The 72,089-nt window shown below is 36.0% G+C and overlaps 6 protein-coding genes across 6 annotated transcripts; 5 read left to right on the top strand and 1 right to left on the bottom strand.

The window, feature by feature from the left end:
- The first annotated feature begins 1,223 nt into the window (after positions 1-1,223).
- On the top strand, positions 1,224-2,920 carry LOC130739113 (uncharacterized). Its single transcript, XM_057591344.1, has one exon. The coding sequence runs from the start codon at positions 1,259-1,261 to the stop codon at positions 2,660-2,662; it is 1,404 nt and encodes a 467-aa protein (XP_057447327.1). The 5' UTR covers positions 1,224-1,258; the 3' UTR covers positions 2,663-2,920.
- A 45,036-nt stretch (positions 2,921-47,956) lies between these two features.
- On the top strand, positions 47,957-49,797 carry LOC130739111 (uncharacterized). Its single transcript, XM_057591342.1, has one exon. It carries the CDS (start codon positions 48,105-48,107, stop codon positions 49,698-49,700), a length of 1,596 nt encoding a protein of 531 aa, XP_057447325.1. The 5' UTR covers positions 47,957-48,104; the 3' UTR covers positions 49,701-49,797.
- Positions 49,798-51,660: 1,863 nt separating this feature from the next.
- Positions 51,661-55,727, top strand: LOC130739110 (uncharacterized). The gene is made up of 2 exons (XM_057591341.1): positions 51,661-53,192; positions 54,970-55,727. The coding sequence occupies exon 1, from the start codon at positions 51,717-51,719 to the stop codon at positions 53,097-53,099; it is 1,383 nt and encodes a 460-aa protein (XP_057447324.1). The 5' UTR covers positions 51,661-51,716; the 3' UTR covers positions 53,100-53,192; positions 54,970-55,727.
- A 1,290-nt stretch (positions 55,728-57,017) lies between these two features.
- Positions 57,018-61,130, top strand: LOC130739108 (thioredoxin-like 2, chloroplastic). The gene is made up of 4 exons (XM_057591339.1): positions 57,018-57,392; positions 58,757-58,936; positions 59,800-59,964; positions 60,690-61,130. Exons 1-4 carry the CDS (start codon positions 57,171-57,173, stop codon positions 60,819-60,821), a joined length of 699 nt encoding a protein of 232 aa, XP_057447322.1. The 5' UTR covers positions 57,018-57,170; the 3' UTR covers positions 60,822-61,130.
- Positions 61,131-61,203: 73 nt separating this feature from the next.
- Positions 61,204-62,767, top strand: LOC130739109 (PRA1 family protein F2-like). The gene has a single exon (XM_057591340.1). It carries the CDS (start codon positions 62,052-62,054, stop codon positions 62,652-62,654), a length of 603 nt encoding a protein of 200 aa, XP_057447323.1. The 5' UTR covers positions 61,204-62,051; the 3' UTR covers positions 62,655-62,767.
- A 3,485-nt stretch (positions 62,768-66,252) lies between these two features.
- LOC130739107 (cytidine deaminase 1-like) lies at positions 66,253-67,431 on the bottom strand. Its single transcript, XM_057591337.1, has one exon. It carries the CDS (start codon positions 67,349-67,351, stop codon positions 66,455-66,457), a length of 897 nt encoding a protein of 298 aa, XP_057447320.1. The 5' UTR covers positions 67,352-67,431; the 3' UTR covers positions 66,253-66,454.
- Between the last annotated feature and the right edge of the window lie 4,658 nt (positions 67,432-72,089).

The raw sequence follows: 72,089 nt of genomic DNA, 5'->3' as shown, positions 1-72,089 counted from the left end.
TTTCAGGGACCTTCAACATATTTAAACCTAAATAGAATATCTGTTATTTTACACTTTCAAAATTGAAAATTTAATTTGTGCTTAGTTGTTCATAACCATTAGTTTTTTATGACACACACACATATATATACTCACTATTTCTTCCTTTAAAAAAGAATGTTTTCATTGTTTCTACCTGGAAATAAATTATTAATGGAGATATTTTTTTTTACAACAAAAAGGATATATTATTGATATAAAGATACATGTGACGAAACACACATGGAGAAAGTCATACATGAAAAACCCTCCCCGACGACTCATGAGATTTAAAGTGTGTGCCTCATCAAAGAAGATACTTAATATCAAAGTGTTTCAAAATCTCTCATTGTTTCCTTCCTTGCGTTCCAAATTCTATTTATCATTTTTTATTTATTTTGCAGTACTATTTTATTTATATTTCTTTATTATTTTCTTTATATTTTTTCTTCTTATTCGAAAATGACAAATAGAAAGTATGAAGTTAGAAGATTAATATAAAAATTGATAATTTATATGATAAGTCTCTTTAAGATTTTTATCACAATAAAGTTACTTTAGCATTTTTGCCTTATGCCCCAAAATGTCTGGACACGACTTTGGGTAGCTTATTAAAAAACTTTAAGCTGATGAAATAAGTTTATTTACCAAATATTTTTAAAGAGTTTTTAACTAGTCAAATGAATTTTAAATTTAATAATACATGATGAAACGAGTTTTTAACTGTTATCCAAACGAGTTTTAAATTTAATAATACATGATGAAAATTAAAATATTAAATCACAGGATATATATTCTTTTGCTACATGAACTAAATCACATGATATTTTAAAGTAATAATATTTTTTTTACATGGAAAAGATATTAAAGTAATAATATGAGAGACAAATACTTTTTATTCAATCATTTTATATAAACTAGCCTCGCGTATCACGTGTAATAGAGTAATGATATATACACACCTCCTTATTTATACACTTCATTTCCACCTATTTTTATTTTTATCTCTCTCCTCTTATCATCTATCATATCTTATACTTTCTCTCTCTTACTTTTTCTTTTCTTCCTATCTCTCTTCTCCCCCACCTCTTTCCACTTTCCACCTCAATTTAGAGGTGTGGACAAATAATTATTGCGTGTAATAATATACTCATGGAATCTTCACATAATTGTCAAGTAGCTAGATAACTATAAGAAGGAGAAGAAGCAGCACTTGCACTGAACCAAGAGTGAGTCAAGTATGGGTATCAATTTTAAAGGAGAAGAAGAAGGAGCTGCATCATCAAAAGCTCTCCTCAATGATACTAATGATACTTCCCCACCCAATAAATCTTCTTGTTCTTCCCTTCTTGTCCTCACCACCTGCATGTCTCTTGTAGCAGCCATTGCCTTTGCATTTCTCTTCCTCTCTTCCTCCTCATCATTATCATCATCACCACCACTATTATCAACCACTGCTCGTCCCCTCACCGAGCTCCACCGCCCCGTCGTCATCCTCATTTCCTGCGATGGGTTCCGTTTTGGTTACCAGTTCAAAACCCCCACACCCAACATCCACCGTCTTATAAAAAACGGCACGGAGGCCGAAACCGGATTGATACCTGTTTTCCCCACCATCACCTTCCCCAACCATTACTCCATCGCCACTGGACTCTACCCCCAACACCACGGCATCATCAATAACTACTTCTTCGACCCCGTCACCGGCGACAAGTTCACAACCGCGAGCCACGACCCGAAATGGTGGCTTGGCCACCCCTTGTGGGAGACCGTAGCAGCCAACGGGTTGAAAGCTGCAACCTACTTTTGGCCTGGTTCTGAGGTAATCAAAGGTTCTTGGACTTGCCCTTCAAGTTTTTGTATGAAGTATAATTCTTCTGTTCCATTTGAGGACAGAGTGGATACTGTTTTGGGGTATTTTGATCTGCCACATGATGAAATGCCTGTGTTTATGATGCTTTATTTTGAGGACCCTGATAGTCAGGGTCATAAGGTTGGGCCTGATGATGATGAAATCACTCAAGCTGTTGCTAGAGTTGATAAAGTGATTGGGAGGTTGATTAAGGGGTTGGAAGAAAGGGGGGTTTTTGAAGATGTTACTGTGATTTTAGTGGGTGATCATGGAATGGTTGGTACATGTGATAAAAAACTTATCTTTTTAGATGATTTGGGGATTCCTGCGGATTGGGTCCATTCATATTCTCCTTTACTTGCAATTCGTCCACCTAATACTCACGAACCTATTGATGTTGTGGCCAAGATGAATGAAAGGTTGAGCTCTGGGAACGTTGAAAATGGGGGGAAGTTGAAGGTGTACCTGAAGGAAGATCTTCCCGAGAGGCTTCATTATGTAGCAAGTGATCGGATTCCGCCGATAATTGGGTTGGTTCATGAGGGTTATAAGGTGGAGCAGAGCAGAACAAATGAGAAAGAGTGTGCAGGTGCTCATGGGTATGACAATGCTTTTTTCTCCATGAGGACCATTTTCGTTGGACATGGTCCTCAATTTGCAAGAGGGAGGAAGGTACCTTCGTTTGAGAATGTTCAGATTTACAATGTTGTTACTTCTATTCTCAACATAAAGGGCGCACCCAATAATGGATCTACCTCATTTCCAGAATCTATTCTTCTATCTACTGCATAAGATTATGTTTTCGATGGCTAAGCTACATGAGCATGATGAGGATGAAATGTTGCACATAGAATAAATATCAATTCTTCCAGGATTCAACTAAGGGTTTTGATCCATTTCAAACTTCTCTAGTTGTTCCTGTATTTTGATATGGATCATCCTTATTTCATAACTAGTACGATAACCCGTGCGCTGCACGGAATTTTATGATAGAATTTTGTAATAAATAAATTAGTTTTCATATATATGTAATTTTTAAATTATACATAAGTGAATCATGTAATAATATATGAAGAGAAAAATAGAATAAATAAATGAAATTGTGTTGTACACATCAAACATTTCAAAAAACTTCCTTAAACACTACATTTATAGTACTGGTCTGTTGTTCGCCTGACTCATCCAGTATTCAAAGTTTAAAACCTTTTCGTGAGCGTACTCTAGAGAGAGCTACATATAACTGACCATGAGTGAAGACGAGCCTCAGAAAGAAGAGCCCAACCTGAGATAGTGTTTGTCGTTGGCTTTTGTTTATGATCATCGCAAAGCATACTGCAATTGAAAATTGTCTTCTTCTGAATTTAATTGGAAATTTGGATCAGAAGGAACTAAGTCCATTATTGAAATGTGCACTTTGTCATTAGCATTGGTTTCAGTGATAACAGTTGCACCAATATAACGTTCACCAAGTTCATCAACAATTAATCTGGTTCCATTGCATAAACCTGCTGCTTGGTCTATATTTCTCGAAAGCATGATTGGAATACCAACTTTTAATAATAGTTTTTGGTTTGACATTCCTTAACTTTTAGTGTCGTTCAAAAATTATGTGGTAAACCACTCACCTCGGATTTCAGAACGCTCATAAGATCGCAAGGCAGAGTTGGAGCTCAGATATTCATGTTCTGGTGCAGCTATCAAGCCAAGAATGTAAGTGTTTATCATTTCAACAGCCTCCAGTGTAGGAGTTAATATTACTCTATCTTGAAATAATTGCGGGTCTTTCATTCTGTGCGGAAGGTCAAGATATGTACATTTAATCTATTCCATTATTGAGTCAAGACTAATTGGGATGAGCTCATCTGAGATATCTAGTTTTATACTCATGCATCGGAGATATTCTATAGTTTTATTTACATAAATATTTTGAAAAATTAAAAAAATACATTGAAATTATATCAAAATTATTTTTGACATGAAAATATATCTTAACGTAAAAGTATATATATATACACACACATTGAATTTTTTCTAATCCTCATATAACATAATTTTACTACTACATTTTCATTATATTATATATATGAAAAAATAATTTTTAATAGTTTTAATAGGAATAGATTTTCATGTAAAATGTTTCTTCTGTGAGATATTTTCATCCTGCAATTTGTACAAAAATAAAAGAAAACTATGTTTACATGAAATTATATTTCAAAGCAGTGAGATTTTCTTAAAGTTTACATTTCTAGTATTTTCATGTAAAAAAGGTATTGGAATGATATTAACGATTTTTCTAATATGCTCGTTCATACTTATTCTATATTTACTCTTAAAACTATTTGAAAAATTATAAAGAATGTACATAAACTATAAGAATTTTTTTTATGTTAGTTTTATCATGAAAGTAATTTCATTTAAAATGTACCTCCCCGTTGGAACTTTTAACCTTGTAATTATTTGTACAAAAATAAGAGTACATTATATTGTTTGATGAATTTCTTTTCCTACTTTTAGTTAATGAAAGTGATACACTGGTGCTTTTAGTTTCACTTTTAGAATTTCTTAAACTCATGTTAGTCCAAATTTATTATTTTTCCTTATAGAATTTGTTCTTAATACTAACTAAAGTGTTCCCTTATCTTGGGGTTACAAATGGAATCTTTAACAAATACGGTGAAGTAGTTAAGTTGATATTTTCAAAATTAAATTTCAATTAATGTTATGATTATTCAATTTAATTGATTCTTTCTTTATTTCTCTCTTGTTCTAGTTTTTTGATTGAGACTTTAATGCCATTACGATTTCCTATAAAACAAAATTTAATCTGGAAATTTCCTGACATAAAAAGCAATAAAATTCCTTTCTATTCTATAGTACATTAGCACAAATAGTAAGTTTCCTCAAATCGCAAAATTCATACATAAGCATGCAACATAAGCATGCTTGTAGTGGAAAAACAAATTTGATTTGAAAAGCTCAAGTTCTTCATCAGAATTAGCTCGATATGGTGTCAAAACCACTCTCTTTATAAATTGTCTAATTTCAAGGTACTTTAAAAAAAAAAAGAGCAAAGCTCGAGAGTCAATGACATGTGCTTAACATGTTAGTTTTAACATCACAATATTTTCATTAAAATTTTCCTTTCCACCGGGTATTTGTACTCTAAAAAATATTGAAATTATATTAAACATACAAAATGTGAAACATCATTTGATACATCAATTATAATCATAATAGAAAAGAATCATCCCAAACCCATTTTCATTTAAACAACTTGAGGAAGAATTTCTAATCAATCTATTTTCCAGCAAATTTGGAACTGAAATACTTCGAACCCCAAAAACACCATCAGGAGCAGCTCCTACTGAATAGACACCACCTTGTTTCCTAAAACAATTGTACTCTCCAAAATTAACTATCTTCAACACAAATTCTCAGGGTCTGACATAGAAGTGATCTTATATCTTCCAAAGAAATATCTTTTAAATATATTTTCAGAATCAATCATTTGAAATCTGAACAAATTAACAGCTCTTTGTACAAAAGTTACATATATGAATTCCATAGTGAAAAGCACAAAATAAGCACGAGCAATCACACCCTCTCTCCATTTCTCAATAACTCAAATGGGGGCCTCATTTTTTTATATTGTTACTTCTTCAAGCACATACTGGTATGTAGCTACTAATGTCAGTTTCTTATGAAATTATATTAGTAAAAGATTTCACTTATCCAAATATTGTTACCTTTCTATATTGCACACATCAGTGAGGGTAACTTGTGATTAAATAAGAAAAAGCAAAGGAAATGACAGTGTATATGTTCCACTCCAATATGTTCAATGTTAATAGTTCCACATTTCAAATCACTTGGATATGAACTCTTATGAATAAAGTTCATGCTCCATCAACTACCCATGAAATTTGAGAATAGAAGTAGAAAAATATTCAATATAGAAGACCAAAATTATATGAATGAAGTGCTTTGCTCACTATCTTGTGCAATTCTGCATCAGGTTGTGAAGAGAGTGCTTGATAAGTGACAACATAGACTAAAGTATGAAACTGATACACAATCATTTTTTTTAAATTTACATTTTAAAATTCTAGAATAATTTTTAAAATCTTATCTCTCTCTCTATGCTCCTGCCTGCTGCCCATTTCCTTCTTTCAGCTTCTTGTTGCGTATGTCCAGCGACGCCTTGATTCTTTGAGGTTCCGATTTCAGATTAGCATTCAACCAACCAACACACATATGGACCAAAATATAAAACAGACACAAAAGTAGCTTCAAACTAATACATTAATCAAACAGTGCCAACTAAATTAAGTTTCCACTTACCAAAATAGACCTGCCTCCCGCTATCCCAGCCATGTATGCATGATCTCGTGAGATGTGATCATTCCAGGTCCATACTTTCAGTAAAAAACCTGTAAATAAAAATACATTAACGCATATTACTTGAGGGCCTATTATTATATAGAGGAACTACAACCAATCCCTTGGCTTGATTTGTTTCTGACATGTCATCCATGAAATTGGAGCAATTCTATATGCCACCTCATCAATGTCATAAGAACCCATAATTCTTCACATACTGCATTCTCTTACCCATTGAAAATTTGAGGATGACTATGTTTTCCCCAAAAGCTAAAATTAAAGGGGAAAATATAGGGCAAGTATGGACAATATACCGCCACTCTGTGAAGAGTGCTTCACATTTAAACTACTAATTATATAAAAATGGAAACCTCTCAGAATTTAACAATAGCTGAAATGGTAAATGACTATCAAAAGATGTCATAGGTCCTGTTATACTTTGTGTCTACAACCAACCAAAAGAGAAAATAATGATGGAATGCATTTTGTATTATGCAAAAAAAAAAAATAAGATGGTATTTTATAAGGGGACACAATTAGGTTTAGATTGTGATTCAATTATCTAGTATTTTTCCCTTGGTTTTTCAAAAGAAAAGCCTAATAAGAGATAAAAGAAAAAAATAAGAATTAAAAGAAAGATTTCAAATAATAAATTTGATTATAATCTAATTGGGATTCATAGTCCTTTTCTATTCATTTCAGAATAGTCAGACAAAAGAAGTATATTAGTATATTTTTCTTATAAAGGGAAAATCAGTTCAATAGTGTATGATAGACCAACAATATAACAAATTTAAACTGATACAAATCTCTCTAAATGCGTTCTGGACTAAAATGTAGCCTTCTCGCAACAAAGGCATTAAAATGCAGCTAGCTCCATTGTTAATAGAAGCAAGTATTGCGGATAGCTTGGCACGAAATCGTTCATCAATATCTCGAAACACACATCCATGTATATTGTACATTGGAAGCATCATGCAGAAAAATACTTAGACTTAGAAACATAATGCCTAAAAAAATAAGAGAAGAAAGCAACTTCATTGGAAATGTGTTTGATTCAACTATTTCTATAATATTCATAAAATAATTTGAATATAATAAATAATGAATAGTTTATATAAATTTCAATTTTTTTGGATAATGATAATTTTTTTGTATATTTTTTTAGGATAATATTTTTGTCTATTCATTATTGAACAATTTGTAAATAATTTTTTACAATATGTATTTAATGATATTAACGATTTTTGTGTTTCTATTAATATATAAATATAAATATATTTTTCTATCAATGGTTTAGGTCTATTTTTTTTTGGAAAAACGTATATTTATTTTCTACGGAGCAAATATGTATATTGTTTTTTAAAAGTAAATATGTAGGACGGTCAAATGCGTATATTGTTAATACTATTGTGTACTATACATTTATTAATATACTACTTATAATACATATTTAATGTATTGACAACACAAAAAACAGTATAAATAGTCCTCTAATCACATTATTTTTATCGATGACAGCATGAAAAACAGTATAAAAAAATACTTGCTATAAAAAATTGTATAAAAGAATACTTTTATTGATGTAGACTGCAAAGTGCAAATGGACTAAATGTCAAAATTCTTATTTTTGTATCTCAGCCAGATTCGAACTCACGATCATGGATTCATGTTATAAGTTTAGAACCTGTTTCACTTAAAACTCTACTTATTTACGGAACTGCCACCTTGTTTTCATCTCCATGATTTATGTCAACAATATGAGACCAATCAAAATTAGACATTTGGAAATTCAATATTATCAACCAATAGAATGAAAACATGTGGAAATTAAATAACAATGTGGCCCACTTTGGTGGATGGGCTTTATATATTATTAAGATGAGAATAAATATCATTTCTTCGTATTTCTTTGTGTTTTTCATATTACATAATCTATCATATTTCTCATTTCTCTTCCTATACCTCTTCGGGTGTGAGTGGAATTGGGGAATTGAATGAAGTATTATTTATTCAAAATTATTAGGGTTATAATACGTGAACCACCAACAGTACATACACCCTTCAAACACCATATATTTTTCTCTCGACATCTCTCACATAAGAATTATTATTTATTCACACATTACCTTATATTTTTTCTACTCCTTTTCCACTTCTATTTTATTTTTATTTCTATTGCTCTTATCTATCACATCTTATATTTTATCTCTCTTTTATTTTTATCTATCTTCTACTTCCACCTCTTCTCCACTATGTCAAAGAAACTTTTTCCTTTCATTATCACACCACATCAATTCCTTCTCTTTATTCCCTTCATTTCTTTCTTTGGGTATCTACATTAGACCATAACCTCTCAAGCAAATCACTTTGTAGCCACTATCATTGATTTATAGAGTTAATGGTTGAGATTCAATTATTTAAAAATTGACTAATTATCCAAATATTAACATGTTATTTGTGAAGGTTGGACCCTTAATCCGTCGGAGATTGTAACGCCTCAATTTCTCAATCAAGGATCACATTAGTAACCCAACAATTATGGGAACTAACTTGAGTTTTTTTTTTCAAAGGGGTGAGAATTTTGAAAAATCACCCAAGCAATGACCCGAGGTGTTCCCAGGTAAGCTGGCTGAACACAATGACACATTGAAAGCCCTTCTTTCCTTAGAATAAACAACCCGAGTTTTTACTTGAACTCAAATGAGGGTTTTGATATTATTTATAAAACATTTCAAAACAATCAATTATTCTTTTGAATCTCAAATTAATTCAATTAATCCAATTTTCAAAAAGAAAATCAGTTAGCCATTTAATTATGAAATCCGTTTATCAATTTCGAAAAGAACCCATTAATCTTTTTATTTTCAAAAATAATATAATCAATCCATTTTTTTAAAACAATAAATCATCGCATAACAAATACTATATCACGATATAAATTTAAAGTAATAACCGCTAGCGTAATAAAAACTCAGACAAAATTAACAGCATACAGGGACAAAGTATAAAACCTCAAGTGCCCTACTTAGATTATAGCGCATATTTGGAGAAAGGAGAAGGTCGCTAACGAACTACCAAAGGTGAGGGAATGTTGCGGTCAAAAAGAGGGAGTAGGGCACTTGAGGTTGATGAGTCTCAAGTGAACTTTGTAGTGAGGGAAGCATCTACTTGGGTTGATGATTCATGCTTCACTCTTCTTATTTATAGGAGAGGTTCACACCTTCCTAACCCCTTGAGCAAGTCAGCCAACCCACCTAAAGAGGGAGGTTTTTTTTTCTTCCTATTTTTAATCCCCTATTTCCCCACCTTAGGTCTAGGTTCATTTACTAACCTTTTCTTTTTGAATTTATTAGATATAAACTCAACAAATTATCTCTATAAAATTCCTTCATTAATTAATTAAATATTCATCAACTATAACTGACTATCATTAAGTTTTTAGGATTATATCTCTATTCTAGAAACTCCTCAAAAGATTTAAATTCAAGATAGCTTAGCTTACTTGTTCTCCAAGCTACTACAACCTTAATTTGGTAAAATAACTAGTGTTTTTTTACCCGCGCGTTGCACGAGGAATATGTCTATTGTATTTGATACGTCAATTAATATCTTGATTATTAAAAATTAAACAAAGGATGAAATAGAAGAGTCAGAAATGCTAAGCAAAGTGGACATAAAGACTTATCTTCTAAGCCTGATTGAGATCAACACGAACTCGTTTCACATTCTTCGTGTATATGAAGATAATAGCACAAATCACAAATATAAGGAATTACCAACATATTAATCTTAAAAAAAAATGAATGTGATAGTAGCACAAATCAGGATTGTGAAAGATAAATCATAAAGTATGACATTATTGTGTTTATTCTAAGTCATCCAAGTTTGAGTCAATATTGACGCTTAAAGCAATTTTCTATCTGCATAATAGATATAATCAGTAGCTCATTTTATTCAAGCTTGATATCATCTTCTAAAATAAGCTTGATATTATCTTGACATATTATTGATTATTTTTTGAACTGGACATATTATTGATTCAATTTATCCTTAATTGGCTAGACAGATAATTAATATTTTTTTTCTTAAAAAAATAATTATTGTGTTTTTATTTCCTATTTCGTTTTTATTTTGTATATATTTCAAAATTTATATAATTTTGTGCTTTTTATATTGTTATAAAAATTATATAGAATATTAATTTTAAAATTTTAATTGTTTTCAAATTAAAATGTGAATCACTTAAAATATATACAAAATAATTTTTTTCGGGAAAATCAAAATAAAAAAGTATTGATGCTGTAAATTTTTTAAAACATCAATATCTATTTGATTTAGAAAATAAAAAAAATTAAAAATAAAAAAAACTAATAATGATGTTGTTAACTAAAAAAAAATCAATATTTATTTACTCATCATACACCTTTTAAAACCAATCAAATATTAGATATATTGTAAAAAATTTATATAGCTATCTAACAAATTGACACGTGGGATACAAGTTCCTAATTTTATGGCTGGTCTGTGTTCCGCATTTGTCAACAGAGGGTCCTTTATGAAGCTAGTTTGATGCTTCTTGTGCCGTGTTTTTGTTCAAATTGATGCTTCGGATGGCTAAATGTTGTTTCTCCCCTCCGCATTTTTGCAACTTTGGTGTTAATGGCAGATCTGATGATTCTTCCAGCTCTGTTCGTGAGGTGTTGCAAGGTGGAGTTATGGCCGAAGGCACGACGCAACCGGTGCAGAGATGTTCTTTGTCATAGATCGTTTTGGGGCGCTATGGTTCTTGTTTTGGGCGCTATGGTTTTGGGCTGCCAAAGTGCTGCTCAAGGTCAACAGTGAAGGTGGTGAAATTTTGGGTCGGCGTGTGCTATTTAGGGTCGTTGTCGGGTGTTGTTCCCTTTAGGTTTTTTGCCTTTGCTTTCCGGTTGATGTCGTGTGTTGTTTCGCGTCCCCTCCAATAGCGAGCTATGTTTTTGTTAGGTTATGTGGTTTTTGTTTACCACATCTAGGTCCCCGACATGTGCTCTTTCTCATTGGTCGATTAGTGCTTGACCTGGGTTTGGACTTGTTTAATGTGATTTTTAGGTGTTCTTTGTGAACATTGGAGGGGTTTATGCTCACTTTGTTGAGTTATGTTTGTACAATCAACCATTCTATTTAATAAAATTTATGCTTTAAAAAAAAATTGACACGTGTAATTTTTCTCCTTTGCTCATGGATCTTCTCTGTTGGGTGGAAAGAATCCCACCTTACATACTCGCCACTATTGTCACATAAATAATACTCTTTAACTTTCTTGGTGCCCCCACAAGTAAAAATGCCCTCATATGAGATAATCCCACAGCAAACATTAATTCCTTCCTTAAAACCTTCAACGAAAATCAAAATTGAATTGGTCACATACATTGTGATTGAAATACAGTGGCAATAGGGAAATTAAGAGTAATGATTCATGGACATCCGCACACTGAAGACACCTAGCAGACACCCCGAGTGAAAAATGAGATGTTAGTTGAGTGTCTAAACTATTTGGTTGTCTAGGTATGGTTGGAAATGAGTGGTCAGCAAATTGCAATACATACCATAATTTGCAGGGTTGTTTATTCTATCTTGAAGCCAATCATAGAAATTAGCATGACATTACTTAAACCCTTTAAGTATGTGGTCAAGGCTTGTGAGAATACTGCTCAAAGCATTATTGTGTGCGTCCAGAAGCTGCTTCAAAACAACCACCATTGCTAGCTTCCTGGTTCAGTGCTCTAAGAGATGGCAAGCATCCCAAAGGAGACAAACTTAGAAAACCTAAATTTCTAGCCCCTTTCTTATATAGAATCTGCACAAATAAAATTAACAACTTGTTACATTCTTGTATTACTAAAAAAACTAACTTGGAATTTATTTAGCTAGTTTAATTTTGCAGGTGGTTATGCTTACTTGGATTGCTTGTGTCAAGTGTCCATGTGACAGAACTTAATGGCACAACGACGGCTTGAAAATACCATGTTTATCGTTCGGTAGTGCAGATAAAGACTTTTCCTATTAGATCATCAAGTTATGATCACAACCATTCCACACATATTTAACAATTAATCTCTAACAATCCACCTCCTTCTCTTTTCCAAGTAAAAAATCACTTGCGTGCATCATGTAACAAAACAAAGATACATCCCAATCAAAAGAGAGATTTAAACTGAAAAGCAAATTCAAGGCAAGATGCTCCAACCCATGAATAAAGTTTGTTACAATATAGTTGCAACCAATTATCAATTATAATTGAGCATAACCACCCTGTAGAAAAGATAAGAAACAAAAGAAACAGAATATCAAAATTAATAAGTCATAGATAAATAGGCAACGTACTCCATCCATTCTCAAACATGCAAGCCAAATTCTATCCCACCGCTCCACCACGCATCGACGATAAGCACGCCAATGGGTTCATCGAACCACCTCTCTTCGCTTTAAGACATGGCCAAGAGGCAAGAGCGATATAAAAAATATTTTTTTCGGGAAAATCAAAATAAAAAATATTGATGCTGTATATTTTTAAAAAAATCAATATCTATTTGATTTAGAAAATAAAAAAAATTAAAATTTAAAATAAAACTAATAATGATGTTGTAAACTAAAAAAATCAATATTTATTTGCTCATCATACACCTTTTAAAACCAATCAAATATTAAATAGATTATAAAACATTTATAGAAATCGGTTGCCTTTAAGATAAATCTTTTAAAATTTTAATATTTTATGAAAAAGTTTCTCAAATTTACCTTTAAAAAATCGGTTTCAAGATTTGTTATGGAAATAAATTTTGGGTAAAGAAAAGGTTTATTTTTAGGGTATTAATTAAATTTTATGTTATTTATATTGAATTTTTGGATTTTTATTTAATTCAGAATTTTATGAGTTTTTATTAATGAATTTTTATGGTATTTTTAGTTTTTTATTTAATCTAGGTAAATCTTAGATAATTTGGTAAAATCTTTTAAAATTTTAATATTTTATGAAAAAGTTTCTCAGATTTAAATTTACCTTCAAATAATCAATTTCAAGATTTGTAATGGAAATAAATTTTAGGTGAAGAAAAAGTTTACTTTTAGATAATTAATTAAATTTTATGGTATTTTTATTGGATTTTCGGATTTTTATTTAATTCAGAATTTTATGAGTTTTTATTGTGATTTGGTAGATTTTGATAGTTTTATTAATTATCTTTTATGGTATTTTTATTGAATTTCCTGGTTTTTTATTTAATCTAGGTAAATATTAGATAATTTGGGAAAATCTTTTAAAATTTTAATATTTTATGAAAAAGTTTCTTAGATTTAAACATAAAAAACTATCTAACAAATTGACACGTGGAATTTGCTATCTAACAAATTTGCACGTGGATTTTATCTAGTTTTTATTTTCCGTGCGTTGCACGGGAAATATGTATTGTATTTGATACATCAATTAATCATGAATGTGATTATGCATCTTAGATAATGAAGACAAATCTTTTAAAATTCGGTTTCAAGATCTGTTTTGAAATTAGGAAATGTAAGATCAAGGTTTGATCAGTGGTTGCATCTCTATATTTTGATGATTACAATTAAGGTTTGTGATGATGAACAATTGTGGTACCCTAACGTTTGTCTTTTGTAGTTGTGACAAACAGGTTCTGAATCTGATCCAAGCCTATTCGATCAGAGGAAGAAGAACCAAGGGTTACTAAAAAGAGAGCTCTTTAGCTTACCATGTTCGTTCAGAACAGTGGCAAATCCTTCAGAAGTTCTGAAGATAGAAGCTCTCAAGAAGTTCTGAAGAACCGGAGTCAGAAGTTCTGAAGACCAGATGTTCAAGTGGAACGGTCCAGAAGTAGAAGACTCAAGTTCTGAAGACTTGAAAGAAGTTGGCATCTGAAGACCCAAGCTTTTCTAGCTCTGACGTTCAGAAGTTCTGAGGAACTTGTTCAGAAGCAGAAGTTGCAAGGTCAGAGGATCCAAGCTTCCATCTGACTGTGATCAGAAGCTCCACCAACGTTTATATGAAGCTCTCCAGATCTCAAGTCAGCGGGTGAAAGGACAGGTCACTGTCATAGTACAGATAGTACAAGTCTCAGTCTGTCCGCCACCTACCTCCTGCAACCTAGCAGTCTGATATTACAGGATTGCCACTCCAACGGACAAAACCCTAGCAACGGCTACATCATTTGCCTTGGAGTATTTAAAGGTTGAAGATAGAAGAAAGAAGTTGAGAAACCTTGCTGAAAACATTCAACTTATTCGAACAATCTCTTAGCATTATTTCTTCACTGTTCTTAAACATCTGAGTTTACTATTAGCTTTTCAGAAGCACTTCTTGTAAACCCAAAATCTTTTACATTACTTTGTAAAGTTCCTTAAGAGACCAAGGTTGGTCGGATCTTGAGGGGACTGAATCAAGGTTGATTCAGTGTTTAGCTAGTCTTAAGAGGATCGGTAGATCAGCTTCTTAAGAGGATACTAGTGAGAAAATCAGTGTATTGTTAGTCACTTGGCAGGTAGCAAAGTGCAGTTGTAACACTCATTGATTCTAGTGAATTGCCTTTATTTGAAGAAGGAAGAAATCACCTTCACGGGTGGACTGGATTAGCTTGAGCTTTTATCTTAAGTGAACCAGGATAAAATACTTGCGTGCTTCACTTCTTATCCCTCTGCACCTTGTTCTTATCTTTGAGTTTGGAAAAAGTTCTAAAAGTATATCCCTTATTCAAAAACTCTATTCAAACCCCCCCTTCTAGTGTTTTTTCGCACCTTCAATTGGCATCAGAGCTCCGGTTCTGATTTAAACACCTAACAGTGTTCAGTGATCCAGAACCTTGTGTGAAAAACAAACGATGGCCCAAGCCAATACTTCCGCTGACAACAACAACAACAACAACAACCAACTCAGAGCACCAATCTTTGATGGTGAAAAGTTTGAGTACTGGAAAGATAGAATAGAGAGTTATTTCCTTGGCACTGACCCAGATCTCTGGGATATGGTCATGGAAGGCTATACTGATCCAGTAGATGCTTCAGGAGTGAAGATCCCTCGTTCTGAAATGACTGACGCTCAGAAGAAGCGCTTCAAGGATCATCACAAGGCGAAGTCTATGCTATTTAGCTCAATATCATATATTGAGTATGAGAAGATCTCTGACAAAGAAACAGCAAAATCCATCTATGACTCCTTGGTCATGACACATGAAGGAAATGAAGAAGTCAAGGAGACCAAAGCTCTTGCGCTCATACAACAATATGAGCAGTTCAAGATGGAATCTGGTGAAACCATTGAAGAGATGTACTCAAGGTTTCAAACTCTGATTGCTGGAATCAGAGTGCTAAACAAGGGCTACTCCACTGGTGATCATGTCAAAAAGATCATCAGAAGTTTGCCTAAAGAATGGATGGCCTTTGTCACTGCACTGAAACTCTCCAGGAATCTGAACTCGTTGAAGTTAGAAGAGCTCGTGAGTCATCTCAGAAGCCATGAGATTGAACTCAAAGAGCACATGCCTCAAAAGAAAGACAAATCTATTGCTCTTAAGTCAAAATCTGACAAAGCAAAAGCTTATCAGGCAGAAGAGGAAGATTCCTCTGAAGAGCTATCAGATGCGTCTGGTGATGAAGAACTATCTCTTTTCACAAAGAGATTAAGCAAACTCTGGAAGAACAGACACAACAAAGGCAAAGGACCAAAGAAAAGCTCAGGAAGATTTGAATCTTCATCCAGTCAGAAGAAGTCGTCTAGAAAGGAAGTCACTTGCTTCGAGTGCAAGGAATCTGGACACTATAAGAGTGACTGTCCCAAGCTAAAGAAGGACAAGAGACCAAGAAGAGTCTTCAAGAAGAAAGCTCTCGTGACCTTCGATCCTACTGACTCTGATAAAGCTGAGTCAGAAGAAGATGAAGCTGTGGAGGCTCTAATGGCTACCACCAGCAGAGGTGCTGAAGCTTCAGAAGATGAATCAGACTCTGAGAATGACGATGAGGTATTCTCTAATTTTTCTACATCTGAGCTAAGAACTGCTTTATCTGAAATAATGAAGAAACATGATGTTCTGCTAAATAAACATAAAGAGCTTAAAAGGAAATATGCTGTTAAAACCAGTTCTTCAGAAGTTCATGAGAAGTCAGTCTCTGAACTCATGGAAGAAAACTATACTCTTGTTAATGACAACGCTGTTCTTCCTGCTAAAAATGATGTGTTAGAAGATCAACTTGCATCATCTGATGTTAAGTATGAGACAAAATATGAGAAAGCGTTTCAAAAGTTCCTTGCCAAGGGCATAGACAGAAGTCTTATGGCTTCAATGATCTATGGCATGAGCAGAAATGGGAACAGTGGCCTTGGCTACTTTCAATCCATGAGAGATAAGTCATCTGAGCCCAAACGCGAACCTTTGCATAAGCATTTCGTTCCCGCTGGCACTGTCATCCCAGAAAAGGTTACACCAAAGGTGGTAAAACCAAAAGGAAAATTCAAACTTGACTTGTCTAAATATTATAATCAAGTTCCTTTGCATTATCCTCCTGTTGCACCCAAAGTTCCAAGAACCTCTGGGAAAACTAACAAGAAAGGACCCAAGATATGGGTACCTAAGGCAAAAATTATTCCTGTTACAGATATCTTATGCAGCTCAGTTAAGACACCTGTCATGGTTCCTGGACAGTGGATGCTCACGACACATGACAGGCACAAGGTCTATATTCCAAGAACTGACACCGCTTAAGTCAGGAGGAGACGTTGGCTTTGGAGGAAACCAGAAGGGAAAAATCATTGGAAAAGGTTCCATAGGAGATGGAAAAACTCCAGTCATCAACGACGTACTTCTGGTGGATGGATTAATACATAACTTGCTCTCCATAAGCCAAATTGCTGACAGAGGTTATGATGTGATCTTTAATCAAACTTGCTGCAAAGCTGTCAGTCAAACAGATGGATCTGTTCTGTTTTCTGGGAAAAGAAGAAATGACATTTACAAAATCAAATCCTCTGAACTGCTATCTCAGAAGGTCAAATGTCTTATGTCAGTTAATGATGAGCAATGGATCTGGCACAGACGCCTAGGGCATGCCAGCCTCAGGAAGATCTCTCAGCTCAGCAAGCTAAATCTTGTCAGAGGATTGTCCCGTCTGAAGTATTCCTCAGAGGCTTTGTGTGAAGCTTGTCAGAAGGGAAAATTCACCAAGAAGCCCTTTAAAGCGAAGAATGTGGTATCTACAACAAGACCCCTTGAGCTACTTCACATTGATCTCTTTGGACCAGTGAAAACTGAATCCATTGGAGGAAAGAAGTATGGGTTAGTCATTGTAGATGACTACAGCAGGTGGACATGAGTGAAGTTCCTAAGGCACAAAGATGAAACACACACTATGTTTACCAACTTCATTACCCAAGTTCAGAAGGAGTTTCAAACCTCAGTGATTACTGTCAGAAGTGATCATGGTGGAGAATTTGAGAACAAAGCTTTTGAAGAATTATTCAACTCCCAAGGAATCTCTCACAACTTCTCCTGTCCTCGCACTCCTCAACAAAATGAAGTTGTTGAAAGGAAGAACATAACTCTTCAGGAGATGGCTCGCACCATGATGCAAGAATCAAGTATGGCCAAGCACTTCTGGGCAGAAGCAATCAACACTGCATGCTATATCCAGAACAGAATTCCATCAGACCAATTCTGGAGAAGACTCCTTATGAGCTATGCAAAGGAAGACAACCTGATATCTCCTACTTCCATCCATTTGGAAGTTCTTGCTACATGCTCAACACTAAGGAGCAATTGGGTAAATTCGATTCTAAAGCTTTAAAATGTTACTTTCTTCGTTATTCTGAAAGATCTAAAGGTTTTAGAATTTATAATATTATTCATCAAACTGTTGAGGAATCTATCCAAATTAGATTTGATGATAAGCTTGGCTCAGAAAAGTCAAAGCTGTTTGAAAGATTTGCAGATTTAAGCATTGATTATTCGGAAGCAAATCAACCAAAGAAAACCCCAGAGGATGTTGCTCCAGAGGCAGAAGCATCTGAAGATGCTCCAACAACTTCTGATCAACTTCAGAAGAAGAAAAGAATAGCTGCCTCTCATACAGAAGAACTGATCATTGACAACAAAGATGCTCCCGTCAGAACCAGGTCTATGCTCAAACCTTCAGAAGAGACTCTTCTGAGTCTGAAAGGACTTGTATCTCTCATTGAGCCAAAATCAGTTGATGAAGCTCTTGAAGACAAAGGCTGGATTCAGGCTATGCAAGAAGAGCTAGATTAGTTCACCAAGAATGATGTATGGACCTTAATGCCCAAACCCAAAGGTTTCCATGTCATAGGAACCAAGTGGGTATTCAGAAACAAGCTGAATAAAAAAGGAGAAGTAACAAGAAACAAGGCAAGACTGGTGGCTCAAGGCTACAGTCAACAAGAGGGGATTGATTACACTGAGACCTTTGCTCCTGTAGCAAGGCTTGAAGCTATAAGGCTACTGATTTCCTTCTCAGTAAATCACAACATCATTCTCCATCAAATGGATGTCAAGAGTGCCTTCCTCAATGGCTACATCTCTGAAGAAGTGTATGTCAAGCAACCTCCTGGCTTTGAAGATGACAAACATCCAGAGCATGTCTACAAGCTCAAGAAGTCACTCTATGGACTAAAACAAGCTCCCAGAGTGTGGTACGAAAGGCTCAGCTCCTTTCTTCTACAGAATGAGTTTGTAAGGGGTAAAGGTGACAATACTCTTTTCTGCAGAACCTATAAGAATGATATTCTTATAGTTCAGATTTATGTTGATGACATTATTTTTGGTTCTGCTAATCCCTCCTGGAGACAGAGTAGAAAGGAAAAGCACTTATGGAAACTTCCATTTCCTTGGAGCAAATCTTGTCACTTGGTCAAGCAAGAGACAGAACACAATCGCTCTATCTACTGCAGAAGCAGAATATGTCTCAGCTGCCACTTGCTGTACACAAACCATATGGGTGAAGAATCTTCTGGAGGACTATGGTTTGTCTATGAAGAAGGTCCCTATTTACTGTGATAACACAGCTGCTATCTCACTCAGCAAGAATCCCATTCTACACTCAAGAGCAAAGCATATAGAGGTAAAGTATCATTATATTCGTGATCATGTTCAGAAGGGCACTCTATCATTAGAGTATGTTGATACTGACCATCAGTGGGCAGATATTTTTACTAAGCCCTTAGCAGAAGATGGGTTTTTATTTATTCTTGAAAACCTGAACATGGACTTTTGTCCAAAGTAAGGTTTTCTTCAGAACTTCTGACCCTGGTACCTCTGAAGTCATCAGATGTTACCCCTTTCAGAAGTTACTCGATCAGAAGCACTTAACCCACCTGTTAAACTTCTGTGGTAGGCAACAATACACGTGTCACTTCATTTGTGACATAGTTCCTTGAGTCGCGTGGTATATCTGCTATAATGATGATGTCTACTCTCCGCTACTATGCTATTTTCAGACTATCTATTTTATAACCGTTGATCTTGCCTTTAATTCTTTAAAAAACTATCAACGGTTACCATTAAACCCACTATACGCACTGTTCACACGCGATCTTCCACTCACTTACACAGACGGTTTTCAAACTCTTCGTGTGCATTGCATTCATTCATACTCCTCCCTCCAACATTTCCCCTTTCTCTCTGAACCCTAAACCTCACTCACTGAGAATCATGGGCAGATCAAGGAAACAAAAGGTAAATGTTACTGCATCTTCCAAACAAACTGGCGAAGAACAAGGGGATCAAAGATTTGAAGAAGCTCAGAAGATTCTAAATGCACCAAATGTAGTCACATGTGTCAAGAAAGCAGAAAATCTGAATGTGTGGTGTGAAGCAAGAGTTGATTTCGACAATCTGGCTGAACATGGGTTCGACATCAGGGATCAGGTCAACTTGCAAGGGTGGTCTGGCTACTTCAATAGGCTCTGTGGTCCGATTTATCACAAATTGGTTGTAGAGTTCTGGAAAACGCAGTTTGCAACGACTACTATGTCGTTTCTCATGTGCTGGACAAGAAAATTGTGATTTCAGAAGAATCCATTGCAAAGCTGCTGGGTATGGAGTTCCAGCAAGGAAAAAGGATTAAAAACGTTGATGCCAATGTTCCTGGGATGAGGAACGTGGTCAACAAGGCGATTTATGATAACTGGTCTCTAGAGAAAACCAAGTACAACATAAAGGATTTGAAGCCTCAGATGAAGATTTGGCAGAAGATATTTATTACCTGCATTCACCCCAGAACCGGTGGAAATGATTACCTTAATGCAACTCAAAAGGTAATCATGTACTACATTTCTAAGGGTGAGCCTATATGTCTGTCGTTTATACTCTTCAACTATCTGAAGGAATGCGTTGAGAAATCAAGGACCACAGCTACTGAGAACAAGAGGTTCATTTCTTACATTCCGTATGGAAGATTGCTGTCAGATATCTTCATCCAGAATAAACTTGTCAAGACCCTGTCAAACCTTGGACTTCATGAAGATCTGGACATGACTATTGGCGATGCTCTCAATGGAACCAAGTTGAAGAAAATGCAAATCATTGAGAAAGTTCAAGTTGTGCCCACAGAAGACACTTCTGATGAAGTTCGTCAGAGGAAATACCCTATTGATGACTTTCCTCTTTGGTCTAAAAAGGACAACCCAACATGCATTCTGGAGTATGTAAGGATGCTCAGAAGACAAGGAGATCCTATCACTCTTGCGGATTTTGTCAAAAGCCTTCCTGACAGTCCTCCTGAGATGGCAACAAGGAAGTCAAAAAGGGCAACAAGCAGCAAGCCTTCAGATCCTAAGGGCAAAGGGATTCTGACAGAGGAACCTACAAAGAAGAAAGCTGCATGCAAGTCAGTGGTCATCAGGGAACCCTCTCCTGAAAGACCTTCTAAGAGAATCTCATTGCAATCACGTCAAGTGTCTGAATCTGAAAGCTCTGAGAACTCCTTGGAAGACTCCTCTAGTGAGGAGACTGAAGATGATGATGTTCCTCTGGCCAAGAGGCGAAAAGTTATTTTTGAGGAAGAAGAAGACGAGCAGGATGACTGTGTGATCATTCAGGATGTGCTTCAGGATATAAGGGAATCATCAGAAGCTGAAGAATCCACAGATTCTGATGCTGTACCCTTAGTGAAGAGAAGGAAACTGCCTCTGAAGGGTCCACTTCACCAGAAAAAGGCAGAAGCAGAGCAAGCATCTGACCCTGCTTCAGAAGCACAAAGGGAAAGAAGATCAAAAAGCACTTCTGATCCTGCAAGGGCTGCAAAACTCACCAGAACCACTTCCATCAGAAGCCCAAGTAAGGTAATTACTGAAAGCATTAATTATGATTCTGCTTTAGTAGTTATTCCTGAACAACCCCTGCCTATATCTACTTCCATGCCTACCTCAACCCAAACAGCTCCCATTCAAACACAACCTCAAACACAAGCCCCTCAAACAAACATCCCAATTCAAACCTCTTCCACATCCACCACAACTGAACCAGTACCTCCTTTCAATTCCTTCATTCAAGGTATTTTTCAAAGTGAGGCTACCTTGAGACATTTGGTTCAACAATTCACTCCCCTGCCTCCATCCACTTCAAAGACCCTCCTATTAACCCAAACTGGTGAGATCCCTGTTGAGGAAGAGAAAGAGGATGATGATGTTCATATTCTTGAACCTCCCTTCAATGTGAAGCCTATTCAACAAGTGGCTTCCAACTTTGAAGATCAGCTTCCAGATGCTGCTGAAACCTCCTATGTGTCCTTGTCCAACTATTCTGCAGTAAACTCACGAGATCTGAGTTTTACCTCACCTGAGAAGACTGCTACTTCCAGGAATAGACAAGTGACTATCTCTGAAGCTGATCACATGGATGAGTCTGATCATTCGGACATAGAGAAGAATCATGAGATTGAGTCTGCTCAACCCAGAACTGAGAGTCCCAATGCTTCAAGCTCAAATGCTGCCAGAACTTCTCAGCCTGTCTTGACCTTGGCAACCTCCCTCAGACCTCAAAATCTCATTCAACTGATTCAGGAGTTCTCTGAAGAGGCAACCAGAAGATTACAATGGTTATATCAGGTAACTGATAATCAGTTTGATGCTTCTTTTGTTAATGGTCTGTGGTCTGCATTTGGAAGATGGTCAGAAAGCAGAGCTTATGAATTTCACAAGCAGCTGGACACTGAGAAGCGTATAAGAATTCATAATGCGTCTGAAAGGGCTTATGAGCAAAGACAGAGGGTGCTGCACAAGGTTTGTGAACCCTTGAGAAGAGCTGTGGCTGAAAGAGATTCTGTCATCTCTGAACGCACTTCAGAAGATGTTGAGATGATGTTAGAAGAGGCTGCAGAAGACAGTTCTGAAGGGATAGTGATTCTGGAAGATGCTGTTATTGATGAAGTTGAGAAGCAAGTGCCAACTCAAGCTGTTGATGAAAATCCATCAGAGGCAGAATTTCCTACATCTGCTCAAGCTCCAGAACCTTCTCCTCATCCAGAAGTTGCTATTCTTGCTGCCAGGATTGACAGAATTCAGGATGATCAGCAGAGATTATTTCAGATGGTTGAGCAACAAGGACGTGTTCAGAATGAACAAAGCAGACAGATTCAGGAGTCCTCGAGCAAAATGGAAGCCATACTGAAGTATCTGACCGAGAATCTTCCCTCCACTTCCAAGCCTTGAACCCCTCTCATCTACCCTGCATGCATTTATTTTTATTATCTGAGAATTTAATTCATGTTTGACTATGTTTAATTCTACTTCACTTATTCAATGCACCGTCCATTTAGTAACTCACATGCTTTTATGATTGATAAGTTTTATGCATGAATTTATGTTACTTTTCTTCTTTATAATCTACTGCGTTCATCTTCTCCTTCACCACTCAATCCAACTCTCCTCCATTCATTTCAATTCTCCTCTCTTCTAAATCAAAATGACTACTGTCGCTTTGATTTCTGAACTTAAGACTGTGGTATTTGACCAAGTCTTCCCATGGAGCGTCAATTTATCCACCTCTCAGATTTCTCAAGCTCTTTTGAAGATTGAGAATCTTCTGACTTGTTGGCTGACTTCTCATCAGACCCACTGTCTGATGAATCTTCAAGTTGTTCTGACTGACCTCCTTCGTCTGGCCTCTCGCCGGAAGGATCTGGAAGCTGAATTCGAGGGGATTTGCATGCTCCTTGAATATGAAGAAGATCAAGGCGAACCCGATCAAGTTGCTATCTAGGAGCATGAAGCTCTGAAGAAAGAACTAGGTGACCAGTTGGCCTCTATTGATCAGGACGTACGTCCTCTGCATCTTCAGCTTCTCTCCATGAAGAACTCCCGTGCTTTCCTATGTATCTAGGACTAGTTTTCTTCATTCCCTTCTATCCTCTGTACTCTTTCTTATTAAAGTAATAATAACAGCGCCTTATTTGCATCATTTACTTGATTGTTATTGTTATTGGCTTTGTTTTTCACTCTTTTTGCTTATGACAAAAAGGGGGAGTACATAAAATGGTTTTGATAAACTTTTTTCTTATATTATATAAAACCAGTAGAGGAGAATAAGTATCAAATACTTATAACACATAGATATTACCAAGCGTCTTAAATAAGGAATACATTTTGTTCATATTCTGAACTTATATGCTTCTGACGCCTTATATCTGGACAATACTATGTATCCTTATGTGATCTTACACATCCATTCAATCGTATATTCTGATCACATAACTAGACTCCGAATCTAGACTCTTCATCATTTCATCAAGTCATAGATTCAGGGGGAGTCAGGGGGAGACCCTAGCTCAGAATCAGGTGCTATCTCAGATTCAGAAAGAGCAATGCAAACTGTTACACAAGGATAAGTTTAATCTCTGATCTTTTCTCTCTTGTGTATTCAGTTTATTATTTAAGAATTGTTCATCAAAATACTTGTTTTGTCATCATCAAAAAGGGGGAGATTGTAAGATCAAGGTTTGATCAGTTGTTGCATCTCTATATTTTGATGATTACAATTAAGGTTTGTGATGATGAACAATTGTGGTACCCTAACGTTTGTCTTTTGTAGTTGTGACAAACAGGTTCTGAATCTGACCCAAGCCTATTCGATCAGAGGAAGAAGAACCAAGAGTTACTAAAAAGAGAGCTCTTTAGCTTACCATGTTCGTTCAGAACAGTGGCAAATCCTTCAGAAGTTCTGAAGATAGAAGCTCTCAAGAAGTTCTGAAGAACCGGAATCAGAAGTTCTGAAGACCAGATGTTCAAGTGGAACGGTCCAGAAGTAGAAGACTCAAGTTCTGAAGACTTGAAAGAAGTTGGCATCTGAAGACCCAAGCTTTTCTAGCTCTGACGTTCAGAAGTTCTGAGGAACTTGTTCAGAAGCAGAAGTTGCAAGGTCAGAGGATCCAAGCTTCCATCTGACTGTGATCAGAAGCTCCACCAACGTTTATATGAAGCTCTCCAGATCTCAAGTCAGCGGGTGAAAGGACAGGTCACTGTCATAGTACAGATAGTACAAGTCTCAGTCTGTCCGCCACCTACCTCCTGCAGCCTAGCAGTCTGATATTGCAGGATTGCCACTCCAACGGACAAAACCCTAGCAACGACTACATCATTTGCCTTGGAGTATTTAAAGGCTGAAGATAGAAGAAAGAAGTTGAGAAACCTTGCTGAAAACATTCAACTTATTCGAACAATCTCTTAGCATTATTTCTTCACTGTTCTTAAACATCTGAGTTTACTATTAGCTTTTCAGAAGCACTTCTTGTAAACCCAAAATCTTTTACATTACTTTGTAAAGTTCCTTAAGAGACCAAGGTTGGTCGGATCTTGAGGGGACTGAATCAAGGTTGATTCAGTGTTTAGCTAGTCTTAAGAGGATCGGTAGATCAGCTTCTTAAGAGGATACTAGTGAGAAAATCAGTGTAATGTTAGTCACTTGGCAGGTAGCAAAGTGCAGTTGTAACACTCATTGATTCTAGTGAATTGCCTTCATTTGAAGAAGGAAGAAATCACCTTCACGGGTGGACTGGATTAGCTTGAGCTTTTATCTCAAGTGAACCAGGATAAAATACTTGCGTGCTTCACTTCTTATCCCTCTGCACCTTGTTCTTATCTTTGAGTTTAGAAAAAGTTCTAAAAGTATATCCCTTATTCAAAAACTCTATTCAAACCCCCCCCTTTCTAGTGTTTTCGCACCTTCAGGAAACACGTGTCATCAAAAGATAAGTTATCTAATTCTTTTATAATATATATTAATATATAGAGGAGGAGATGACTGATGCAGTATCTTAGATAATTAGGAAAAATCTTTTAAATTTTAATGGATTATAATCTCAGCATTACGTATTTTTTTTTAATTTTGGATCATGAGAAAGAATAAAAGGAGAAGTCAGGGGAGTCCTGTAAATATGTAGTAAATTAGGCTTAGGACTATTTCTAATTTAAAGAGATAGTAAAAACAGTTTCAAGATTTGTTTTAAAAATAAATTTAGTAAGGAGTAATCTAGGTAAATTTAGATAATTAGGGCAAATATTTTAAAATTCGGTTTGAAGATAAAATAACACAATATAAGAGAATCTATCAAATTGAATGACACATGAATTGTTTTTATGAGAATTAACCTGAGAATGACACGTGAGATTTTTTTAGAGTGTTAATTAATTTAAGATAAAAAAAAACAACCTAAATCCTAATTAATTTATACTCAAAAAATAACTCTAAAATAAAATAAAATATATCCTGAAATTAACATTAAATAAATAATAAGATAAATTAAGATAAAATCAAGAAATAAACAACCTAAATCATAATCAAATCTAAAATTTAAAAAGGTAATAAATAAAGATAGATAAAAACTACAAAAATCTAGCAAATCACAATAAAAACTCATAAAATCCCAAATTAATTAAAAATCCGAGAATTCAATAAAAATACCATAAAAATTAATTAATACCCTAAAAATAAATAATAAGATAAATTAAGATGAAATCATGAAATAAACAACATAAATCCTATTCAAATATAAAATTTTAAAAGGTACTAAATAAATATAGATAAAAAATATCAAAATCTATCAAATCACAATAAAAACTCATAAAATCTTGAATTAATTAAAAATCCAAAAATTCAAAAAAATACCATAAAAATTATTTAATATTCTAAAAATAAATTAAGATAAAATCAAGAAATAAACAACCTAAATCCTAATCAAATCTAAAATTTAAAAATTTATTTTTTTATGAGAATTAACCTGAGAATGACACATGGAATATTTTTTACGAGAATTAACGTGAGAATGACACGTGGAATAAATCAAAAATAAATTAAGATAAAATCAAGAAATAAACAACCTAAATTATAATCAAATCTAAAATTAAAAAAATGTATTTTTCTATGAGAATGACACATGGAATTTTTTTATGAGAGTTAACGTGAGAATGACACGTCACTGAGAATTAACGTGAGAATGATACGTCACTAAATCAGCATAATAGAAGTTCTTCTTTTCTAATATATATTGATATTGATTAAAAAAAAAGACAAAATTCTGAAAAATTAATTAATTAACCCTAAAATCGGGTCACATTCAGAACCCCATGATTCTCTCCTCTTCTAGAAGCTCCACAAAAATGTTCAAACTCATTATCTCCTTTTTCGCTTAAGTTTCAAGCTAAACAAGGTTTAATTGATTAATTAATAAAAATATAAAATTCCGAAATAAATAATTTTGCACTCCAAAAATATTTATAAATGTTTTCAGATAATTTTCATTACTTTTGTGACTCATATTTTATTTTTCAAAAAGATATCTCCAAGATATAGTTGAAATAATTCCAGAACATTCTAGAATTTATTTATTTTTACAAAATAATTATTTTAAATTATATTCTGATATAAAATAAATTTTACTTCAAAATATCACCCTCTTTTTAATTTTTAAAAGATTTGGTTTAGATTTATGGAAAAACCCCTAAACAACACCAAATTACACCTTCCAACTCACTTTTTTTCTCTCATAGTCACTATTCACGAAAATTACATTAGTAATAGAGTTATTTCTATTTTATTTTTATTTTGATGACTTATATAATTAATTTCATAATTATCCTAAGTCTAATTCTAATAAATGTTCATTTCTGTCGTATTACTGTCAATTGTCTAACTACGAAAATAATCATATGTTGTAATTCAATGTCTAACCAACACAATGCCAACAACAATATCAACAATGATAGTATTAATCATAATAATTTCCACACATCATGCATTTGAACATTCGCATAACTCAACGACAAATAATCACTCGACAGCACTCAATTCACGAAGAACAGACAGCAGATAATGATCAAGCAATTTTAGATATTATTATAGTAATACTATTATAATTATTTCATAATAATTTATTTAATAAATTGAGGGGCTCACAGAGATGATCCCTGCTCAAGAGCTCGTCTAGTCAAGGTGTGGTTGGTATATATCGTAGGGTAGTGTTGTACCACTACAGTACAAAGTTTCATTATTGTGTAGTGCAGTAGTGTTTCCACATTCATAAGAAACAAAAAGGCTTTTATTTCAAGGATTGGGTCAGGAAGTACCTTATTGAGAATTGAGAGAATTGATGATTGTATTGAGTAAAGTGGAAAAAATGAATTGGTAGTTACATCAATCTCAGCTTTGAGTTTATATACTAATCTAATTAGCCTGATGCAATTGTAACTGATTAGTAACTAACCTAACTAACTCTGTAACTAATCTAACCAACTAACAAACTAATCTAACCAATTAACAAACTAATTTTTATCCTGTATTACCCCCCCCCCACCCACGCAAGCTGGAGAATGGAGATTATACGGGCCAGCTTGAGTACAAAATTGGGAAATTAAGAAGGGGGAGATGCTTTGTAAAGATGTCTGCCAACTGGTTGGGAAATCAACCCTTCCTGCAGCTTAGTATGCACAACATGGCAATCTAGCTCAATGTGTTTTGTTCGCTCATGAAAAATGGGATTCTGGGCAATATGTATGACAAAGGATGTGTGATACATGTGGATGAAGCCTTGGAGGAAGAGTTGGTGACAGCTATAGAAAGAGGAACAATCAACTGGTAATCATGGAGATGAGCAGGAACACGACGAGAACGAGTAGAGTGTCGTGGGATAGGTTGGGTAGCTGGCAACACCTCAGGAGACTGTGGTTGAGGGGAAGGATTTTTTTCCTGTGGGTAATGGGGTGAAATCAATGTCCTCAGTTCCCATAGAAGTAGGCAACGAGGGAGTGACACAGGTATCAAGGTTATGTGTGATGGCCTTGAAAAGGAACTCGGTTTCATGGAAATTCACATGCCTTGAAAGAAGAACTTCTATAGACTTCATATCAAATAACAAATTGTCGTTTGTACCATGCCTATAACCAATGAACACACATTGACGAGCTCTTGGGTCGAGCTTTGTGCTATGGCTTAAAAGAGGGGAAGCATAGCATAGAGAACCAAAGGTTTTAAGAAAACTAAAATCAGGAAGTTTATTATATAGAAGTTCATAGGGTGTTTTGCTACCTAGAGATGGAGTAGGTATCCTATTGATAAGAAAAGTAGCATGAGCTACTGCATGATACCAGAAAACTTTAGGAAAATTAGCTTGAAAAAGCAAGGACCTGGTGACATTTAACAAATGTTGGTGCTTTCTCTCAACAACCGATTTTTGTTGAGGAGTTTCAACACAAACTCGTTGATGTAATATGCCTTTTGAGGAATAAAACTTGGTTAAGAAAAACTCGGGTTCATTATCTGATCTAATCACTTTAACCGGACTACTAAATTGAGTTTCAACCATGGCACAAAAATGAGGAATAAGTTGTTGTACTTTTGACTTATTTTGAAGTAAAAACAACCATGTAAACTTGGAGTAATCATCAACAATAGTGAGAAAGAAACGATGAACATGCATTGAAAAAACAGAACAAGGCCCCCAAATATCAATCTCAAAAACTTTATTTGATCTACTATCACTATCAGGGAAAGACAATTTCCTCTGTTTAGCAATATGACAAGTATCACATACATGATCCTGATTACATGAAATGTATGTAATTTTTTACCTAAAAGACTAAGCATATCAAAAGAAGGATGGCCTAGACGAAACTGCCACAAACTTGAGGACTTTGCTGCATAAGCAGTGGAAAAACAAGCTGAAAACTGAGTTGATGAAGACAAGTGAAGTGTTGACAGAATTGGAGTTGCAAGGTAGTAAAGGCCTTCAACCTCCTTAGCTTCACCAATCATCCTCGAGGCTTTGGTATCTTGTATCAAACACAATTTTAGAAGAAAGATAAGTCTACAGGCAAGGGTGTTAACAAGTTTGGTTACTGATATCAAATTGAAATGAAATTCTGGAAGATAAATAACATCAACCAGATAAAAGCAATCTGTAAAAACAACAATGCTAGAGAAATGTGTAGTAAGTGAACTCCCATTAGGTAGATTCACAAGAACAGGCTTGATACTTTTATAGGAAACAAAAATGGATAAAGTACAAGATATGTGATCCGTGGCCCCTGTGTCAATGATCCATTGGAGAGGTTTGAGTTTACCGTTCTTGGTGGGAACATTCATAGTGTTGTGCTGAGCAACAACTGAGGTCTTGGTTGTGGGAGCAAAATTGACCTTGGCAGTGTGTTGATGTTCTTGATCTTGCACAGGCAAGAGAGAAATCATGCTATTGTATTGTGCTTCTATGAGGCTGAATCTGGTGTGATCTCCATGAGCAGAACTAGCATCTTCATCCTATGTGCACCCATAGCCAAGTTAACATGCTTCTGGTGCCCCTGAGAATTAGCATTCTTGGACTTGAAGCTCTATGGATAGACATGCTTCTTGTAACACACATCTACAGTATGACCAGTCTTTCCACAATAGGAACAAACCCTACGAGCCTGATTATGATAGCCATTGGAACTCGAACTAGATTCTCCATGTGGGACACGACTATTGCTAGTACCAGAAGTGCTTCTAGGATGATAGTTATTGAATTTACCTCCATTGTGATGATGCTTCTGAGAATCTGAAGCTCCATTTGCATTCGCCATGAGAACTTTGGGAACATGCTCCACTGCAAATTGCCTTTCTTGTTGTACCGCCAATTGGAAAACACGATTGATGCTAGGGAGTAATCCATAAGCATGATCTGTGACCTAACACCTAAGAATTGCTCACTGAGGCCTCGAAGAAAATGAATCACATGATCCGAATTGCGCTCCTCTTTGATCTTGATCAAGGCTTCGCAAGTGCAAGAAGGAAGAGGCTTGAGTACCTCCAATCAATCAGAATTTTCATCGCGGTGAAGTACTTTGTCACCGACAGTTCTCCTTGCTGGAGACTGTAAATCTCTTCCTTGAGCTCTAAAATTCGGAAAAGATCCGCTTGAGAAAAATGCTCCTTCAGTTCCTCCCAGACATCGATCGCTCTTTGACGCCTTAGGATCGATTGCGGGATTTCTGTGTTCATAGAACGAATAAGCCATCTAAGAACCATATTATTGCAACGTTGCCAGAAAGGATAAATCGCATGATCCTCTACAGGTTCAAGTAGAGAACCATCCACCAAACCGAGCTTGCTCTTCGTCAACAAGCTCATCCTCATCAATCTGGACCAGCTGTGGTAATTGCTCTCTGACAACGGTGGCGAAACGAGCACCATCGACAGGTTCTCGTTGGGACGAACATACAACGGGCAAGAAGTGACCAACACATCTTCGACTGAGTAGAGGTAAGGTGCTGCCATGGCTAGATCCGGTCACGAGGTTGAAGAAGGTTCGAGAACCAAGAAAGGAATCTAGAGGTAGAAGAAGGCTCGTGAACCAAGAAAGAAGGAAAAATTAGAGTGCACAACATAGCTCTCTCTCTCTCTCTCTCTCTCTCTTAGAGAGAGCTCTGATACCATATTGAGAATTGAGAGAATTGATGATTGTATTGAGCAACGTGGAAAAAATGAATTGGTAGTTACATCAATCTCAGCTTTGAGTTTATATACTAATCTAATTAGCCTAATGCTATTGTAACTGACTAGTTACTAGCCTAACTAACTCTGTAACTAATCTAACCAACTAACAAACTAATCTAACCAACTAACAAACTTATTGTTATCCTGTATTATACCTCATATAATTGCATCCTAAACATTTAACTCCTCTAATCATTCAATGTGAGACTTTTTACTCACACTTTAATTCCAACAAAGTACACCTATGATTGACGTGGCAAGGGTCACATCAGCTGGCGGAGTTCCGACGTTGACCCAACCGACCCAAAGGACCAAAGCCAACTATTTTGCAAAAAACTGGGGACCAATCCCCACCTTTACACCGGCGAGGGACTAAAGCCATATTTATGACAAAGGTTGGAGACCAAAAACTGGATTAAGCCATGATTTTATACTATTAAACTTTCACGCTCATGTAAGATCTAATAAGCATGGATGTGGCTCAAAGGGATGAAGGTCAAGGATTTCTATTTCTCCTTCTATGAATAGTTATCAGAACCTTTATTATGCATCAGAAGTGTGGGGCAATTAGCCTTGGGATTGGGCTGTTTGAAGGGGGTTTGGCAGGGATGTTGGATCAATATTGCTGATATTGTGGAGTTGATTTTCTGCTAGCAAATGGAACAAGTAGGTTGTCTGCATAATTGGATAATCATATCAGACTTGATCTTGTCATTGCGTTCTCTTTTTCCTCTGTTGGATTTTGTAGCCGCTTGAAGGGTGGACAAGCACTTGTGCTGTCTCTCTTTTTGAAGGATCCCTTTTTGTTATTTTTTCTTCTGGTGGTGTATACTCCCCTGTTCCTACTGTATTATCCTTTCCCTCTTCCCCCTTGTATCTTCTCTTTTTTGTTTGTGTAAGAGTTGGCACCCCTTTGTGCCTCCTTTATATAATTCATTGCTTACAAAAAAAAAACACTTCTTAGTGGTTTATGAAATATTTTCCTAATTGTAATGACTATTTTCTAGGGGTTGATTAAGTTACTCATGAGATTTATATAACTTCATCTTTTTTTAAACAATATAGCTTCGTCTTAGATGGATTAATAATATTTTAGATAATTACGGTTAATTTTTTTATACATTACTCTAATTTTTATAAATAATCTAATTGGTTTATTAGGGTATAGTTAAATAACTCTTCTCATGATTCCATTCCAAAACGTATCCTGTTTAAGTCATAGATTTTTCTGCAATACTAGTCCCATTCCAAATTTCCAGTGCCATTTACCACGTACTCCACTCAATTTTAACTAAATTAAATGGTCTCCTATCCAAGTTCCATTTCTTTTAATTCATTAACACCGTGGGTCAACTCCAATACTCATCACCACATCTTCCTTATTTTGTCTAAACAAAGCCATCGCCCCCACAATTATATGTTTCTCACGGAATCGATCATCAACAAAACCATGCCACATTATCTTGAGTCTTGACTCTTGACATAAACAATCATATCATAGCTTAGCCTCCATAAGCTACAATATAATATTGACTTCCATGCTCTCCATAATGCCGCCACATTAATTCAACAAAACCCCCAAACTTGTCTAATTCACATGGTCCCGACCGCGCGAAGCTAGCACCTCTAAGATCGATCCTTTATTCCAACCAAGTTTCAATTAAACAAAAACAGAAAAAATATTCTAGTCTTCTCCTTCTCCATACTATAAATATGAAGGATTAAAATGGCATTCTAGTATACTCAATTCAATCTCGATTCTATTTTACAGTTTTTTTCAAAGAAAATTTAAGAAGTTTAATGTTAATTTTAAATTTAGTTTAATCTCCAATGAATTATAAGGGGTCAGGGCTAAATTAATAGCCGTGAAAATTTTAGATATCTGACTAATCTAATAATAATGTATGGACCTCGTGCATCTTAAGGGTTCAAATTACAAAGTTGAAAAATAAAATACAAGTGGAAAAAAATCATAGATTGTATTTTAAGAACTTTAATAAGAATTTTTTTTCCAAAGGTCAAAAAATTGCGCATATAAATGCTATAACCCATACACAATTGGTCCTAAGACCTAGATACTTGATTCAAAGAACAGAAGCAAGCTAGGATAGCAAGAAAAGATGCACAATCAGATATAATCAGTGGCGGATCCAGGACCCGGGTCATGGGTTTAAATTTTTCAAATGAACACATCGGTAAAATATAATTAAAAACAAATTTAATATGTTTATACGTCAGAAATTATACAAGTCATAGTTGTCATCTACGCGATTTCATATTCTGAAATCGTTGAACAACTTACACTAACACTAGCGATCATTTTCTACCTTCAATCGAGAGAAAACTGAATAAAGTTAAATTTTACATAAAACTTGCAGAAAAATATAAAAGCGACTTTCTCTTATCATTTTACTTGCTAACGAAAATAACAGTCAAATAAGTAAAAACAGAGGAAAAAGTACCCGTCACTTGAAATTTTGTATCTACAAATATATATATATATATATATATATATATATATATATATATATATATAGGGGTTTGATAAGGCCTTTGGGAACCTCATTCAGGCCTGATTGTTGGAAGGCAAGAAGTGTTTTGATTGGTAAAGCATAATCTGCTTTGGTTTGCTTGGGTTGAGAAGATTGGGTTTGAGCAGTGGGCTCAGTTTTCTGGACAGTGGGTCCAGGTTGATGGGCAGTGGGCCCGGATAAGATTAGGGCATTAGAAACAATACCTTTGTTGTTTTTGCTCCTGCCTCTTCCCCGAGGGGAGGAAGAGCCTCTGGAGGTCATTCTAAGATCTTCCCTGCAAATACTCACGAGTAAGGAAATCAGGAAGAGAATTTGCAGATCCTTTTATATATTCTATTTCAAAGTAAAAAACGCTTAAAATAGCTTGTCATCTGGCAAAGATATGTTTTGAAGCTAAATTTTTGACATCTTTTTGTAGAATATCTTTAGCAGATTTACAGTCCACACAGACCAAGAATTTTTGATTAATCAAATCTGATTGGAATTTTGAAATAGATAAAACAATTGCTAAAACTTCTTTTTTAACAGTAGAATAATTCTGCTGAGCAGGGTTCCAATGTTTTGAAGTAAAAGCTATAATTTGTTCTTTGTCAAAGATTCTTTGTTTCAAAATACCGCCAAAGCCAATATCTGAAGCATCCGTTTCAACAATTTTGAAAGCTTGAGGATTTGGAAGATAAAGACATGGGAGATTTTTGATACGCAGTTTGATCTGTTTGACCACGTTGGTATGAATATCAGACCAAGGTGGAGGATCCTTCTTGAGTCTATCATGAAGGGGTTTGATTATAGTGCTGAGTTGAGGACAGAAATCAGCAACATAATTGAGACACCCCAAAAACCTTTGTAATTGGGTTTTGTCTATGATTTGATCAGGAAATTTGTCAGTGAACTCAATAGCTCTCTTGATGGGGATGATTGTTCCTTGATGAATATTGTGACCAAGGAATCTGATTTTGGTTTGAAACAAACTGACTTTTGTTCTAGACACTGTCAGACCATTCTTCTTGATGATGGAAATGAATGTATTGAGGTGCTTGAAATGTTGATCTATGGATTGAGAAAAGATCAGAACATCATCAATATAAACAATTGTGAATTTAGAATAAGGATTGAAAATTTCGTTCATGATTCTCTGAAATTCAGAAGGGGCATTTTTTAAACCAAAAGGCATAACATTCCACTCATACTGTCCGAAGGGGACAGTAAAAGCGGTTTTATACCTATCCTTCTCCTGTAATTGGATTTGCCAAAATCCAGATTTCATGTCAAATTTTGAAAATATCTTAGCATCATGTAGCCTGGCTAAGAGATCCTTTTTGTTTGGAATGGGATACCTAATCCAACAAAGAGCTTGATTGAGGGGCTTGTAGTTGATAACAAGCCTGGGGGTTCCTCGTTCTATCTCAGCCTGTTTGTTGACATAAAAGGCTGCGCAGGACCAGGGACTCTTGCTTCTGCGAATCAATTTTTTCTCTAGAAGCTCATTGATTTCTCTCTGGCAAAATTGAAGAAGTTCTTCATTCATTTGGATTGGCCTTGCTTTAGTTGGGATTTGTTTATCAGAAAAATCTTTTTCATAAGGAAGATCAACCATATGGCACTTCCTTTCCCAAAAAGCATTAGGCAAATCAGAACAAATGCTGGATTGAATATTTTTTAAAATATTTTCAATCCTTGATTTGACTAAAGATTGTTGTAATTGAACTTCAATATTTTTGTAAGAGATTTCTTCTTTGAGGAAATTGATTTGCTTCTCTTTGTAAGATATAATATTCAGAGTCTTAACAAAGGGAGGTTTAGAGAATTTAAAAACAATTGGTTGTCCAAGATGTTGGACAGTGATGCCCTTTTCATCAGTGGTGTAAGGGAAGAGCTTTTTTATGAAAGGCGTCCCTATAATGACTTTGTTGTTTAAATTTCTGACTAACAGAAAGGAAGTTTCAATCTCAAGACTATCATTTTTGATAATAGCCGAGGGGATCTTATATTTGATTATTAGTTTAGAACCTTCAGCAGCACTGAGTTTCTCAGTTGTTTTTTCAAAATATCTGGTGGGAATGAGTCCCTCAGAAATACAAATGAAATCAGCACCAGTGTCAAAAAGTACTGGAGTTTCTAAAATAAAATCACCTATAATGATCTTAATATTGATATAGAATTTCTGAATGGTGACATAGTTAATAATTTCCAGAAAATCACGAATATTGTTAGAAGCAGAATTCGGAGTTGATGAAGAACTTGAAGAACTATCTCCTTCAGAGTTTTCTTCAGTCAGTTTATCTAAGATAAGCTGCTGACTGGTTTGGATTTGTTTGAGGCTTTTAACTTCAGCCTTAAGGGTATGGACCTCAGATTGAAGGTCTTGAATAGTAACAGGTTTGATAGTAGATTTTTCGAGACGTTTGAAGGTATCTTTGAGATTGAATTTATTGGTAGTAATGGGACTTTTGGGAGGTCTATTTTCAAGAGTAATTTTGAGGCGTTCCAAGTAGATTTTCTTCTCATCAGGATCAGGAATAGAATTAATGGCCCTGAAGAGTAAGTCTTGCTCATTGGTCAAGACATTGATAGAAGATGATGATTGAGGATCATCATCATTCTGGATTTGATTTAGGTCTTCAGAGACCTCAGAGTCCGAGGAGGCAGATTCTTCTTCATCAGAAGTTTGGATGAGAAGATTATTGATTTTGTCTTCAATCTCAGGTTCAAGATGAAGCTCAGAGATTCTCCTTTTAAGTCTGCAATACCTGCTTATATGGCCTGACTTGCCACAGTTATAGCAGGTGACATCTTTTCCGTGAGAGGGTCTATTCTCAGGAGGGATTTTTGTAGCTTGCGTAGAATGGGGTTTTGACCTAGGTTTGGGCTTCCTATGATCATGATTTCTGCTAGATCTCCTTTTCCATTGTTGTTTAGGAGGATCTTGCTTTTTGGGTTTAGGTTTCTTAGGGCAACCCTGTATACCAAACTGTTCGCAGAAGGTACCCAAATCCCTGCGATTCTGAGATTTCTCCTTGGTGAGTTGCTGTTGATTTTGTCATCTTGACAGATTTTGAGAGCAACTCTTTGAATGATAGCTATGAGCTGGCCATAACTAAGGGTTTGATAAGGGATTTCTCCCCCAGGATTTTGGCTTCTAAGTTTTTCACGAACTTTATCGCCAAAAGATTTAGGAAGACCTGCCAGGAATTTCTCTTTCCAGAAGGCCTGTTGACTATCTTCTCGGGTGTAGACTCTGGTCAAGAAGGTATCTTTATACCATCTGAAATCACCTAAAGATTTGCACTTGAGATTAGACAGAAGATCACCAGATCTATCTTTGATGAGGGAAGGATCTCCAACGAAATGTTGGGCTATGGTAAAGATTAAAGAGTTGACGGCATCAGAAATGAACTTGCCATCTTCAGTAATGGGATTACCTTCTTCATCAGCTTTGACTGCAGTCAAGATTTGATTCTTCTCATCTTCAGTGAGATAATTATCCCACCAACCTTTGAGTTGGCCACAGAAACCGGCAACCAATATTTCGACAATAAGAGATTCAGGACAATTATTGGAGGTTTCATAAGCAGTGGCGACCATGGTCATGTTTTGGAGGATTTTGGTGATGCCATACTCATTTTCACCATCAATGTTCCATTCATAGACATTGTTCGCGCTAAAGCTTTTGAAATTTGAAGAATCCTTTTCTTCTAATAGGAGATCAGGAGCAGTGACCCTAGGGTAATAGAGTTTGGTTTCCTTCCTCCACTGATTCTTAGAATTGTGAATGACTGGGTTGACGGCAGGAATACTCCTGACAGATTGATCATCAGATTCTCCTTCTTCGATGTTGTTCAATGAAGAAGCAGAGGTATTGCGTGTAGAACTTCGACGGATTATAGGTTCAGAAGCTGCTGTTGGAGGAACAGGAGCAGAGACTGCTACTGGGGTAGTAGCAGGAGATTCAGGAACCACTTGATTGAGAAGCTTAAGTTGCTCAACAACCTTTTGGAGAAGCTCATTATCAGATTCATTTTTGGCACGAAGAGATTGAGCCGAGTTCCTGGAACGGCTGCTGATTTGGAAAGGTTTGAATAGAGGTTTCTCCAGTTGACATCCTTTAGGGATATCAGGAGGAGCAGAGGAAGAGGAAGGTTCAATTTTGACCTTTCCTTTCCCCGAAGAAGAAGAATCATGCATTTGAGATTCTCCAATAGTCTGAAGATATTTGTTGGTATAATTGGCTTGTTCCATGAGGTCTTTGATGTCCTTGCTGGTGACTTCACCTTCTCCTTCTCTAGTTTTGAAGAGAGAAGTCAGGACAGGTGTAGATTGAGCTCCTTTAAGGAAGAAAGGAGTTTTAGGAGGTAGGTTTGAAAGAGTTTCTTTGCCATCCCTAAGCTGCCAACTAATGACGTCGACTTGGTAAGGGTAAGGGATTTTCTTCTTAATGGTATACGCATGAAACCAGTCAAAGAAGAAGATGTTTTGTTGAGCGAGTTCAAGGAACCCATAAAATTTATCTTGGATTTTCTTTCTCCTCTTACCTTGGTAATTGGCAAAGAACCATTCTCTTTGCTGAGTCCAACGATCAGAGTAAAAGTATGCTCGGATGCTTTCTTTGTCAATGACAAATTCAGCAGTGATAGCTCCAATGAAATCAGAAGTTTCTCCAGTGGTTTCTAGAGAAGAATACGTTGGAGACAATGTAAGGCCCGAGTTTTTAAGTTTATACTAAGCGAATAAACTTCCTATTCACGATTAGGGTTGATGTAATGTGAAGGGAAATCTGAACGAAAGTTTATTAAATGAAATATATTTATGAAGGAGAAAGTTCAGGAAAAGTTCAAGGATTGCATTATGATCGATAAAAGTTATAGCACGAACGTTACACGCTTAAAACCTAGGTCAGAAACCCTAGTATATAGCTAATTTTCACTTTTAGGCACGCTGGCAGTTAATTCCAAAAATCTTCAGAGAAATGTTAGAACTTCTCTTTTTCCATATATCACCATCATTTCGAGGCGAAACTCTAGGATCTACGAACGTCCGATTCCAATCATCGGAAGTTTGCCGAAACCGAATCCCTGGTATTTCAAAACCCTAGAATTTATCGACAATGAAGACTTTATCTATTCAGAGCTTCAAATGAATATTCTACACGCGTACACCCATTTCTCTTGATGATTTCAATCTTTCTTCCGAAGGAAGTTTTCTATTCCGACATTCGATGCAAAAAGCAACTTATCGGGTAAAATAGTTTTATACCGACTATGCTTTAGTTGCTAAAAATGCAAGGAGACCTCTTTATAGTTTTGGAATTCTTTTGCCAAAACATATCTATTAATTCACGGAGAATGACGCCGGAAAAATCAGATTCGCGAAACTTTCATTTTCCCGCGAAATTCCATCTTCTATATATAGCAAATAAAGGAAGAAAAAACACAATTTTCCTCCATTTTCTCTCCTCTAAACCGCGGCAAAGAACAAGGAAGAAGGAAGAAGAGTTTTTCTTCATCGTTTGCTTGATCGTTGATTAATCAGTTGCTGCTTCAAGGTTTCGAGGTATAGTCGCTAATCCTTACCTCTGATCGCTTTTTCCATAGCTTTTCTGTAGAGTTTTCTGAGTGGATAGTTTATGGGTTTTTGCAAAACTATCCTGAATCTTTCATTTCTGATTCTAAACCTCTTCTATATGTGCCCAAGATCACTTCTGCCGGATTAGATTTTCCGTTATGTCGCCGGAATTCCGCCGGAATCAATTCTAGCCTAAAATACCCATTTATGTAGTTTTTGAGTAAAGTTCCAACCTCTAGGCTGAAAACTATCGCCTTAGCTTAGTGCTAGTAGGATTAGTTGTCATAAACGTCGTTGGTGACGTCCCTGCAAAATTTTATTTTTGGGATTTCAGTTTTGAAAATCCTAAGTTAAAAATCATGACCAAAATACCCCTGCAACAGTTTTTGATCCGATAATTTTTCCGAGTTCAGAATACCCTTAGTTACGGCTTATGAAAGCATAGGAACCAAGTTTGATCGAAGAAAAATCGAGCCCCATAATTAGCCAAAGTGGCCGAGCCCTATTAAGGGGGAGGAAGAAATTTCCTTTTTCCGAAAACTTGTCTTTCGCGCTAGATTATCGTACCTTAGAGTATAGATTACTTCGAGTAACCTTAGTACGTATCGATAACTTAGTTTTCGATAGATTCTGATAGTATTTCTGTGATTTTGTTTTAAAGGAACTTTTGAGGAATTTCCCGAGGAGCAACACTTTGAGTGCGAGGAAGCACTAGTTGATTATTCTGGAGAACTTTCAGGTGAGGGCTTCTCACTGAATCTCTAGTTAATGCTTAGGGTCGATGTTTCGACATTGTTTACTGTTTATGCACTGAGATTGTGTGTGATTGAAAATGTTTTCTGAGGCTTCGGCTGACAATGTAGATGATTCATCTACTGAATGTTTTTGAAGATTGACTTACATGCTATGTGCTATGTGGGTAATCTAGGATGTGTGGTGCATGCTTTTTATGCTAAGTGCTAAGTGTTAATGTTGAGATTTCTTGATATATGACATGTTGTTGATTGTGATGATTTAAATATGCTTTACACTGGAAATCTGAGATTCTGAATGGTGAGAATAGCGGGCAGGTCATGCCGATTTTATTTTGAGAGTTTTGAGAAAGTTTGATAGGACGAACGAGGTTCGGGCCTTGATTTTGTTTAGTGGATCGAGACATCCTCTGGAAACGACTTGGGATTGGGAGATCCTGCAAATGTATAAGACTTGCGATAAGACAAAATGGAATCTATTTTATAAAGAAAACTCATAAGACCTTAAATAACCTCTAAATCTTTAAGTAATGATAACAACCTCGAAGGAAGGCATTGGAAGTGAAATCTTAATTTTGGAAAACGAGGAGTGTCGTCGGATCCAAGTGTTGAGTATGTTGTCGTTGTGCTGTTGGAGCAGCGTTTGATGTTGTGCTGTTGGAGCAGCGTTTATTGTTGTGCTGTTGGAGCAGCGTTTATTGTTGTGCTGTTGGAGCAGCGTGTGTTGTGGTGCTGTTGGAGCAGCTATGTGTCGTTTTGAAGTTGTCTTTTGGTCGCAGAATCGACTTTACCTTAGGGTAAGCTTTTAGAGACTTTAACTTCCCTAGAACACGTGGCGACGTGTCGAGTGAGGTCGGAGACGTTGTTTGACTAATCATTTTGCATACATGCAACATTAATGAGGTATTAACACAGGACGTACTCTGGACCTCGTCGGTTTCCAAAATGGTCATAAGACCCGGAATGCCGTGAAAGAGCGTTTGTAGACGTCTCTTGTAGCAGACCGAAATGGCAGACCTACGGGTTACGGCTGATCTGGCTACGCTGGTTTGGTGTAAGAGACACGCGGGCGGAAATGGTCCCACCGTTGCTGGTGCTAGGATTGATCCGTTTGATGTCCATCCCAGAGGCACGCGAGCGGAAATGGTCCCACCGTTGCTGGTGCTAGGATTGACTCGTTGTTGTCCATACCTTTGCTTGGTGTAAGAGGCACGCGGGCAGAAATGGTCCCACCGTTGCTGGTGCTAGGATTGATCCGTTTGATGCCCATCCGTTCCGGATTGCATATTGGTTGACTGGGTTAACCTGCATACATATCACGCAACATGCATACTGACTTAGTTGATGAGTGTGGTTGCTTTTTGATAAACTTACTTGGAACATGCTAATTGTTATTATTGTCGTTATGATTTTGTGGAACATGCAACCCTAGGAATGATATCTCTAGTTATAAGCCTAAGTGGCTATCTATTATTTGTACCTATTGGGTTTATTAGCTACATAGTTCTTTAGAGTTGACCCTCGCGTCTTCTGTGTGTGTTTTAGCGGACAACGCCTTTTGTCAGATGAATATTGCGGACTGGTACACCATGGTCCACCCTTCGGGGGGGATTAGGTATGAGATGATCGATCAGGACGACCCCGGGTCGTGGGTGGTTGACCCCGCGAGACACCGAGCGACGTATTCGGGGCGCATCATGGAGGACCACGTGGACAGTGGAGGACTCTTGAGGTCAGGAGTGTTGAGGCGATGCTCTATCAGCATCAACTTGCCACCGGGCGTTCACTGCGGACCAGGATTCGGAGGAGCACCGCCGCCACCGTCATCTTCAGAGGAGGAGGATCCCTCAGAGGAGATTCCAGCGGGAGTGCCTTCGGCAGGGTCTAGTGCACCCTCCGTTGCGATCATCGATGATCAGGGTTCGGGCCCTAAGCCCGTGAGTCCAGCATCGGAGCGCACTGCGGTTGCGAGGGGAGGACGGATAGGGTTGGTAGACTTGGTCGTTCTGGATTCTGATTCAGACGACGATCATGCTAGCACATAGTTTTGAGTGTTGGTATGAGCTCCTCGAGTTAGGATTAGTGTAGGAGTAGAGTTTTAGCTCTGACAGTCGTGCTTCATTTGTTACTTAGGGGACAGGGTAGATCCGCCTATAGCTTTTGGTGTGGTTTCCTTACGGGAATCACAGAGAGTTGGTTGGACTTAGGAGGTCTTATTTTCAGGCCATTGGGTCAGCTGATTCTCAGTTTTGAGGGATGGTGTTGCGGGCACTTCACCCTTTTCTTTTGGTTTGTATATATTGCCTACGGGCGTCGCACTTTTCTTTCCGTCACTGGAGGTTTACTCGTGACGAGGTTACTACTACAGCGGGGGCTGTTTATATATTGTATATTAGTTCTGATTATTATTATTGTTGGGTTTTATTTAATTCCGTCTTGTCTTAGTTATTATCGAAAAAAAAATATTCACGTTTTTCCGCATTAAGTTTATTTTGGTTACTAAAGTGACGCCACCGAAATCGGGGTGTTACAGACAAAGTGGATTGATGATCTTCATCACCCTTGTCATAGGTAGTCTTGACAGGAGTAGAATTGACATATCCTGCAAGATGAATAGTCGATCCATCATGCGAGAGAGAAGGACGAGCACTTGACTCGGGTTGGTTCCTTCTAGACATAGAAAAAGATCTTCTGGACATGGCTGATTGGAAATCATTAGAGGATGTCCTAACAGACCTAGGGATAGAGAAAGAATTTGTTCTATCAAAGATAAGATCAACTTGGCCAGATTGGTGTTGGATGATTTCACGAAATTCAGGGGTTTCAACAGGTTGGGAAGGAGCAGCCTTTTCCAAAGACCATTTTTCAGGAAGGGTGATATCGCTCCATTGGATAGTTTTAGGAACAATAACATTAGCCTTATCATAATCTGTAAGGAAAAGTGTGGTTTCTCTAGATTTCTCACAATTTGTTCGCAAGAAATAAGATTTGATAGAGTTCATTACTTTGTATTGAACCCTATAGATTAAAGAGATGGGGACAGAATCATCCTTCATATCAAGGCCGTGAAGCTTGATATTTAGGAAGAGAACGTCGAGGATGTTTTTATCATCCAAACTAACCGTTAGGTCAGGGAAACAATTGAAAAAGATTGGTCCATTGCTCAGGCTGGTTTCAACCGTGCCTAAAAGGGAGTCATGGAAACGATTATGTCTAACATCCCTAAGACAAAGAAGTACAGCAATATCAAGAGACTTCCTAGTCATGGGTTTCAGACCCACTTGAACACTACCAATATGTAGATAGTTAAAATTCCTATTGATATGATCTTTGATGCTTTTTTCAGAAAGCAGGTGGATTTCTTCATCATCTGTTCTGAGTTTATAAGTTTGTTCAACAGTTTGATGATGAAATCTGATCTTCTGAAGAAAGATCCATTTGGTTTATAGATCTCAGTATGAGAAATTTTTGGAATTTCCCAGTTATCGAAATCTTGATTGATGTCTTCAAAATGAATTTCTTCTTTGAAAACATTTTTAGATTTTAATTGATTAGATTGATGATGATGATCTAAGGAAGAAGAAGAGGGTTGGGAAGATTTGAAAGATAGCTTGGAAGAAAAAGAGCGAAGCATCAGAAATGACAAACCTTCCTTACCCGTAAGTATCATCACCATCACCTGGTTCTATAGAAACAGATAAATAAATTAGAAATATAAGTTATGTTCTGTGTTGTTCTTAATAGTTGAGCAGTATAGATCTGGATCAGACTTAAGCCACGACATACATAAAACTAAACAAGGACTTTAAAAATATTCAGAAATAACATACCATATTTGTAGTATGGCCCAAATATAGACTTACTGCCTCTCAGGGACTTACTGCCTTATGCCTCCGCTGCAGATATGATCATAAGTCTGAATAGTAATAATCCTTGAGGATCTCCGTGAAAGCTTTCATTTTAGTTTAGTTTTTTATGTGTACTACCAGTCTAGATCCATTTCTATTTTGCTTAATTATGCAAGGACAAAGCAGATAAACAACTTATATCTAACTTAATTAACATGTTCCTACTTCCCCATCGGGCTCTGATAATCAAACCCCTTCATGATAGACTCAAGAAGGATCCTCCACATTGGTCTGATATTCATACCAACGTGGTCAAACAGATCAAACTGCGTATAAAAAATCTCCCATGTCTTTATCTTCCAAATCCTCAAGCTTTCAAAATTGTTGAAACGGATGCTTCAGATATTGGCTTTGGCGGTATTTTGAAACAAAGAATCTTTGACAAAGAACAAATTATAGCTTTTACTTCAAAATATTGGAACCCTGCTCAGCAGAATTATTCTACTGTTAAAAAAGAAGTTTTAGCAATTGTTTTATCTATTTTAAAATTCCAATCAGATTTGATTAATAAAAAATTCTTGGTCCGTGTGGACTGTAAATCTGCTAAAGATATTCTACAAAAAGATGTCAAAAATTTAGCTTCAAAACATATCTTTGCCAGATGGCAAGCTATTTTAAGCGTTTTTGACTTTGAAATAGAATATATAAAAGGATCTGCAAATTCTCTTCCTGATTTCCTTACTCGTGAGTATTTGCAGGGAAGATCTTAGAATGACCTCCAGAGGCTCTTCCTCCCCTCGGGGAAGAGGCAGGATCAAAAACAACAAAGGTATTGTTTCTAATGCCCTAATCTTATCCGGGCCCACTGCCCATCAACCTGGACCCACTGTCCAGAAAACTGAGCCCACTGCTCAAACCCAATCTTCTCAACCCAAGCAAACCAAAGCAGATTATGCTTTACCAATCAAAACACTTCTTGCCTTCCAACAATCAGGCCTGAATGAGGTTCCCAAAGGCCTTATCAATCTCCCAAAAAAGACTTGGGCCAGCATATATATATATGCACATGTAAGTATGATTCATTTAATATCTATCATTTTACTATCACTTTTGACATTCAATAATTATTTCTTAGACTTCTAGGGACTGCAATTGAACTTCTATTGTGTTATACTGAATTCATGCTCCTTCATTTTGTTTATGCTATTAGTTGCCTACAAATGAAATTACCAAGTTTGACAAATCCAGTTATGAAAAACTTTGCGAAAAGAACCACTTCTGGTAACCGTTGAGTATTACAAGAAAATGAGTCAGTTGTCATAAAAATAAGCTACCTATTGAATACATAGTAATATAAAAAAGTATATATAGAAAATACTGAACAATTTTGTTAACAATTGGAATAGCCGAATAGGGATATTAACATCGGTGCTTCAACTCATTGCTATTTATGTAGTAAAAAAAGTATTTACTCCTTCAGTGGAGATTACATGTGATGATGATGATTTTAGTGTAAATTACTTCACTTATCCCCAATTAGCATTTTACAAAATATCTTAATTTAAATTGAACAATTGAGGTGAGAAATCTAAACTGAAAACACCAGAAACAAATATTATTCTCATTAACGTTTCCAATTCAGTAAATATCAGATAAATGAATAAGTCGATTGTCTTAAAGAACTAAGTAACTAACTCAAAAAAAAATTGAACAAAGGAAGCATAATTTGAGATTGAACTATTTTGCAGACGATGATTCTGATTGCAGCTCTCACTTATCACTTGGGTGGGACTTAGGGTAGCGAGAGAAAGTGGGTGAGTTGCTAAGTGCGCGTGTGAGAGAGAGAGTGTGTGAGAGGAGTAAGTGAGTGTGGGTCTTTGGTGCAAATAGGTGCAAAACTTAATCTACTAGTATAGTTTAAATTTGTCACGGGTTAAAAAAATATTATATAGGGGTATAAGTGCAATTTTTTTTTTTGTTCAAGGGGTTCATATGAACCCCTCATGTCAATGTGTGTCCGCCACTGGATACAACTGTATAAGATACAATGAAACAAGGAGAGTACACTAGCAAACACAGTACTGACAGTGCCGACTCAACACTAAATGAGGCTTAAAACGAACTTTAATGTAAGATTTTTTTAACTAAAATTTATCTCTTTATTAAAACATTTTACGTAAAAATAAAATTTTTTCAAGCTTTTTGAGAAGCAAAATCATTTATTAAATTATCATAATCAATTTGATTTAATATATCTTTTTTAATTGATAATAAAACTATTTCATTTAATCTTTGTTGAGACATGATTGATCTAAGATACTCCATTTGTTCCTATTTAACTGTCAACTTTGAAGAAATTTTTTTGTTTATATTTAACTGTCCACTTAGCATTTTAAGATAGTATTAAATGATGTTTTTATAACAAATATCATTGTCAGTACAATAAATGAGGAGAGATAACACATACTTTAAAGGGTAAAATAGAAAAATAATCCTCACTTTTTCTGAAAATCAACAAAATTAATCACACCCTTAATATGTGTGCATCCACTCAAAGTGGTTAGTTAAATTGGAACGGAGGGAGTAATATTTTATCAATTTTAATTTTGGTCGCCTTTTGACCTTTTTTACTTAATAAAAAAAAATTGAAAGCTTAAAATCCTTATTTGGGTGGCTTTACCTTTGAGTCGTCTTAACTACAAAGATTTATTCGCACATTTCTTATTGCAATCTTCACCCAAAAAAATGCTGGTCAAATTCCAACAATCGAAAATAATGAGCACGAATTAATTAAAGCCCGAAAGAGATAGTATAACAATAAAAAACTAAACCAATGCGATCAGTCATTGTAATTTTAAAAGCTTTGATTTAATTAAATGTTAATAATTTCATATGACATAACAACGTGCATGACGTGTTTGAATAACAAATTGTTTTGAGTAAAATACATTCACCCCCTCAAAATTTGCAAGAATGACACTCCACCCCATTCTTTTTAAAAATCTACACTCCACCCCATTTTTTATAAAGGCAAAATTTAGTGACAAAAACAAATTCGTCACTACTAAAAACTAATTACTAATTAGTAAAAATTTAAATAAATTTAATGCATATACACTATCATACATTAATTTATGAAAATAATTTTACTGAATTAAATTTAAAAAAATCATCCACTCTGTCTGTTAAGTCCACGTCTCATATATCTTCAAATCATATTTCTCACCACAAACGGCCACCACCAAGCCTTTACTCCCTTTAACACGACTCCACTGTCCCACAATGTGAAACCCCATGGCACCACCATGCCTCAAAGTTTTGTTGCGACCTGAACCCCAGAACGTGAATCGCACATCCCTAAAGCCACTTGTTCAACTACTTCTTGTGAATTTCACCCCTTTAAGTTGTAAGCGAACGCTTTGTTGGTCTAAGATATTGTTGGATTTTGTTAAAAACGATGATCCACCGCCTCGTTGGGCTCTAATAACCTCAGATCCACTTCATATTTTCATAATTTTGTCTCTCTATTTTCTTCACTCATTTGTGTTGCTTTTTTGGCCTATAACTCAATTTTGAAAATTGGAGGTATAAAGAGATTATTTTGATTAAAATTGAATTATTATCAAATATGAAAACACAAGCATGTTTCACTATGTTCGAGATATGGTTTGTAAATCGGGCAGGTGTGCTATTGCATAATTTGCATTGTGAATTTACGGAGGAAAAACGCGATTGAGAGAATGAGGAGGATTATGATGTTTTCATTTTTAAATTTATTGGATTATATTGATTTTTTTTTTGAAATTATTGATTAACAATTTAAATAATAACTAATTATTAATGAAGAATATTTTTCGTCACTAAATTTTCCTCTATATAAAATGGGGTGGGATGTAGATTTTAGATAAGAATGGGGTGGAGTGTAATTTAACAAACCTTAAGGGGGGTGAGTGTACTTTACTCAATTGTTTTTATGCACATAAAAAAGTTGCACTAGTTGACCTCTGGGATCAGATCACATGTTCACATGACAAAATTGAAAACAAAATACAGATGAAATCTGCAGTACGTTACTTGCAGTAGCTGATTATAGGAAGAAGAACTGAACAGTTGCAATCAACCAATCAAGTGTAAGTGAAGTATATATGGGTCTTAGAGGAGGAGAAGATGAAGAAGGAGCATCATCATCAAGAGCTCTCCTGACTCACTCTGACACTTCAACTCCCCACAAATTCTCTTCTTCCTCCCTTCTTTTCCCAATCACCTCCATATCTCTCGTAATAGCCCTTGCCCTTGCCTTTATCTTCTTCTCTTCCCCCTCATCATCACCACCACCACCACCTCCACCAACATCACCACCATCACCATCACCACCACCACCACCACCACCTCCACCATCACCATCACCATCACCACCACCATCACCACTACCACCACCACCATCACCACCACCACCATCACCATCACCATCACCACCACCACCATCACCATCACCATCACCATCACCACCACCACCACATTCACCACCACCACCACCACCATCACCACCCACCGCTCGTCCCCTCACCAAGCTCCACCACCCCGTCGTCATCCTTATATCCTTAAGCGGCTTCCGTTTCGGCTACCAGTTCAAGACCATCACACCCAACATCCAACGCCTCATCCGAAACGGCACGGAGGCTGAAGCCGGCTTGATCCCCGTTTTCCCCACTCTCACCTTCCCCAACCACTACTCTATCGCCACGGGACTCTACCCTCCTTACCACGGCATCATCAACAACAAATTCGTTGACCCCGCCACCGGTGACAAGTTCACCACCGCAAGTCGTGAGCTGAAATGGTGGCTCGGCCGCCCCTTGTGGGAGACTGTGACTGCCAACGGATTCAAAGCCGCTACCTATTTTTGGCCTGGTTCTGAGGTAATCAAAGGTTCATGGACTTGCCCTTCGCGTTACTGTAAGCACTATAACAACTTTGTTCCCTTTGAAGATAGAGTGGACACTGTTTTGGGGTATTTTGATCTTCCCCCTGATGAAATGCCTGTGTTCATGACAATTTATGTTGAGGATCTTGACCAGCAGGGTCATAAATTTGGGCCTGATGATGATGAAATCACTCAGGCTGTTGCTAGGATTGATAGCTTAATTGGGAGATTGATTAAGGGGTTGGAGGACAGAGATGTTTTTGAGGATGTAACTATTATTTTGGTGGGTGATCATGGAATGGTTGGTACATGTGATCAAAAGCTGATATTTTTAGATGATTTAGGAATTCCAGCACATTGGGTCCAATCATATTCTCCTTTACTTGCAATTCGCCCATCTCATACTCATGCACCTGCTCATGTTGTGGACAAGATGAATCAAAGGTTGAGCTCAGGGAGGGTTGAAAATGGGGGGAAGTTGAAGGTGTATCTGAAGGAAGATCTTCCTGAGAGACTTCATTATGCAGCAAGTGATCGGATTGCACCGATAATTGGGTTGGTTCATGAAGGTTTTAAGGTGGAGCAGAGCAGAACACTTAAAAAAGAGTGTGGTGGTGCTCATGGTTATGACAATGATTTTTTCTCCATGAGGACTATTTTCATTGGACATGGCCCTCAATTTGCAAAGGGGAGGAAGATACCATCATTTGAGAATATTCAGATTTATAATTTGATTACTTCTATCCTGAACATAACAGGCGTATATAATAATGGGTCTGCCACATTTCCAGAATCTATTCTTCTACCCCCTGCATAAGACTATTTATTGGATGGCTAAGCTACATAAGATGTTGTAGAACAAATAGGTGTTGTATACACCTGATTCTTCTATGGTTGAACTACTTCCACTTTAATTTTTAGTATTTCCACATGTTAGGATCTTCCTAACGACGAGTAGTGTACTAACCCATGGTAATTGTAAAGAATATCTTCTAGTGTATTTTCATTTTGGAAAATAATCCACATACATATCAATTACATCTCCACCTATTCAAATCTAAAGTAAAAGATTGAGAAATTTGAAATATGATACATAATGTGATACGAAAAGAAGAGTGACAAATGAAGAGAAAGTAAATGGAAATAATTTGGAAGAGAATGTGAGCGTAAATGCATCAAAACTCTTCCATTTTAAATGAGATGACAATTTTTGGGGTCCGTGAATGCATCAAAACTTATTTTATGGGGTAAAGTAAGCCACCACACCATCAATTAAGTTGTTTTTATTGACTTTTCAAACTAGGTAATCACTATTAATCATATGATAACTTTTTTGACCCTATAAAGCGAGTCCACGCACTTTAGAAGAGTCAAATCCAAGTTTATGATTAAGTGTGCAAAATTTGGTACATAAAAGTAAGATAGACTATTGTGATTTCAAGCCTGAGCACAAGGTAATATTTCTTAGTGGAAAAACAAGTAAACCTGTCCATTATTATCCTACCACCATCTTGCCTAAAAAAGAGCGGAGTGAGTTTACCCATCTTCAGAATACGAGTCAGCATGAGATAAGAGAACCAATGGTAGTAATATGCTTGGTACATGCATTGTAATAGTTATCGTGACTCTATCAATATGGTAATGGGGCGATCACTCGTTCATATTGGCACATCTAGTAGTTCAACAAGTCTTGTGCCCCAAACTATAGCTTATGCCTCTTTCTACTATATTAACTATACCCTAATGGTGATGGCGATGAAGGTTGAACCTCAAGCTTCACTACTTCATTTATCTGTCATCAAATTAAAATGTGCATCACGATGGTTCATGGTCGACAATGAAATGATTTTTTCTCGAAAAGAGGAACAATGGAACACCTAGACCATTCAACTAATCTCGTGGTGCACATTGCACTTCTTAAAGGAAAGCATAATGAATGTTCGACCAACTTGCTTTGTAGTACGGCTAGGAGCAACTAGCAAAGAGGTATGTCGATGCTAGAATAAGTCTCGGCCTATGCAATATAATACTATATCCATTCGCAATGTGTGTCAGCCAAGCGAAAACAATGTGATATGCAAACACCTCCATTTGTAGGAAGGGATTTGTCAATCTATCCAGACCCGTAAATCAATTAGGTTATGAAGGATGGCCCAATATACGAACAAGCCAACCAAATACCTAGTGTGCTCAAGTAGTAAACTCAGTCATACCACTTTCCCAATGCACTTCACCACCTGTTGATACTAAGTAAACTCAACCACCTGCCACGACTCACCAATCAGCTTTTGTTGGAAACCAAGGATTCAACCACCAGGTGAACCAACACTGGGGATCATAGGTGGCCTAACTTAATTAACTCGAACATTGTTTACAATGTTATAATGAAACATTTTAGAGTTCAGCTACGACTAACCACTAAACTTATCTATTGGAAGTCGTGTCCTTATTAGGTTGACTACATCATTTTTTCACTAAGGAATATAAAGTTCCTAACCTTACAACATTCTCAATCAAATACCAAAATTCAACAAGGAAGCATATTGGCTTATTAAAGCTCAATATGGGTAAGCTAACCAAAATGAATTCTACGAACTTCAACTCTTCCCATTGTGAGGGTTTGAGCCACACTTGCACTAACATTGGCACAACTCATGGTTGTTTCAAACCCCCTCAATTATGCTAGGTAGTAAATATCAACTAAACATACATTGTTTATGACGGTTAAACTGCCGCAAAATTTGCGTTTATCCCCACTAGTCTATAAAGTAATCTGAACCTAATTGCATTAGCTGATGATAAGAAGAAGAATTAGTAGCACTTGAAGTGAAGCATGGGAGAAGAAGAAGGAGCAGCAGCATCATCAAAACCTCTCCTCACTCACACTGACACTTCCAACCGCCACAAACCCTCTTCTTCCTATTCCTACCTTCTTCTCTTCACCACTTGCATGTCTCTCATTGCAGCCATCGCTTTCGCCTTTCTCTTCCTCTCCTCCTCCTCCGCCCCACCACCACCACCAACCACCGCTCGTCCCCTCACCAAGCTCCACCACCCCGCCGTCATCCTAATCTCCTCCGACGGGTTCCGTTTCGGCTACCAGTTCAAAACCCCCACACCCAACATCCACCGTCTGATCCAAAACGGCACGGAGGCCCAAACCGGCTTGATCCCCGTCTTCCCCACCATCACCTTCCCCAACCACTACTCCATCGTCACTGGGCTCTACCCACCTCACCATGGCATCATCAACAACTACTTCTTCGACCCCGTCACCGGCGACAAGTTCACCATGGCGAGTCACGAGCCGAAATGGTGGCTCGGCCGCCCCTTGTGGGAGACTGTGGTGGACAATGGGTTGAAAGCTGCAACCTACTTCTGGCCAGGTTCTGAGGTAATCAAAGGCTCTTGGACTTGCCCTTTGGGTTATTGTATGCATTATAATGGTTCTGTGGCATTTGAGGATAGAGTGGATACTGTTTTGGGGTATTTTGATTTGCCACAAGATGAAATGCCTGTGTTTATGACACTTTATTTTGAGGACCCTGATCATCAGGGTCATCAGGTTGGGCCTGATGATGATGAGATTACTGAAGCTGTTGCTAGGATTGATAGCTTGATTGGGAGGTTGATTAAGGGGTTGGAAGATAGAGGGGTGTTTGAGGATGTTACTATTATTCTGGTGGGTGATCATGGAATGGTTGGTACTTGTGATCAGAAGCTTATTATTTTAGATGATTTGGGGATTCCTGCTGATTGGGTCCACTCGTATACTCCTTTACTTGCGATTCGCCCGCCTCTTACTCATTCGCCCGCGGATGTTGTGGCTAAGATGAATGAAGGTTTGAGCTCGGGGAAGGTTGAAAATGGGGGGAAGTTGGAGGTGTATTTGAAGGAAGATCTGCCTGAGAGGCTTCATTATGCAGCAAGTGATCGGATTCCGCCGATAATTGGGTTGGTTCATGAGGGTTATAAGGTGGAGCAAAGCAGAACAAATAAAAAGGAGTGTGGGGGTGCTCATGGCTATGACAATGCTTTTTTCTCCATGAGGACTATTTTCATTGGGCATGGTCCTCAATTTGCAAGAGGGAGGAAGATACCATCGTTTGAGAATGTTCAGATTTATAATTTGGTTACTTCTATCCTCAAGATAAAGGGCGTGCCAAATAATGGGTCTGCTACATTTCCAGAATCTGTTCTTCTATCCGCTGCATAAGACTATATATTGGATTACTAAGCTGCATGGGAGATGCTCAGAACTCAGAAGTGTGAGCATGATGAGATGTCGCAGTCTTTGCAGGAATAATAGGTATCATATACCTGGATTCTTCCAGGACTTTCCTTATTTACTAATTGTAATGACTATTTTCTAGGGATAGTTTATAATTCAATAATTAGTGTCCGCATAAGTTTCATGTTTTCACTTTCTGTAATAGGGCGCACCTTTATAGCTGCAGGCTTCCTACAAATAGCTATATTTCACTTGTGTTTAAAATGAAATATATGATTGTTAGCTAATCTAGCATGTGCTAGTTCTGATTCATTGAGGATGGGAAATGTCCCTCCACACATTCTGGATGTTGCTGTTTCTGATTTTTCTGCGTAATGAATTTCTAATCTTTCTTCAAAAAAAAAAAAGAATGAAATACATGGTAGATGAAGTGATGTGAGTGGAGAAGAAAGTTAAATGAAAAAATATGTGATGAAGAGAGGTGTATGTATTGTTGAGGTGTTTAAAAAAGAGAGATGTTTTCCTGTTGAGTTCTATTAACAGTTTAACACCTATTATAGGAAGTCTTTGGAATATACTTCTGCCTGTTTTAGCAATAATAATGAGTTTCAACTGTCCAAAAGCTTGTTAAGAGGTAAGAGAGGTGTAAGAAAGGTTGTTGTTTCTATTACTTTATCAAGGTTGTGCAAGTGAGTCAGACAAAAGTTAATAACACAAATAGTTGATATTTTTTAGGGGAATTTGCTCTGTAGCATTTGAGTTTTTGTTTGTAGATTCTCATTGAGATTTATATCATAAAACAAGAGGAAAGTAATTTTAAAACTCAATCGTATCAAGAACTCTTTGAGGTCTTCTTTCACCAGACAAAGTTATTAGATTGTAAAAGGCCACTTTTTAAAAGGGAGAAAAAGATAATTGACTAGTAAAAGAGTTGATCTCGACAAAAAGAAAAATGAGAGAAAAAACTTCATTGATTTAATGAAATTTGTGCTACCCTTCTTTTACTTTTTTTTTGTATATTGAGCTCAGGTGATTTTTCGTGAGTACTGTCATAGTTAAGTGAAGATGCACTAGATTAGTTAACTTGCGATTTTCTGTTAGTTGTCATGAGTTAAGCTTTCAGTGCTTTCTTTTGCTTATTAGTACAGCTTAGTTGATATAGAGTAGTAGGTTAAAGTTAGTTGACTTCCTTAGTAATGTACAACAAAAATCAATATTTAGATCAATGAAATCACCATTTACTTCTGAATGGTATCCTACTCATTCTTGTTGGGCTGCAGCCTGCGAGATGCTTAAAACTTCGGAAGATGTTCACATTGGGCTAAAAGCAAACTGAACTGGACACCACATATTTCACCTAAAACCTTAAGACATTAGGTTTTTTGTATACTGGGCTTAGGTGTTTTTTCCTGAGTACCGTCATAGCTAAGTGAAGATGCACTAGATTAGTTAACTTTTGATTTTCTTTTAGTTGTCATGAGTTAAGCTTTCAGTTCTTTTTTTGCTTATTGTTACAGCTTAGATGACATAGATTAGTTGGCTAAAGTTAGTTGACATCATCAGTAATGTACAACAAAAATCAATAATTAGATCAATGAAATCACCATTGACTTTCCAATGGTATCCTGCTCATTCTTGTTGGGCTGCGAGATGCTTAAAACTCTAGGAGATCTCCACATTGGGCTTAGAGCAAACCGAACTGGACACCACATTTTTCATCCAAAACCTTATGACATTAGGTGTATGGGTCCTCTTATTTATATACTGTTCAACATTTTCCTTTTCATCTTATTGTTAGACTTCTTACTCACTCTTGACATCACAATTGTCTCATTTTTTTATTTTGATTTTCCAGTGTTGACATGGTATCTAGGAGCTCTGCTATCACATTTTCTGCATCACAAATTCATTGTGAATCTGGCTGGTTCTATTGGTACTTTTGAGTTTTGGCTATCAATTGACAACCATTTCTTAAGCCAAGTGTTGTAATTCATCTTTGTTTCTTGGTTGCTCCAGACATAATTCTCAGTTTGTTCTGTTTGTCAATGACAAACTTATTCCTTGATCACCATTCATATCCTTTCTTTTTGTGCCTCTTGTTTTAGCTCCTTCTGACTGGCAACACTTTATCGCTCTTGGTCTAGAGCCTTGACCCTGGCATTATGGTCCAAGAATAATAAGGTGCAACTCAGTGATGGTTCCCTTCCAAAGCCTTGTCAAGCAGATCTTTGTATGGGGCTTGGGATTGATGCAATACCGCGGTTCTTTCATGGATTCATCAATCACTTTACCCTTCTATTAGTCAAAGCATTTTGTGGATGGAAATCACTTGTAATTTCAGATTTATCACAAGGGAAGGTATTACCAGGGAGAGATATTTCAGATCTCGAAGATTGAAGACGAATTGTGCATGCTTAAACAATGTGACTTGTTTCTCAAAAGGTATTTTACTCAGATGAAGTCTTTATGTTAAGAGTTAGAGAATTTTTATTCCCTCTTGCACATGTGAGGTGCAATCTCACTGTATTCTTGTGCCCGTGATGAGAGCTTATTGAGAAAAGAACGGTCTTTCGAATTCTAAAGGGATTAAATGATTTATACTTGATTGTTTTATCACTCTGTGCATCTTTGGAAATTCTTCTACAATTGATTTTGAAGCTAGAATCAATTTTGTAGAGGAGCTTGAGTGTGTTCTTATAGCAACAAAATTGTACGCATAGGGGATACATCCTAAAACAAGCATGGTTACCACCAAATTTTAGGAAGAGCAATCTAGACAACAGTTGTACTGCCTCTATTGAAGAAGAAGAAAAAGAAGAGGAAGATGATGATAACAATAGTGTTCTTTCACATAAGGAAGCCAAAGAGAATTCATGAAACAGCAAAATTCAACAATCATAAGTGTATGTTTATTGAAGTTAGAATGACATTTAGCCGTTTTTCTCAGTGAAAAAGCTAATGGATCAAAGTTGTTAGATTCTGATGAAAGTTAGGAATGTGTTTCCATAATCCAAACACTTAAATCGCATTGCATGAGGCTATGTTTGGATCAGGGAGAATGATCAAATTAGGCAGAGTAAATCAATCACAATACATCGGGTCATATTTCTTCATTTCATCTTCACCTCCACATTCAAACAAAACATAAATCTTCTAGTGATATTTTTTCATACATAAAACTCGAATCCAACACATTACTTAGGAGAATCAAACATATATCACAAGTATCCTCAAGACAAAATACCCTAACCTAAATCTTATTGTTGAATATAAGGATAAAAAGTAAAACAATAGTGAAATAATCATTTTACTTTTTGTTATTAAGTAAATCATATAAGTGCAAATAATATTAACTTAAATTAAAAAAATATATATCAACTTGAGTAATAATAAGTGATAAAAGGGAAAATTTTCTGTTTCGCTATATTTATATTAGTAAAATTTATATTTTACCCTTAATAATTTCAATTAAGCAGCAACAATTACTTTTCAAAAAGAAAAGCAGCAGCACTTAGCTATTTAAATGATATATTATTAAAATTAGAATTTCACTTTTTCAAATCAATCAGTATATTTTAAATCTTAAGAATTATATAAAAATAATAATTTAAAATTTATTTTATCTCCCAATCCGCGTCTTAAGATACCTTTCACCGTAGATATGATAAGTGACAGCATGATTTCGTTATCATATCTCATGCGCACATCAAACACTAGATTAAAACAAAATTTAGTTATCTTATAAGTGAAGATTATGTTAGGTCTGTTAATCATATCCGCTCACCGAACACTCATAATAATTAGTATCTAAAGACTCACAAAGTATTTCTACAAAATGTGACAACAATCTTGTTTGAATATCATCTCCTATATCCATATTACTCACATGAAACATGATAAGTTAAAAGGAAGCAACAAAAAAGCATTAAAACACAACAACAACGAAACGATAGAAAAATATCAACACACACAACCACACTTGGTTCTCACAATCTCATCTCATGTCTCTGATTCACAATTTGAAGCTCTAGCTACCACTCCTTTTCGTTGTTGCAGATGGCACTTGTTGATCTCATTCGCTTACAATTCCGATCCCTTCGATACTCCTCTTCCTCTTTCTTCATCACTCTACCGCCGCCACTACCTTCCACCGCCGAATTCTCAGGTAACAAAGCGAAGAGGGTGTTCTCTGCTTCTGCATATTCTTCTTCAGTGCCACCTGCTACTCTTACCGCCGCCATTGCTATCACGCCCAGAAAGCACTTGCTTTCTTTCAAGGTCACTTTTTGAAAACACCCCTTTTTCAATTTTGTAATTAGGATTGAGTTAACTTGTGAAATTAAGAAACTTGATGATACCCCATGTTTTGAAAATGCCCCAATTATGCTTTTTTTGAGAATTTGAATCTTGGGTGTTAACTCTCAAAGGTTGTGCTTTCTCCACATGTCACAGTTAGGACTTAGGAGTAGAACCAGCCCTTTACTGTTTTTGTTATTATTTTGAGTAAACCATATTATTCAGTATACTGCCTAAGAAGGTACAGTGTCAGTGGTATTAGTTCTAAAAGATGGTAATTAGTCAAATTATCACACATGTCTCTCAAATTGTTGGCATAGCTCAAACATCTAGGTGATAGTTTTCACATTTCAGTTATTACTTTTAGTCATATCATAGGTTGCAGATACCAAATAGCAAAGGGCTTAAACTTATTTTCAGACTATCATGTTCTTGCTTGCTAGATCTAGGACTAGCCAAGCTTAGAGAGGCTGGATACCTTTGCTGCTCTGCTCATTCGAAAGATTTCAAGTCCTCATGTATTACTATAAAGTGGATGTGGATATCACTGCCATTATTTTGTGCCATGGATGTTAAAACTCAATATCATAAAACGAATTACCACGCCAAACTTTTTTTTTTTTGTTATCACTAGAAGACTAGAAGCTTATAAAAAAACTAGAGGGCTAGAAATTGTTTATGTTGGACATCATCCTTCTGAATTGGTTTTGAGGACTAGCTGGAGCCAGTAAGAAATATGATATTTGTTGATAGATTAGAAGAATTAGAATCATGTGTCTATTTTGATATTTAGTATTTAGTACTGGATATTCACACACGAAAAACAGAAGTCAATGATATGCAGTATGCACTTTCTGTGCAAAAAAGTGACAGTTTGACAAAAAGGCTTCATTGGACTTTAGTATGCTTTCTCTATTGCAGACGCTATTAGTTTGTGGTGATCACCAATGATTGTTATATGAACTAAACTGCAGTACTTATGCTTTATTAATCTAGCACAAGCAACTAAGTTCTATTTAGTAAGACTCTGAAACTATTCCTCAAACTTATCCTTAGTAGCTTCATCTTGACAAATTGTAGTGATTTTACCTCTGTTAGGACATGTGTATAGCATTTACTAATTCTATTTGTGGTTTATTGTGGGAATTATTTCTTTCCATACAGAGTTTGTGTTATGTTTATCCATGCTTTTCAAATGTCTCAATAGATCAGCTGGGATGGCTTAATTTGCATTCTTTCATTTACTGTTATGAATCAATGCTAATTGTTAGTCAATTCTCTATGGTTGCTAAAGTTTAATGTGTTTTTCTCACCACTTTTATCGGTTTTTTCTCACTTCAATTCAGGTATGTGCAACTATTGCTGAAACTGATCAGCCAAAATGGTGGGAAAAGAATGCCCCGAATATGATTGACATTCACTCCACGCAAGAATTTCTGGATGCTTTAAGTCAAGCTGGGGATAGACTAGTTATTGTTGAATTTTATGGTACTTGGTGTGCTTCTTGTCGAGCATTATTCCCCAAGGTCCTCTCATTTCCAGAATATCCTCTTTCATTCTTTTACTTTCTGCAGGTTTTTTTCTTTTTGGTTGAAAAAACATATGCTTTAAGTTACAATTTATTGATTGCACGTTTGGAATTCAGTGAGTGGTAAAATCATCATCAATCTATTATTCATGATTTTCTAAAATCTATATTGAGCATTGGCCGGTCTCTTCACTTATGGATATTATCTTTGGTCTCATTTATTTTGAATGTACAATGTTCCGGGTGCTTAGCATTCCACTCTCTGCTGTGGTGGTCCTGCTATCTGAACATGGATTTTGAATAGGACCTGGAGTTTATACTGATTTGAAATTAGCCGTGTTTGAGATACTTGCTGCAGTTGTACCTTCAACATATTTACAATAACTAGATGTTGCTAGAAGCTGCATACTTAGAATTTCCTTTCGCACTCTGTCCAAAAAACAATTAATAATAGTTTTGCAAATGACAGGGTCATATATCAAATGTTATTAACATTGGTAACCTATAATATCTTGGTTCTAGGATGGTACTAATCTGGAAGTCCACCATGTTGTTTTCTCTTTCCCTGACAAGTTCAAACCTTTAAATTGCATGACACGATCATTGAATAGTTGTTTTCATGGCCATCAATTGATTTTCTTTAGAAGTCTCTAGCATGTCCACCTTTCGACCAAAGGCTACTATCTAAGGATATTGGTTATCTGATGTTTTAATTATATCTGAATATGAATTTCTCTTTACGGCTGGAAGTAAGGATAATACTTTTTAATTACGTAATATGTTTTAATTTTCATGCTGCTGAAATTATGTAACAGCTGTCCTGTCCCGAGTCCTGATATATTTGTTAAATGGATTTGACAGCTATGCAGAACAGCTGAAGAAAACCCTGAAATTGTTTTCTTGAAAGTAAATTTTGATGAGAATAAGCCAATGTGTAAGAGTCTGAACGTTAGAGTACTTCCTTACTTCCACTTTTATCGAGGGGCTGAGGGGCTGCTTGAATCATTTTCATGTTCACTTGCCAAGGTAATTCGTACTATTTAGTTCTGGTTATGCTTACCATGTCTCATTTCATTTTAGTAGAATGAGCAGCACTAGAGTAGTTACCGATGGTTGCCTATTCTGAACCCAGAAAAATGTTTATACTCAAACATTCTTCCCGCCTTGCTGAACATGATGATATAATTTAGAGGAAAAATGATCAAAAGAACAATGAATAATGTTTTTTAATATAGCCGATAGGGTTTTGTTTGGTTTACTTTCATTTTCTGTTTACAAAACTATTACTTTGTTTGCAGTTTGTTTCTTATAAAACTAAAAATAAGAAACGAAAACAGAAAATGAAGATAAACCAAACAAACTCTTACATCACATGTTACATCATTCACTTAAGGCCTTTGTTAAGAACTAAGAAGATTCTTATAATAATGCATATTTGGGTGCTTGGCTGGTTGAATTCAGAAAGGGGATAATGAAGTACATTGACGCACATATCTTCACTTTTATGTTTCCCTTGTTCAGGACAAGACTTGCCTGTCAAATTGGGTAGATGAGAGGCCAAATAGTGAAATGGTGTATAGAACTTCATATGTAGAATGCTTGGAATCGAATCTTCTAATTTTTTTTTGGTATACTGGAAATATAAACTGCACCCTCCAGGGATTGATCCCTGGACCTCCCCCACTTGAGCTATCATTGGGGGACAAATCTTCTAATTTGATACACAGCTAATGATTTTTTTGACATTACAGTTTCAAAAAATAAAGGATGCCATCAAGTTACATAACACAGCTAGATGCAGCATTGGTCCACCTAAGGGCGTTGGTGATCTGATTCTTGAACCCTCTCCTGTTTCCAAGGACAGACCAAAAGAATCTGTTTAAGCACAGTATCACAATTCATGCATCTGTATCATCATAAGTTGTCTCTCAAAGGGAAAACTTCAGAGAAGCCTGTGAACCAGAGAATCTTATATAAAGAGCATATGTACTATATATATTTTACCCTTTCAATTTTTTTGGTTTTAGAAGGATATATCAAGCAGAATTATTTGTTCTGCTTCATTCTTGTCCATTCATTAGCTGATTGTAATCAAATACTTGAAAACTTCAGCGCATATGAAATTTTAGTTATTAAGTTGTATTTAATTGAAAAGTTTCTGCATCTGTAAGCTCAATTCTTTTGCTTGTTTATGGCTTAATTCTTTTGCTAATTTTGACATGCAAAGAATACTCAACAAATAGGTTAATTCAAATTAGGAAGAGGGATGAAGATGATGGAAGAAGGGATTAGAGGTTAAACAAATTAGGATTAATGTTTGGATCTTTCTTCAGTTTGAATTTGTGACCAAAATTGGAGTTTTTATGTGGGTGATTATGGTGGATTTTGGTGAGTAGTGGAGGGGAAAATCTAATTTTGTGGGCAAAAAAAACTTTAGTCCCTCAAAAGAAAATCTGATTTAGTCCTTCAATTGATATATCCATCTTCCTAGTCATCTTCCACGTGACATGACAGTCAGCAGATGATGTTTGAGTGCCATATCACCCTTTGCTGGACATGCAATCAATGGAGGCTAAGGTGAGGGCAAAAATCAGGAAATATACAAGTTTGAGGGACCCAAATAGACAATATAGCTAAGGGGGCCAAAAACATTTAACCCAATTTCTTCTTTTTCAACTCCTTGCCTCCTTGACATCCGGACCAAGTGACTTAAATCGTGTGTTTCTATTCAGTGAATTCCATTCACACAAGAAAAATTATTGTTTGATGAGAGCTTGTCCTGAAAAAGCGTAGAGATCCACAACATTTGGGTTTGTTAGTCATAACTTAGACCCTTTGACCCCTCTCTAACATGTCATTGGTTGAAACAGCAATCATATTGTCCAGTACCCTTTGATCCAATAAAAACATGCTATTGAATTAAATTTAAGTATTACTCAACAAATACAAAATTGAATTTCAACGGTTGAAAGCAAGGATTGAACGGGACAGGAAATGAGACACGAATTTGGGACAGAGGATCTAGATCTTGATAGTAAATAGCCTTGTTACATTTACCCAAGAGGAAGTAACAACCAAATTACATTCACTACTCTCATTCTTTCTCTAGGAAAATGACTACATATGGAACAATCTCAGAGGAATCAGAGGTTTTATCTGATTCAAACCCATTCTTATCACAAGTAACCAAAGATCGAATCGAGGCGGGTCTAGGCACAACAAGACCATGGAAGGAAATGATCCAACCTTCACATTTCAAACTCCCACCATCCTTCTTCGGAGCAATCCAAAGAGTCAACACAAATGCGAAACATTTTCGCGCGAACTATGTGATCATCATATTGCTAGTGCTGTTCCTCAGTTTACTAGGACATCCTATTTCCCTGATCATCTTAGTTGTCATGATGATTGCATGGCTGTTCTTGTATTTCCTAAGAGACACCCCTTTGGTGATCATGAGGTTTCAGATCGATGAGAGGTTGGTGGTTATCTCTTTGCTGTTGGTGACCGTTGGTTTGCTTGTTCTAACGGATGTGACACGTAATGTGACAGTAGGTATGTGTGTTGCATTGGTGGTTGTGTTGGCTCATGCTGTGATGAGAGAAACAGAGGATCTGTTCACTATGGATGAGGATGTAGAGATTGTATCTGGTGTTAGAGAGGTTGTCAAAGTCCCTCTTAGGCAACCTGGTTCATCTTCTTTTACATTGCCTTAGTTATCATACTAACAACAAGATTTCTTGTCACATAATTGAGTTTATTCCCTCCTTGATTGATTCTTGATTGTCCAATATATTGTTAATCCAAATTTGAATGGCTTTGTTATCAATTCTCTGATGCTCTATTAATTCCTTGATGTACTATAAGTAAGACTGGATAATTGAGAATATTATTCAACCTCATTGGGGGTAAAACTAGAATTCAATTCCATGAAGGTGATCATAATCATTTTGTAGTTTTGTGAAGTCAATAACTTGTAGATGGTTTTAAATCAAGGTTCAAGATTGTGATTTTGATTGCGACATCAGGAGTTTGGAGGTTTTCGAAACCTTCAACGTGACTGTGATTTCAGTCACGAAAGCATATTTGTTCATAATTTTACATGAAGGCATGCAACACAATTGTGATGTGACCACGAACGTTACCGCGACTACAATTTAAAACTTTATCCCTATTCAGTAAATGGTAATGTTCTAATTGAACAATTTCAATGACACGTCTAAACAGATTAAGACAATTTATTCTCAAATTATGTCTCATTTCCAGCCTCACAAATGATTATTTACTGCCTTATCTTTTTAATTTACAAGTCAATTTCATCGGTGAGATAAGAAATTAAACTATCATTTGGATATAGAGATGCAAGCATGCTCATAGTTAAAAGCAAGATTGGCATCACACAATGCTAATTTTAGATAGCACAAGTGGTTTCAACTTTCAATTCAAATGATAATTCAGTTCCTAGCAGCACCATTCAATTTGCATACATAGTACATTGTCTTGTTCATTAAGTCAGCTCCATATAAAGTGAGTTGCTTGGACGAGTAGGATGAGAAATTGTTGCAATAATGACAACAAGCTGGCGTTTGGATCAAAATTCATTGAAACGAAATTGTTTTTATTCTTCTTTTGTAACTATTTCTCTTGGCTTGGGAAGGTGTTCAATGAAACTGCCCCTCTCTTGAGGAATAAATCTTATTTATAGCATGTTTCCACCTAAAAGATAGTCATACAAGTTTCTTCCCAAAATAGATTTTGACTTTAGTGCACAACAATTTGTAAACATGTACTTAGATAAACTCAACCTTTAAACTTTGCTTTTCCCCTAAAGTGTGTGATCATAGTGAGCACGAAAAGGAAGATTTGTGGTAGTCTTTAGACCCTCCACAGTCCACACTCTTTAAATGGTTATTATTATAAAGGCTTAATCAAGTTTTTGGTCCCCAACCTTTGTTATAAATATGGCTTTAGTCCCTCACCGTCGTCCAAGACATGGTGGCGCGCTACCACACCCATGCCGTCTCCTCGAACTAGTGCAGAAAAAAGAACACAAACTTAGAAATCTTACACTAGCTAAGGCAGATCAAAACCCAGTGGGAGAGGGGGAGGTTGAACGAAGAGGGGGAGGGGGAAAATCAAGTCTGGTGTTGGTGGGCATTTGATGGTGGTAGATCTGGGTGTGGGTTGATGAGAAAAAAGGAGATTGATGGTGATGATGTTTTTTTTAAACTGCCGATGGTGATGAAGAGGATCATTAATTGCTATAATAATTAAATTATTAATTATAAATAAGCTTTAGAATTTAAATGAAAAAGAAAAAGAAAAGCCACCTAAGTTCATTAATTGAGCTGGCGGAGCTCCGACGTTGACCCAACCGGCCGGAAGGATCAAAACCAATCATTTTGCAAAAAACTGGGGACCAACCCCACCTTTACGCCGGCGAGGGACTAAAGCCATATTTATGACAAAGGTTGAGGACCAAAAACTTGATTAAGCCTACTATAAAAGAATGAACTTTGAGATAAGTTCTACTACTAAATTATTTCCACCCTTGTGGATTTTGATACCGGTTCGAATAAACGCAGGAGACTCACATAGACAAGTTGTACACTCAAGAATCAAGATTCACATTTGATGCTTGACCCCAAAATAAAATCACATTTAATGATGTGCCAACACAAGTAATTGGATCAACTTATTATTTTTCTCAGAATTAACTCTCAACTAAAAAGTCACTCATATATAAAAAAGCTTCTCCCATTTTTACGTCTTTCAAACAAAAAAAAATATAATTGATTCTGATTTTACTTAATGTATATATACAAACACAAGTGACATGGAAAGATTAATGTTGAGCCTCTTCCATGTCATCCTACAGAAAGTCACCAATGCAATGCAAAAGAGAAGTGGTCCAAAAAGTACTTTGACACCAATGTGGAAGATAAAAACACCATCTTTTGATAGGATGACACTGATATCAACTATTTCCCAAAAGTAACACTAAAAAGGCTTTTAAAGAATGGCACCCCACCCTTATTTTTTACCCTATACACCGACATATGTTGCATAGCCGAATTGTGTACAAAAAATTAAAATATGGGGACATTATGACTCTGTATCTGTCTGGGAATAATACTATATGTTGTTACAGGACTCACAATGTCGTTTATGGAAATGTATCATATTAAGTATCTTTGGTAAATATTCTACCACCAACCATTTGATTGATTATTAGTCCCAACCTTCCAAGAAAAAAGAATGGGTTTTGTCATTGTTTTGTACCATAGAGATTGTTCCAGAGCGTTCATTTATTTATCCTAAAAGAACATTGGCTATAGTGGATGTGCAATTACTTTCCTGAGCTTGTGACATTGACTCTGTTTTTCTTTTTTCCATTGGCTCCCCTCGTCAAACTCTATTTGCACAATTCCGAAGCAAAAAAATCCTAATGGATGTGAGAGTGTTAAATTGAGCAAATGTGTTCACATTCACCAACATATAAACAAACACAATAAATCCACTTATATAAAGCCACAACTGAAGAATCGCCTTGGCTTGGACAGCTCTGATTCTGCTACTTAGTTCTCAACCAAGGACACTAATATTTGGAAGAGATTTATTTATACAAATAAACATTAAAAATTCTTATACTATAAAAACCGTTCAGTGTTTATAATTATATGTTTGTTACACAATTTATAAAATCTACCTTTTGAAAAAACGGGGAGCAAGTTTTGTCAATTAGTGAAGGGGGCGTTTAGAGGGTCATTCTTACTTAGCTACTATAATTAGTGATTGTTGGGCTCTTGTTTCAGCTTTTGATGTTTTTCTTTTGTAAGACGGTTGGGTAGTGTTGTTGTTGATTTTCTAGCCCAGAATACTTCCACTTACACTAGCGCCTCCCTTTGCAGCCCAAGATTTCTTTTTCCTCAATGTCATCCGTTTCTTAATTTAATGAAGCACCTTTTAAAAAAAATCGATGTAATGGTAAGCTTATTATCATGTGACTTTAAGTTTACATGTGAAATAAGTCTCTTACTTAACAATAATTTCAGAAGGTGAGTCTGCCTTTCTCTAAACTTTGTATAGAGCGAATGCTTTATAACACCAAATTCTTTCATTCTTTTTTAACTTATGCAAAAACTATTTGACATAACTTTTTAAATGATTTGCTCAGCATCAAGAATGAGAATGGTTATCAAGTTTTCCAAACAGATAAACCAAGTAAGAGTTGTTAACTGGGAAATTAATATATGTCAAATTTCAGACCATGTGAACTGATTGCCTGAGTTCAAGTTTTCAAGTCCAACAAGATAAAAATAAAAGAGAGACCATGACATTCAATAGAATATACTAATATATAACATGATATATTAATATACAAGATAAATCAAACATCTCATTTGAACCACAAAGAAATGCATAAGAAAGGGATCATCATTCATCACACACCACCATATGACCATATCCAAGGCCATGATCATAACTTCAACATCCATTTCTCACAAATTTCAATTCAATCAGCTGAAGTACAAAGGAAAGCCTTGAACTGGCACTGAGGGGAGATTTCTTGCAGCAGCAACCTTGCAGTGGTCTCCTGTCTAACCACCGCCCCATCCTTCTCCACCAACACGGCGGCGACAACACCGTCATAATCAGCAGCTCCGGCAGCTACATAGGCAATCAGAGCAGTCTGAAGGGGTCCAAGGCTGGGGTTATACGCCGCAGACTCCATGTAAGACCCTCTGTAAATCTTCCCCTGAGAATCCAACAGAGCCACCCCAGAAGGACAACCACTGTAAGGTGCATGGGAAGCGTTAGCAGCTTCCAACGCCGCAAACTTCAGCTTCTGAGAAATCATGGGTGTATCGCCATTGGAGAGGACATTGTCAGAACAAGGAGAATAATCGCCGCTAAAAGTGAGGTTGTTGTGACGAGGCTCTAAGAGAAGGGGCACCCCTTTGGGGAGAAGGTCATGGGGTCCAAAAGGGTGAGTGAGGAAGTGCGAGAGAGGGGTGAAACTCGGGTCATCGTTGTCAGTAATGAGGAGTTCGATATTCGGAGCGTCGCGAATTTCTTGCAGAAATTGCCGGCAATGGCCGCATGGCGCGGCGGAGACGGCGAGCCACCGTAACTGAGTCTCCGCATTGAGGGCGAGGTTGGTTAGGAGAAACTGTTCGGCGTGGACGGTGTGGTGGAAGGGGAGGCCGGGGAACTCGAGGTTGACGCCGATGAAGATGCGGCCGGAGGCGCCGACGGCCACCGCTGCTACCTGGAATTTGGAGATGGGGGCACGGGCGAGGCTTTGGGAGGAGCGGACTAGTGAAGGGAGGAGCTGAGGGAGGGTGAGGCCTGAAGATTTGGCCATGGATTCTGCTTCTGAAGCTTCGATTATGAATCTGGGGTGATCCATTTTTCTTGTGAGAGAGAATTGGATCTGAGTTTTGGGAGGGAAAGAAGATGAAGAGAGTGGGGGAGGGAAGATGAAGGTAGTGACTCCAATTTATAGGAAGGGAGAGGTCAAGTCATTGCTAGCAATATGCCCAAACAACAATTAGCTAATTATTAATGACATCTTAAGAAAAAAAATTAAAAAATATAATGACAATGTAAAAGTAAAATTTGACTTGACTTGTGCATTAGTTAGTTATTAATGACATTTTATATTATTTATTATACTAGTTGAATGACCCGTGTAATGCACGGGTGACTGTTATTATATAATATCTAAAATTTATGTTTGAAATTTTTTATAATTTTTTTTTGTTCATAAAAAGCTTTTCATAATTTTTCATTACACAAATATATAAATGTTTGTTAGAAAAAACATACAGAAGGTCTTAAATGAGTGTGTTGAAGCTGAGAACTGGCTTAGGGAGAAGAAGCAGCAGCAAGACTCACTTCCAAAATATGTCAATCCTGTACTCTTGTCCGCTGAAATAAGAAAGAAAGCTGAGGCTGTTGATAGGTTCTGCAAGCCGATTATGACAAAACCAAGGCCAGCCAAGCCAGCTACGCCGCAGACACCACCAACCCCACCTTCTCAGGGTGGTGAGCAGCAGCAACCTTAGGGGAATGCTAATGCCAACACTCGTGAGAATGGAGGGGATAACGGTAATCAGGCCCCACTGGCTTCTTCTGAACCAATGGAGACTGATAAGCCAGAGAACTCAGGTTCTACCTAATCTTTTTATGTTGGTTTGTTCTCATCTCAAGTTCATGCTAGACTGGTGGGTAGTGTATATGTACTACCATGTGTATGATAATCATATCAGTTCAGTTTGGCCTGGAAAAGTGGTTTTGGTTTTGGGCAGGATCACAGTGAGTGGCTGTCTGGTGTAGAACCCTTTGTTTGTTGGCTGATTAGTTAGTTGAGTTTCAATCAACATTATTATGATGGTCTCTAGAATCCGGACTTTTTCAAAAAAAGGTTTTGAAGAGAAAATTATTATGTTTGGTCTGTCTTCCCAAATGCGGTGGGAATAGGCCAAATTGACGTTATCCAAGTTTATAGATTATGTGTGACCATTTTTAGATTATAATGTTACTTTCCCCTACAGGACCTTAATTTCATTTTATGTGGGATTTTCACTTTCAAAAAAAATAAATTAATCTCTCGCAATTATGAATGAAGGTCAAAAGTCTACCTAAGACATTGACTCCTAGAAATTGAACTCTCAACCTAAAGATTCAAACAATCACTGGTTAGAAATACATATTTAAATTTGATTTTTTATGGATTCTATATATTAATATTTCATAAAAAATAAAATACTAATGTTAATTGCGAAAAATCTTTTGGATCATTATTTTACATAAGATATTTATGTTTAGAATCTTGTTAATAAGAACTCGTTTGGTATGTTGTATTAAGTATGATAGTATAAACTTATACAATACAATACATTATGAGTTTATCCAATATTTGGTGTTAATATTCTATTGTATAAATTTATTCATCAATCTACTTGTCTACATAAAATGATGGGTTATTTAATCCACCATATAAATGATGAATAAGATCTGATAATATTGTGACATATGAATTACTTGTGACCACCACCACTCTCCACCATTGCCACCACAAATAGTACACATTCCGCCATTGTCATGCCACCGCTGTTTCGCTATCGCCACCACCAACCACTGCCAACTCCACTCCCATAAAGACCACCACCCTTTACCATCGCCACCGCCTTACAACACTATCGCCACCACTGTCAATGCCACCACCACAACGAACTCCACCACACACCTCCCCCACCACCCTCCACCACCGCCATTACCACTACCACCACTCTACTGCCACCATCCACCACTGCTGCCGCCACCACGACTACCAAAAACACCACCCTTCGCATTTGCCACCATAGTTGTCGTCTTTGCCACTGTCATTGCCGTAACCACCATCCTACAACACTACCATTATCATTATCAGCACTACTGTCGCTGCACTACCACATCCATATTCCTTCTTAGAATTGCTTCCACCACCCCCACTATTGCCACTACCACAACCATCACCCTACCTCCACCATTCTATCACAACCACTACTCCCACAACCACCACCCTATGTCACCACCATCGCCATTATCGTCATCACTTCACTTCACCACTGCTACGCCATAGTTACCACTACCGCCCTTTATATCACATTGTCAATACCACCACCACAAACAACTCCCGAACCCCCTAATAATCGCTTCCACCACCCTTCACCGTAGAATATACCATCCAAATTATAAGGTACATAATTTTGAATTTTAAACATCATAATAATAATAATAATTATTATAATAATACTAATAATAATTAATAATAATAATTGTAATTGAAATTTTAATGAGACAAATAAATCATACACAATGAATTTAATAATTTCATTAATATCATCAATATGTTTAAAATTAAAATTTTATTATGTATAAAAAAATCTGTAGATGAAGTCATTTTTTAATGGAGAGAAACTTAGTCAACATGGTGGTGACACATGACATGGAATAGAGGAAGAATAATTCTCTTTTTTATGTATAACATTAAATTTTCAAATAAGTATTGATATTTTTTGTTTGATGTTTTCGAACCTTATTTTGATTTATGTTAATAGTTAATATTAAAAAAACGATATTTTTATTTTATATTTTTCTTTAAAAAAATATAGAATTTTATTGAGTTAGGATTAATATTTTGTTATTAATATTTTTAAGGGTATTAATATTATAAGGTTAAGAATATCAAATATATACATAATAAGACACAAGTAGTTTATTAATATTTTGCTCTTAAAAGAGAATAAAAATCATTATGTTTCCTTGATATTAAATTGCCTAGTAAGTGTTGATACATTATAGCATCACTAATATTTCTTTCAAATTTAAATTTCAATATGGTGAATAAAAATTTAGAGGTTACATTTTTATTCTAGCGGGATCCTGAATTATTTGATGTTTGTACATAATTTTTTGAATCATTTTATTTTCTATTTAATTATTTCTATTATTCAAATTCGTATTTATGTATTTGTTGAAACAAAAACCTAGAATTAAAATTATTTTTGAATTAGGTGTAATAATTATTTATTTATTTCGTATAAATATAGTTTTTATATTTTTTTAATAAATATAGAATTTGTTTTAAATCAGATTTAGATATTAAAATGTGAATAGAATAAAATAAATTAAATAATATGAACCATATGATGACACAAAGAACATGCAAAAGTGATTAAAGATGAAACACTCAAATGTTAAAAAAAAGTAAGGGAGAGAAGAAGAATATGGTGAATCAAAAGTAGAAGAAAGTGAAAACTCTTATCTTATAAAGGGAGAATGAACAAAATGATACCTAATTATTTCAGAAAAAAAATGTCAAAGAAAAAAAAAGAAATTTTATGAATATGAAAGAACATGAAAGAAGATGAAAGTACTTATAGAAGCACCATGAAATATAAAGTGTATTTTTTTCTAATTAGCTATATATAATACCATTTAAATTAAATGTGTATTCAATTTGAATTTCATATTTTTTTTTTCTGATTTTTGATTATTTTTGTTTCATTTTCGAATTTATGTTTTTTTTCTTATCATATTTGATATGTTTTCAAATATAATTCCAAGTAAAGGTTATATGAAAAATTGAAATTAAATATTAAAAAAATGAAAACATTAGTTATTGTGATAATTAAATTAAAAAGGACTTAAAATATTTTTGGACTTTTAAATAAAGGCTACATAAAAATTGGAATTACATTAAATGATATTAAATAGGGTGAGTCATGATTGCATGTTGTGACAAAAAATTAGAATGAGTTTTTTTTTCTTGGAGGGAAAATGAATGAATATGGAGGTGCCATGTGGCATAGGCTTTTAGAAGGAAACATTATTTTCATATATATATATAGATTAATTACTATGGTAAAACTTCTCAATTAGTGAAATTGACTTGACATGTACATTAATATACACATTAATTAGTTATTAATAAAATTATACTTTCTCCGTTTTAGGATAAGTGTCCATTTAGAGAAAATGCACACATATTAAGAAGTGCAATTGATATTGTTAACTTTTAAAATATATTAATTGCTTTCCTAGTTTGCCCCTTAAGGTCTACTTTTATCTGTCTTCATTTATTGTTCTCCTATGGGTATTATATGGAAAAATATTAATTAATGCAACATTGAAATTCTAAGTGGAATGTTATTATGAAATAAATATTTTTACTATAAGTGGACACTTATATTGAAACGGAGGGAATATATATTATTTATTATATTAATTACTGATTTTGGATAATTTATTTTTTCATATTTAAAAACAATATTAATTATTATTTAAATTGTAATTATTAATAACATCTTAAGAAAAAAGAAAATAATAATAATAATAATAATAATAATAATAATAATAATCTATATATATATATTTGTAAAGGAGACTTGAGTTTTTTGTATTAAATACATCAAGTAATTCCTACCTCTACATTAAAATACATTAAAAATAAAAAAAATTCATTTGCAATAAATATATTAAATAATAAAATTAAAACTGAATAAATTGTAATGTAAATAACTATTCAACTACCAACATTAAGTAATATATTTATAAACTTATTTATCTTCAATTTTGTTATTATTTATATATTAATTATA

This window comes from Lotus japonicus, chromosome 2, assembly GCF_012489685.1.
Source record: "Lotus japonicus ecotype B-129 chromosome 2, LjGifu_v1.2".
Taxonomy (NCBI): domain Eukaryota; kingdom Viridiplantae; phylum Streptophyta; class Magnoliopsida; order Fabales; family Fabaceae; genus Lotus; species Lotus japonicus.
This window is presented reverse-complemented; position numbering and strand designations above follow the sequence as displayed.

Bases quoted from the DNA above. Each gene is read 5' to 3' on its own strand.
- LOC130739113 (XM_057591344.1), top strand. From the start codon at position 1,259: ATGGGTATCAATTTTAAAGGAGAAGAAGAAGGAGCTGCATCATCAAAA.
- LOC130739111 (XM_057591342.1), top strand. From the start codon at position 48,105: ATGGGTCTTAGAGGAGGAGAAGATGAAGAAGGAGCATCATCATCAAGA.
- LOC130739110 (XM_057591341.1), top strand. From the start codon at position 51,717: ATGGGAGAAGAAGAAGGAGCAGCAGCATCATCAAAACCTCTCCTCACT.
- LOC130739108 (XM_057591339.1), top strand. From the start codon at position 57,171: ATGGCACTTGTTGATCTCATTCGCTTACAATTCCGATCCCTTCGATAC. The intron at 58,937-59,799 runs GTCCTCTCATTT...TGGATTTGACAG, and splicing joins GTCGAGCATTATTCCCCAAG to CTATGCAGAACAGCTGAAGA. The intron at 59,965-60,689 runs GTAATTCGTACT...TTGACATTACAG, and splicing joins TTTCATGTTCACTTGCCAAG to TTTCAAAAAATAAAGGATGC.
- LOC130739109 (XM_057591340.1), top strand. From the start codon at position 62,052: ATGACTACATATGGAACAATCTCAGAGGAATCAGAGGTTTTATCTGAT.
- LOC130739107 (XM_057591337.1), bottom strand. From the start codon at position 67,351: ATGGATCACCCCAGATTCATAATCGAAGCTTCAGAAGCAGAATCCATG.